The sequence below is a fragment of the Bos grunniens genome, chromosome 4 (assembly GCF_055505025.1).
Source record: "Bos grunniens cultivar Pamir isolate PY7600 chromosome 4, Bosgru_T2T1.0, whole genome shotgun sequence".
NCBI classification, from domain to species: domain Eukaryota; kingdom Metazoa; phylum Chordata; class Mammalia; order Artiodactyla; family Bovidae; genus Bos; species Bos grunniens.
Genome location: NC_141168.1, coordinates 6,693,979 through 6,757,087, shown reverse-complemented (window position 1 = coordinate 6,757,087; position 63,109 = coordinate 6,693,979). Strand labels below are relative to the sequence as shown.

At 47.0% G+C, this 63,109-nt stretch overlaps 1 protein-coding gene and 1 long non-coding RNA gene across 4 annotated transcripts; one reads left to right on the top strand and one right to left on the bottom strand.

Moving 5' to 3' along the window:
* Window positions 1-24,144: 24,144 nt before the first annotated feature.
* On the top strand, window positions 24,145-36,652 carry AOC1 (amine oxidase copper containing 1). Of its 2 annotated transcripts, XM_086398152.1 has the most exons (6): window positions 24,145-24,177; window positions 28,138-28,434; window positions 31,858-33,440; window positions 34,397-34,682; window positions 35,064-35,196; window positions 35,621-36,652. In XM_086398152.1, the coding sequence occupies exons 3-6, from the start codon at window positions 31,862-31,864 to the stop codon at window positions 35,888-35,890; spliced, it is 2,268 nt and encodes a 755-aa protein (XP_086254278.1). In that variant the 5' UTR covers window positions 24,145-24,177; window positions 28,138-28,434; window positions 31,858-31,861; the 3' UTR covers window positions 35,891-36,652. The 2 variants fall into 2 exon arrangements, with proteins under 2 accessions (XP_086254278.1, XP_086254277.1); XM_086398151.1 differs by lacking the exon at window positions 28,138-28,434.
* Window positions 36,653-40,991: 4,339 nt separating this feature from the next.
* LOC147373450 (uncharacterized) lies at window positions 40,992-47,317 on the bottom strand. 2 transcript variants are annotated; one of them, XR_015163045.1, is made up of 2 exons: window positions 47,139-47,287; window positions 40,992-41,364 (listed from the first exon to the last, which is right to left on the bottom strand). It is a non-coding gene; the product is annotated as an uncharacterized LOC147373450 (long non-coding RNA). The 2 variants fall into 2 exon arrangements; XR_015163046.1 differs by lacking the exon at window positions 40,992-41,364 and adding an exon at window positions 45,508-45,861 and having other exon boundaries at window positions 47,139-47,317.
* Between the last annotated feature and the right edge of the window lie 15,792 nt (window positions 47,318-63,109).

The window sequence follows — 63,109 nt, the reverse complement described above, 5'->3', positions numbered from 1 at the left end:
TGCTGAGTCTTCATTGCTACGTGGACTCCCTCTAGTTTTGGAGAGCAGGGCTACTCTCTAGTTCCAGCATGCGGGCATCTCATTGCAGTGACTTCTCTTGTTGCAGAGTATGGGCTCTAGGGTGCTTGGGCTTCAGCAATTTCGACACGTGGGCTCAGTAGTTGTGGTGCATGGGCTCCTTGGCATGTGGGATCTTCCTGGACCAGGAATCAAACTGGTTTTCCCCTACATTACAAAGCGGACTCTTAACCACTAGACCACCAAGGAAGCCCCTGAACAGTCCCTTCTTTAAACTCTCTTCCCTGCACCCCGCTGTGAGAATGTCATCTGTCTCCCAACAGGACCCTAACTGACACACTGAGCTTTCCTTCTCTTCAGCTCTACTCTTCTCTGACCCTGCCATCATCTTCACCCGCTGTCCAAACATAGACTCTGCCATTTGTTGGTTATGAGCTAAGCACTCGGGGAGCAGGGGCAGAAGGCAGAGGACAGTCCCCCCATGTCTGAGACCATGAGGAGTAGGCTGGCTGGATCAGCACCAGGCAGGGCCATGGCCTCAGAAGGGAGACGGTCAAGGGGGCCTCACAGAGTCTAAAGGCAGCGTGGATAAGGCAGGGAGATAGGGTGGAAATGCTCCAAGCAGAGGATGGTTCACAGAGGAGGGAGGGGACCACAGGGAGCTGAGTGCTGCAGGGACTGAGGTGGGGGCAGTCACTGCCACGGGAATGGGAGACCCAATAAAGCCCTCGTACCTCAGCAGGGGGTCTCTAGAGGACTTGGACAAGACTGGAATGGAGGCAAGGGCCCTTCCATGTGGAAAGGTTGTCTGGCGGAGACAGACCGGAGGAGGCAAGTTTGGGAGCAGGGAGGCACATCTACTGCAGGAGTTTAGGTGACATGTATGCGGCTCAGCGGGAAGAATCCGCCTGCCAACGCAGCAGACTCAAGTTCGATCCCTGGGTCAGGAAGCTTCCCCTGGAGAGAAATGGCAACCCACTCCAGTATTCTTGCCTGGGAAATCCCAAGGACAGAGGAGCCTGGTGGGCTACAGTCCATGGGACCGTAGAGAGTCAGATTCAATTTAGGGACTAAACAACAACAAGGGCAACAGCAGGAAGAGTAAAGAGCAGTCAATGGATTGGGGAGCTGCTTGGGAACAGAAATGGCCTGTGGGCTGTGGGGCGGGGGTTACTGAGAGGTCAAGAAGCCCAAGGCTGGCAGCCCATCAGACACCCAGCTGGAGTGGAAGGGGCATTCCCATGAGAAGGAAGCCATAGGTCTGGAGCTCCAAATAGTCTGGACTAAAGATAGGCACTTAATAATCTTCTGTTTTTTTCTTTTCTGGCCTCACTGGGCCACTTGTGGGATCTTAGTTCCCAACCAGGGATTGAACCCAGACCCTCAGCAGTGAAAGCGCAGAGTCCTAACCACTGGACCACCAGGGACTTGCCTTAACAATCATTTTAAAGACATAGGAGGGATGGCATGGCTTCTCTACAGCTAAGCTGCATGTAGAGAAGCAGACCCGTGATCAATAATTATAAGGCTGAACACTTCTTTAGCATTGGCTACATGCCCGGCACTATACCAAGTATGTTATGGAAATGAATACCTTTACCACTTATTATAATCCTCACAGCAACCCTCTGAGGCACTGACTAGTGTTATCCTCATTTTACAAACAGGAAACTAAGGCTCAGAGAAGGTACATAACTTGCCAAAGGGCACACAGCTAGAAAAACGTCATAAAAAATAGTTGCGTCCAGAAAGTCCGCCTCCTAACCTGGGGCTTTTTGTTAATCATTTCACTGAATGAGCACCTCAGCTGCTCGATCTACACTCGGGCTTTGTTTTTTTCTTCATGTTGTTTACACCCAAGAACCTGTTCTTAAAGATAAAATGAGAATTCACTGCCCTTTGTCTGCCAACCCTGAGCTCTTCAGAACGATCTGTATGTGTTCCTGAGAGAGCCTGGACTTTGCCCCCACCCACTAAAGAGAAAGCAAACCGGGGGAAGCAATGCTTTGACTATTGCAGAATTATCTCCTAACTCCATTCCAGATGATTTGCATTTCAAATCAAGTCACCAGCAGTTGGGAAAATTCAATCTGGGGATATGACTTTCGAATTGAGAGGTGAAAATGAGAATCCAGGTCTGAAGATTCCCATTTCAAACATTTTACTCCTTGTCTCCGGGATAAAGTCCATATCTGACCTCCGCCCAACTTTTTGGCATTTTTACTGGCTGTGCCAACTGCTCCCTCAACAAGACAAACAACATCGCTGTGTAAAGCAGCTGTCTGCCTCTAACCACCACCAAGGGAGCTTCTGCTTTTCCGCCTAACATCTTACTGCAAACATTTTTTTTCAAACATAACATGTAGAAAATCCATTCAATTCTCCAGGCAAGAATACTGGAGTGGGTTTCCATTCCCTTCTCCAGGGGATATCTCTGACCCAGCGATCAAACCTACATATCCTGTATTGCAGGCAGACTCTTTACCATCTGAGCCACCAGGGAAGCCCACAGAAAAGCAGGGGGATGGGGGCCGAGGCAGGTAATTTACATGCATCCATTACTTAGACTATACAGTTATCATTTTGCCAATATGTACTTGATCCCATCACATACCTGCCTATATCTCCCTCGCTTTACGGATTTTGTTCTTAATGCATTTTAAGGCAAGCATAGACGACTGTTCCCATCACCCTAGACACTTTAGCACACTTGAACTATCATGAACTAGCACTCCATATTTGTTTTCAGTTCTTCTTCCCGCCTCTTTGAGGTAGAAGAGCCAAGATCTTGCTTCTTTGAGCAAGTTATCAGAGCCCCAAGGCTGAAAAGCTCTTTCTACCCTGGGTGCTCACAAATCTCCAAAGCCTTGAAGGCTATAAAAAACACTGGTTCATAGGCTCCTACAGTTCTCAAGAAGCCTTTACTTTACTGCGTCCACAGCAAAGGCAGCCTGCTAACAGTCCTGAGTGCCCATGAGGGGCAGAGCCACTCAGCTCCTCCTCTGAGAAGTCGGTGCCTTCCTAGGGGAGGGGAAGGGGGGAGAGGGACAGGGAACTCCTCCAACTTCCATCAGTATGCAGCCTTGTCACGTGTGGCCCACTAGGCCATCCTTCTGGTTGAAGGATGGCTGAACCACTGAAGAGGGTCCTTCCTCATCCAGAACAGGATCCAGAGTTGTCAGAGGAAGCCTCCAGGGTATGGAATCCGGGTTAATCCTGGACAGATTCCAATAGCTTAACACCAGATTTAAGCACCTGTTATGTGCAAAAGTCTTTACCAAAGAAGTGAATTTCTCCAACCTAGGCTCTACCTTCCAGGATAAGTTATAATGTCATCGAGGTGGTAAAAGATATCCTGCTGCTGCTGCCAAGTCGCTTCAGTCGTGTCCGACTCTGTGCGACCCCACAGACAGCAGCCCACCAGGCTCCCCCGTCCCTGGGATTCTCCAGGCAAGAACACTGGAGTGGGTTGCCATTTCCTTCTCCAATGCATGAAAGTGAAAAGTGAAAGTGAAGTTGCTCAGTCGTGTCCTACTCTTAGTGACCCCATGGACTGCAGCCTACCAGGCTCCTCCGTCCATGGATTTTCCAGGCAAGAGTACTGGAGTGAGGTGCCATTGCCTTTTCCGAAAAGATATCCTAGAGATGCTCTATTTGTTTGAAGATTTTTTTAAGTCTATGTGAGCAGAAGTGTCTGCATCCTAGCAGTGGGTCTTTTTTTCCCATACACCCATCCTGGCCTAGACACAAAAGCCCCATTCCTGAGACACACAAGGAAGGACTGCCCACACACATAAAGAGGCTCATTCACACCTCTGTAAGGAGGGCGCCCACCTGCCCTGCCCCTTGCAGGACTGGATACCAGGGAACAGGGATGGCTGCAGGTTTGGGAGCCAGAGAGTGCTAGGTCACTTCAGTCACGTCCAACTCTGTGCAACAACATGGACTGTAGCCCGCCAGGCTCCTCTGTCCATGGGATTCTCCAGGCAAGAATACTGGAGTGGGTTGCCATGCCTTTCTCCAGGGGATCTTCCTGACCCAGGGATGGAACCCATGTCTCTTAATGTCTCCCGCATTGCTGAGCGGGTTCTTCACCTGGGAAGCCCTTGGGAGGCAGAGAAACCCTGGTGCAAATCCCAGTTCTGCCACTGACCCACAGTGTGTCCTCAGGGACGAGGCCTGTTTGCAGGGCCACCTCTGGGGTTACCTGAGGCCTTGCACAGAGTCCCTGGCACAATGGCACCTGGGCCTGGGTGAGTGGTGGGCCTGATGGAGGTATTCACTCCTTAGTGAAACCCAGAAGCTTCCACAGTAACATGGAAGAGAACTTCCTCACTGCAGAGAGAAGCTGGGCAGCAGCCTGTTTGCCCCGCTGAATGTCACCCCTGTGGGCCCCTGGACTGCACCTTCTTTTAATGAGCATGCCCAGCCTCACCCTCAAAAACCTGTGAAACAAAACTCTACCAAGCAGAGAACAAATCAAAGGGATAGCAAGGATGGAGCATGGTGCGGGGGGACTGGGCTTGTGGATCCAGCAGAGCCAGGGCTGGAGAAGCCTTTCTCACTGTGTCCTCTCCCCACCCCCGCCCTGACAGCTTGATTTTCTGTCTGTTAATCCGAGCTCTGCTGGGACCCCGTTCATCCCTCCAGTGATGTGGATAATGTATGATAATAGATGTTTCTTTATCTTGCTGTTTATAAAATCCTACAGCTTCCAGCAGGAAGGCGGAGGAGAGGAGAAGCAGAAGCCAGGGAGCGGCTTCAGTGGGGGAGGAGTCTGTCGAGGGTGTCTGCATTTCGGGTGCTGGCTGCAGACTGGAGTGTGGGTTCCCAATAGCCCCGGGGGGCTTCCTGTGGCTTCCAGCACGAATGTCAGCAGCTCAGAGCGGGCTCTCCAATCTTGTTCCTTCAGCCTCCAATCTCCCTCCAGAACCAGGGGCTATCAACATTGCAAGTGGGCTTCCCCGAGGGGCTCAGAGGTAAAGAATCTACCCGAAATTCAGGAGACACAGCAGGAGTCACAGGTTTGATCCCTGGGTCTGGAAGATTCCCTTCAGAAGGAAATGGCAACCCACTCCAGTATTCTTGCCTGGAAAAGCCCCTGAACAGAGAAACCTAGCGGGATATAGTCCATGGGGTCACAAAGAGTTGGACATGACCTAGCAACTGAGCAGCAGCATTTGCTTTGAGAGAAATAAGCCTTTGTCCAGCACTCCAGCAAATGGGGAGTTGTATATGAAGCATTAATGAGACTGAGACTTCCTTGGTGGTCCAATGTTTGAGACGCTGAGCTTGCAATGCAGAGGGCATAGGCTAGATCCCTGGTCAGGGAAATAAGATCCTATATGCCGTGCTGCACAGCCAAAAAATAAAATTAAAAAAAAATAGAGACAGAAAGAGATGTGAGAAGAATAGGATTAAAAGAGCATTGATCAGTGTAAGAAATGGGCTTCCCAGATGGTGTTAGTGGTAATGAGTCTACCTGCAATGCAGGAAACATGGATTTGATCACTAGGTCAGGAAGATTCCTTGGAGTAGGAAATGGCAAACCACTCCAATATTTTTGCCTGGAAAATTCCATGGACAGAGGAGCCTGGCAGGCTACCATTCATGGAGTCAAAAAGAGTCAGACGCAACTGAGCACACAATAGTAAGAAATAGGAGTCAGCATGGGTTAAGCCTAGAACCAGACATCTGAGACTTTGGCCTCAATTAACTGTTACACTTTTACTGCTGTCACCAGTCTTTCTGGAGCTTCTCCTGATCCCTGATGTGGATCCCTCTGCAATTCAGCCTCATGCCTTTGTCTTATCAACTCTGTTCATCTATTGATACCATCAATGGGCTAGCCTGACTGCCCCCCACCCTGTGTCCCTGTCTTACCCCTCCTTAGCCTCCTAAAGTGAAGTCGCTCAGTTGTATCCAACTCTTTGCGACCTCATGGACTGTAGCCTACCAGACTCCTTCGTCCATGGGATTTTCCAGGCAAGTATACTGGAGTGGGTTGCCATTTCCTTCTCTAGGAGATCTTCCTGACCCAGGGATTGAACCCGGGTCTCCAGGGTTGTAGATAGACACTTTACCATCTGAGCCACCAGGGAAGTCTAGCCTCCTAAAGCCAGGTCTAAATCTTGTCCTTATACAGATCGGAGCAACTACAGAAGTTGCAGAGTCCTATATAAAATGAAAATGTGGGATCCCTTTTCAGAAGTTAAGAACTTCAAGACAGCTCTTGCTGCAGAGCATTAAATGGAGGGCAGGGTGCTCCTGAGTTGGGGGCCTGGGAGACCACACAGGTTGCATGCCATCAAAGCCCAAGCTGACTCACACCACACTCAGCTGTCCTTGCCCCAAGGAACCCACCCCAGGCTCCATCAGTGTGGTCATATTAATAGCGACCTGACTGAAGGGTAATATCAGAGGGAAAAGTTTCTGCACAGCAGAAGAAATAATCAATAAAATAAAAAGGCAACTTACAGAATGGGAGTTGAAAAAGCTATAGTTTTTCCAGTGGTCATGGATGGATGTGAGAGTTGGACCATAAAGAAGGCTAAGCACTGAAGAATTGATGCTTTTGAACTGTGGTGTTGGAGAAGACTCTTGAGAGTCCCGTGAACAGCAAGGAAATCAAACCAGTTAAGCCTAAAGGAAATCAGCTCTGAATATTCATTAGAAGGACTGATACTGAAGCCAAAGCTCCAATACTTTGGTCACCTGATGTGAAGAGCTGATTCATTAGGAAAGACCCTGATGCTGGGAAAGATTGAGGGCAAGAGGAGAAGGGGACGACAGAGGATGAGATGGTTGGATAGAATCACTGACTCAAGGGATATGCGTTTGAGCAAACTCCAAGAGATGGTGAAGGACAGGAAAGCCTGGAGTGCTGCAGTCCATGGAGTCGCAAAGGGTTGGACACAACTGAGCAACTGAACAACATGTTTCTCCAGCTGAAGATCTCCCAATAGTTTTCTAATTGTATCATATCCTTGAAGGTTGAGGCATGGATGACAGTCCACCTTACAGTCAGGCTTCCAAGAATAATCTATTCATGAGAATAATAATGGGTTAACAGCACATATTTCCATTTTCCTGTCCAGAAATCATGACCAATATGGTATTATCTCTCCCCTGTGCAGTGACATCAGCAGGTATGAGAGGACCACCAGGCAGCTTCACCCAGAATTTACCTCCAATTGCATGTATTTCATTTGTGGACCCAATCCCTCCATCACCTCTGTTGTAAGTAGGGTGCAGAGTTCTCCTTTTTATACTTTGCCAGTTACACAGGGAAGAATCAGCAGTTGGGCAGTTCAATCATGTTTGTTAATAAACAAGTTATCCTTTCCCTCATTTTGTAAAATGGGTTTGGATTTCTCCTCGGCAGTCTGGTTCTATAACTCCCCCACAGACACAGATCCCTTTTAAAACTAGACTAGAGCATTCCTCGATTAATCCAAAGTGTCTGGGAGGTATTGATACCAATACCAGGTGAAATAGCACATATCAATCTTTTAGTAAGTCTGTGTTCAGATTTCTAAGGCAAGTGGCACAATGGTAAAGAATTCCACTGCAATGCAGGAGACTCAGGTTCCATCCCTGGGTCACGAAGATCCCCTGCCATAGGAAGGAGCAACCCACTCCAGTATTCTTGCCTGGAAAATCCTGTGGACAGAGGAGACTGGTGGACTACAGTCCATGGGGCTGCAAAGAGTCGAACACGACTGAGTGACTGAGCACCTGAACACAGCAACATAGTTAAGGAAATACCTTGATCCAGAGGTCACCTGTATGTTGCTTTTTCTCCCAGATGGCCACATTTTTGGTGTGCTCACAAAGTCAAACCTTTTATGTCGCTGGAGTCTAGATCGACTTCTACTGCTTGGATTCAGGTTTGCTCATCTGTAACAGAGTTATACCATCATTCCGTAGAATCTGGATCTGAAAGAGATGGGAATACCAGACCACCTGACCTGCCTCTTGAGAAATTTGTATGCAGGTCAGGAAGCAACAGTTAGAACAGGACATGGAACAGCAGACTGGTTCCAAATAGGAAAAGGAGTACGTCAAGGCTGTATATTGTCACCCTGCTTGTTTAACTTCTATGCAGAGTACATCATGAGAAATGCTGGGCTGGAAGAAACACAAGCTGGAATCAAGATTGCTGGGAGAAATATCAATAACCTCAGATATGCAGATGACACCACCCTTATGGCAGAAAATGAAGAGGAACTCAAAAGCCTCTTGATGAAAGTGAAAGAGGAGAGTGAAAAGTTGGCTTAAAACTCAACATTTAGAAAACAAAGATCATGGCATCTGGTCCCATCACTTCATGGCAAATAGATGGGGAAACAGTGGAAACAGTGTCAGACTTTATTTTTCTGGGCTCCAAAATCACTGAAGATGGTGACTGCAGCCATGAAATTAAAAGACGCTTACTCCTTGGAAGGAAAGTTATGACCAACCTAGATAGCATATTCAAAAGCAGAGACATTACTTTGCCAACAAAGGTTCGTCTAGTCAAGGCTATGGTTTTTCCTGTGGTCATGTATGGATGTGAGAGTTGGACTGTGAAGAAGGCTGAGAGCCGAAGAATTGATGCTTTTGAACTGTGGTGTTGGAGAAGACTCTTGAGAGTCCCTTGGACTGCAAGGAGATCCAACCAGTCCATTCTAAAGGAGATCAGCCCTGGGATTTCTTTGGAAGGAATGATGCTAAGGCTGAAACTCCAGTACTTTGGCCACCTCATGCAAAGAGTTGACTCACTGGAAAAGACTCTGATGCTGGGAGGGATTGGGGGCAGGAGGAGAAGGGGACGACATAGGATGAGATGGCTGGATGGCATCACTGACTCGATGGACGTGAGTTTGAGTGAACCCCGGGAGTTGGTGATGGACAAGGAGGCCTGGCGTGCTGTAATTCATGGGGTTGCAAAGAGTCAGATACGACTGAGCGACTGAACTGACTGACTGACTGAGCATCTACATGAAAGACTGAAACATTAGTAGTCTGAAGTGAAAGTGAAAATGAAGTCATGTCTAACTCTTTGCAACCTCATGGACTGTAGCCTACCACGCTCCTCCATTCATGGGATTTTCCAGGCAACAGTACTGGAGTGGGTTGCCATTTCCTTCTCCAGAGGATCTTCCTGACCCAGGGATTGAACTGGGGTCTCCTGCATTGTAGGCAGATGCTTTACCATCTGAGCCACCCAGGAAATCTGAACAATTTCCCAAATGTCAGACCAAAATTCCTTTCTGCACAGCTCCTTGGAGTGAATTTGCCAGTTATCCTTTACACATAGGGGAAGTCAAGTGGCCAATCCATTGGCTTCCAACCAAGAATCTGTGTATATATGACATTCAGTTAAATTCTCTTGTTTTAGAGCCTGATATACTACATATGACTCAGCAAATTGACAACTTTTACCTTCCCTAGTAATTGTCAGCAGTTTAGCAGTGACAAGATTATATGCCACCACTTTCTAATAGCAAGCGGATTCTATTTCCAACAGTTGATCCACCAGTGAACCAAGCATGCATTTTCCTTGTGCAGTTAGAGTCAAAGGGATTTCCCCATTTTACAGGCAACTCAGTTATCTCATTTTAGTTCCCTGATTCTTAAGATGTCGACGTTCACTCTTGCCATCTCCTGCTTGCCTGCATGCAATTCACCTTGATTCATGGACCTAACATTCCGGGTCACTATGCAATATTGTTCTTTACAGCATGAGACTTTACTTTCACCACCAGACACATCCACATCTGAGTGCTGTTTTTTCTTTGGCCAAGCCTCTTCATTTTTTCAACAGCTATTTCTCTGCTTTTCCCCAGTAGCATATTGGACACATCCCAGCCTGGCAGCTCATCTCCTGGTGTCATATGTTTTTGCCTTTTCATATCCTTCATGGGGCTCTCAAGGCAAGAATACTGGAGTGGTTTGCCATTCCCTTCTCAGCGGAGATGTTTTGTCAGAACTCTCCACTGTGACCTGTCCATCTCAGGTGGCTCTGCATGGTGTAGCTCATAGCTTCACTGAAACTTATAACTAGAGAAAGACTAGATATCTCTTCAAGAAAGTTGGAGATATCAAGGGAACATTTCGTGCAAGGATGGATATGATAAAGGACAGAAATGGTAAGGACCAAACAGAAGCAGAAAAGATTAAGAAAAGGTGGCAAGAATACAGAGAAGAACTATATGAAAAAGGCCTTAGTGACCCAGATAACCACAATGATATGGTCACTTACCTAGAGCCAGACATCTTGGAGGGTGAAGTCAAGTAAGCTTTAAGAAGCATTATGAGAAACAGAGCTAGGGGAGGTGATAGAATTCCAGCTGAGCTATTTCAAATACTAAAAGCTGATACTGTTAAAGTGCTGCACTCAATATGTCAGCAAATTTGGAAAAATCGGCAATGGCCACAGGACTGGAAAAGTTAGTTTTCATTTCAGTCCCAAAGAAAGGCAATGCCAAAGAATGCTCAAACTACTGTGCAATTGTGCTCATTTCACATGCTAGCAAGGTAATGCTCAAAATCTTTCAAGCTAGGCTTCAGCAGTACTGGAACTGAGAACTTCCAGATGTACAAGTTGGATTTAGAAAAGGCAGAGGAACCAGATATCAAATTGCCAATACCCATTAGATCATAGAGAAAGCAAGGGAATTTCAGAAAAACATATACTTCTGCTTCATCAACTATGCTAAAGCCTTTGACTGTGTGGATCACAACAAATTGTGGATAACTCTTCAAGAGATGGGAATACCAGACCACCTTACCTGCCTCCTGAGAAACCTGTATACAGGTCAAGAAGCTACAGAATTGGACATGGAATAATGGACTGGTTAAAACTGGGATAGGAGTATGCCAAGACTGTATATTGTCACCCTGCTTATTTAATTTACATGAAGATTACATCATGTGAAATGCCGGGCTGAATGAAGCACAAGCTGGAATCAAGATTGCCAGGAGAAATATCAACAACCTCAGATATGCAGATGATACCAGTCTAATGGCTGAAAACAAAGAGGAACTAAAGAGCCTCTTGATGAGGGTGAAAGAGGAGAGTGAAAAAGCTGGCTTAAAAACTCAACATTCGAGGGAGGAGCCAAGATGGCGGAGGAGTAGGACGGGGAGAACATTTTCTTCCCCACAAATTCATCAAAAGAGCATTTAAACGTCGAGTAAATCCCACAAAACAACTTCTGAATGCCGGCAGAGGACATCAGGCACCCAGAAAAGCAACCCAACTCTTCGAAAGGAGGTAGGAAAAAATATAAAAGACAAAAACAGAGACAAAAGAGTGAGGGACGGAGTTCCGTCCCGGGAAGGGAGTCTTAAAAAGAGAGAAGTTTCCAAACACCAGGAAACCTTCTCACTGCCGAATCTGTGCCGAGCTTTGGAAGCACAGAGGGCAACTTAACAGGGAGAAAAAATAAATAAACAATTAAAACTCGCAGATTGCAAGCCCTATGGTAACTCCCCCAGTGGAGAAGCAGCGCAGATGCCTGCACACGCCATTGACAAGCAGGGGCTGGGCAGGGAGGCGCGGCGCGGGCTGCATCGCTTAGAATAAGAATCTGGCCTGAATACCCTGAGTGCTATCTGAGCGAAATAATTTGGGCTAGCAAACCAGACTGTGGGATATCTACCACGCGAAAAGCCAGCCCTAACCTAAGACACCACCAGGCCCGCGCACGGAACAAAGGACTGAACAGAGATAGCCGGCTGCAGACCTTCCCCCTCCGGTGACAGGCAGCTAGAGCCAGAAGGGGGCAATCGCAGCCCCAGAGAGACATTATCTATAAAACTGTAAGCAGGCTTCTTTGCTAACCAAAACTTCTTGAGGGTCTGGATGGTCAACATCTGCCTGAGAAGGTGCACCGGTTTTACACCCAGATAACCGAGTGGCAGGGAGGCGATAAGTCGCAGCATTGGCACTCGCCAAACACCTCATCACCTGAGCTGCTCGGACCTGGGAAGAGCACAAAACGCAGGCCCAACTGAGTCTGAGCCTCTGAGGACTACCCGAGTGCCTGAACCTGAGCGGCTTGGACCTGGGAGGTACATGCAGCCCAGGGCCGGCCTCGGATTGTGCCCGGCGGAACAACCTAGAGCCCGAGCAGTGTGGGCAGGGTGGCTACACCCGCTGTGAGCGGGGGCAGACCCAGTGTGGCTGAGGCACTGCAAGCGCACGCCAGTATTATTTGTTCGCAGCATCCCTCCCTCCCTCCCCACAGAGCGACTGAACAAGCCTAAAAAAAAAAAGTGTCCTCCACCGTCCCTCTTGTGTCAGAGCGGAAACCAGACACTGAAGAGACCAGCAAACAGAAGAAGTTATAACAGAGGGAAACGCCTAGGAGATTAAAACCCTGTGGTTACTACGGACTACATAGGAAGGGACCTATAGATCTTGAGAAATATAAGTCGGACCAAGGAACTAGCCAAAAATGAACTGAACCCACAATACTCACAACAAAACCAGAGAAAGTCCTAGATATATTTTTACTATTTTTACGATCATTCTTTCTTTCTTTTTTTTTCTTAATTAAAAAAAAAATTTTTAAGTCCTCTATTGTTTCTTTAATATTCACTTTTATAACCTACTACTTTGCAAAAAAAAAAAAAAAACCCTATTTTTTTCTTCTTCAGCAAACTTCATATATATATATTTTATAATTTTTTGACCTTGTTTTTTTTTCTTCTTCTTTTCTTTAACATTGTATTTTTGAAATTCCAAACTCTACTTTAGATTTTTAATTTTAGCTTTTTGGTATATGTTATCAATTTTGTACCTATAGTTTTTTTTATAATTTCTGTGACTTTTTTTTTCCTCTGTTTCTTTCTCTTCTTCTTTTATATAACATTGTATATCTGAAATTCCAAACTCTACTCTAGATTTTTAATTTATGCTTTTTGGTATTTGATATCAATTTTGTACCTGTATTTTCTTTATAATTTTTGCGACATTGTTTTTGTTTGTTTGTTTGTTTTCTCTCTTTATTTTTCTTCTTCCTTTTTTTAACATTGTATCTTTGAAATTCCAAACTCTACTCTAGATTTTTAATCTTTGCTTTTTGGTATTAGTTATCAATTTTGTACCTGTATTTTCTTTATAATTCTTGCGACCTTGTTTGTTTTTCTTTGTTCATTTTTTCTCTCTTTCTTTTCCTTCTTTTCTACAACATCGTATTTTTGAAATTCCAAACTCTACTCTAGATTTTTAATTTTTGCTTCTATGTATTTGTTACCCATTTTGTACCTTTAAGAACCCAATCTTCAGGACCCATTTTTCACTAGGGAGCGAGATTACTGGCTTGACTGCTCTCTCTCCCTTTGGACTCTCCTTTTTCTCCACCAGGTCGCCTGTGTCTCCTCCCTAACCCCTCTCTACTCTACCCAACTCTGTGAATTTCTGTGTGTTCCAGATGGTGGAGAACACTTAGGGAACTGATTACTGGCTGGATCTGTCTCCCTCCCTTTCATTCCCCCCTTTTATCCTTCTGGCCACCTCTGTCTCCTTCCTCCTTCTTCTCTTCTCTGTATAACTCCATGAACATCTCTGAGTGGTCCAGTTGTGGAGTGCACATAAGGAAGTGACTACTGGCTAGCCCACTCTCTCCACTATTGATTCCACCTCATCTCATTTGGGTCACCTCTAACTCCCTCCTCCCTCTTCTCTTCTCCATGTAATGCTGTGAACCTCTCTGAGTGACCCTCACAGTAGAGAAACTTTTCATCTTTAATGTAGATGTTTTATCAATGGTGCTGTATAGAAGGAGGAGTTTTAAAACTACTGTAAAAATAAGACCGATAACTGGAAGCAGGAGGCTTAAGTCCAAACCCTGACTCCAAGGAACTCCTGACTCCAAGGAACATTAATTGACAGGAGCTCATCAAACGCCTCCATACCGACACTGAAACCAAGCACCACACAAGGGCCAACAAGTTCCAGGGCAAGACATACCAAGCAAATTCTCCAGCAACAAAGGAACACAGCCCTGAGCTTCAAGATACAGGCTGCCCAAAGTCACCCCAAAACCATAGACATCTCATAACTCATTACTGGACATTTCATTGCACTCCAGAGAGAAGAAATACAGCTCCACCCACCAGAACAGCGACACAAGCTTCCCTAACCAGGAAACCTTGACAAGCCACCTGTACAAACCCACACACAGCGAGGAAATGCCACAATAAAGAGAACTCCACAAACTGCCAGAATACAGAAAGGACACCCCAAACTCAGCAATTTAAACAAGATGAAGACACAGAGGAATACCCAGCAGATAAAGGAACAGGATAAATGCCCACCAAACCAAACAAAAGAGGAAGAGATAGGGAATCTACCTGATAAAGAATTCCGAATAATGATAGTGAAATTGATCCAAAATCGTGGAATTAAAATGGAATCACAGATAAATAGCCTGGAGACAAGGATTGAGAAGATGCAAGAAAGGTTTAACAAGGACTTAGAAGAAATAAAAGAGAGTCAATATATAATGAATAATGCAATAAATGAAATTAAAAACACTCTGGAGGCAACAAATAGTAGAATAACAGAGGCAGAAGGTAGGATTAGTGAATTAGAAGATAGAATGGTAGAAATAAATGAATCAGAGAGGATAAAAGAAAAACGAATTAAAAGAAATGAGGACAATCTCAGAGACCTCCAGGACAATATTAAACGCTACAACATTCGAATCATAGGGGTTCCAGAAGAAGAAGACAAAAAGAAAGACCATGAGAAAATACTTGAGGAGATAATAGTTGAAAACTTCCCTAAAATGGGGAAGGAAATAATCACCCAAGTCCAAGAAACCCAGAGAGTCCCAAACAGGATAAACCCAAGGCGAAACACCCCAAGACACATATTAATCAAATTACCAAAGATCAAACACAAAGAACAAATATTAAAAGCAGCAAGGGAAAAACAACAAATAACACACAAGGGAATTCCCATAAGGATAACAGCTGATCTTTCAATAGAAATTCTTCAAGCCAGGAGGGAATGGCAAGACATACTTAAAGTGATGAAAGAAAATAACCTACAGCCCAGATTATTGTACCCAGCAAGGATCTTATTCAAATATGAAGGAGAAATCAAAAGCTTTATAGACAAGCAAAAGCTGAGAGAATTCAGCACCACCAAACCAGCTCTCCAACAAATACTAAAGGATAGTCTCTAGATAGGAAACACAAAAACAGTGTATAAATTCGAACCCGAAACAATAAAGTAAATGGCAGCGGGATCATACTTATCAGTAATTACCTTAAACGTAAATGGGTTGAATGCCCCAACCAAAAGACAAAGACTGGCTGAATGGATACAAAAACAAGACCCCTACATATGTTGTCTACAAGAGACCCACCTCAAAACAGGGGACACATACAGACTGAAAGTGAAGGGCTGGAAAAAGATTTTCCATGCAAATAGGGACCAAAAGAAAGCAGGAGTCGCAATACTCATATCAGATAAAATAGACTTTAAAACAAAGGCTGTGAAAAGAGACAAAGAAGGTCACTACATAATGATCAAAGGATCAATCCAAGAAGAAGATATAACAATTCTAAATATATATGCACCCAACATGGGAGCACTGCAGTATGTAAGACAAATGCTAACAAGTATGAAAGGAGACATTAACAATAACACAATAATAGTGGGAGACTTTAATAGCCCACTCACACCTATGGATAGATCAACTAAACAGAAAATTAACAAGGAAATTCAAACTTTAAATGATACAATAGACCAGTTAGACCTAATTGATATCTATAGGACATTTCATCCCAAAACAATGAATTTCACCTTTTTCTCAAGCGCACATGGAACCTTCTCCAGGATAGATCACATCCTGGGCCATAAAGCTAGCCTTGGTAAATTCAAAAAAATAGAAATCATTCCAAGCATCTTTTCTGACCACAAGGCAGTAAGATTAGATCTCAACTACAGGAAAAAACTATTAAAAATTCCAACATATGGAGGCTGAACAACACGCTGCTGAATAACCAACAAATCACAGAAGAAATCAAGAAAGAAATCAAAATTTGCATAGAAATGAATGAAAATGAAAACACAACAACCCAAAACCTGTGGGACACGGTAAAAGCAGTCCTAAGGGGAAAGTTCATAGCAATACAGGCACACCTCAAAAAACAAGAAAAAAGTCAAATAAATAACCTAACTCTACACCTAAAGCAACTAGAAAAGGAAGAAATGAAGAACCCCAGGGTTAGTAGAAGGAAAGAAATCTTAAAAATTAGAGCAGAAATAAATGCAAAAGAAACAAAAGAGACCATAGCAAAAATCAACAAAACCAAAAGCTGGTTCTTTGAAAGGATAAATAAAATTGACAAACCATTAGCCAGACTCATCAAGAAACAAAGGGAGAAAAATCAAATCAATAAAATTAGAAACGAAAATGGAGAGATCATGACAACACAGAAATACAAAGGATCATAAGAGACTACTATCAACAATTATATGCCAATAATATGGACAACATGGAAGAAATGGACAAATTCTTAGAAAAGTACAACTTTCCCAAACTCGACCAGGAAGAAATAGAAAATCTTAACAGACCCATCACAAGCATGGAAATTGAAACTGTAATCAAAAATCTTCCAGCAAACAAAAGCCCCGGTCCAGATGGCTTCACAGCTGAATTCTACCAAAAATTTAGAGAAGAGCTAACACCTATCCTGCTCAAACTCTTCCAGAAAATTGCAGAGGAAGGTAAACTTCCAAACTCATTCTATGAGGCCACCATCACCCTAATACCAAAACCTGACAAAGATCCCACAAAAAAAGAAAACTACAGGCCAATATCACTGATGAACATAGATGCAAAAATCCTTAACAAAATTCTAGCAATCAGAATCCAACAACACATTAAAAATATCATACACCATGACCAAGTGGGCTTTATCCCAGGGATGCAAGGATTCTTCAATATCCGCAAATCAATCAATGTAATACACCACATTAACAAATTGAAAAACAAAAACCATATGATTATCTCAATAGATGCAGAGAAAGCCTTTGACAAAATTCAACACCCATTTATGATAAAAAACTCTCCAGAAAGTAGGAATAGAAGGAACATACCTCAACATAATAAAAGCTATATATGACAAACCCACAGCAAACATTATCCTCAATGGTGAAAAATTGAAAGCATTTCCTCTAAAGTCAGGAACAAAACAAGGGTGCCCACTTTCACCATTACTATTCAACATAGTTTTGGAAGTTTTGGCCACAGCAATCAGAGCAGAAAAAGAAATAAAAGGAATCCAAATTGGAAAAGAAGAAGTAAAACTCTCACTATTTGCAGATGACATAATCCTCTACATAGAAAACCCTAAAGACTCCACTAGAAAACTACTAGAACTAATCAATGACTATAGCAAAGTTGCAGGATATAAAATCAACACACAGAAATCCCTTGCATTCCTATACACTAATAATGAGAAAACAGAAAGAGAAATTAAGGAAACAATTCCATTCACCATTGCAACGGAAAGAATAAAATACTTAGGAATATATCTACCTAAAGAAACTAAAGACCTATATATAGAAAACTATAAAACACTGGTGAAAGAAATCAAAGAGGACACTAATAGATGGAGAAATATACCATGTTCATGGATTGGAAGAATCAGTGTAGTGAAAATGAGTGTACTACCTAAAGCAATTTATAGATTCAATGCAATCCCTATCAAACTACCAACAGTATTCTTCACAGAGCTAGAACAAATAATTTCACAATTTGTATGGAAATAGAAAAAACCTTGAATAGCCAAAGCGATATTGAGAAAGAAGAATGGAACTGGAGGAATCAACCTACCTGACTTCAGGCTCTACTACAAAGCCACAGTTATCAAGACAGTATGGTACTGGCACAAAAACAGAAATATAGATCAATGGAACAAAATAGAAAGCCCAGAGATAAATCCATGCACATATGGACACCTTATCTTTGACAAAGGAGGCAAGAATATACAATGGATTAAAGACAGTCTCTTTAACAAGTGGTGCTGGGAAATCTGGTCAACCACTTGTAAAAGAATGAAACTAGAACACTTTCTAACACCATACACAAAAATAAACTCAAAATGGATTAAAGATCTCAACGTAAGACCAGAAACTATAAAACTCCTAGAGGAGAACATAGGCAAAACACTCTCCGACATACATCACAGCAGGATACTCTATGACCCACCTCCAAGAATATTGGAAATAAAAGCAAAAATAAACAAATGGGACCTAATTAAACTTAAAAGCTTCTGCACAACAAAGGAAACTATTAGCAAGGTGAAAAGGCAGCCTTCAGAATGGGAGAAAATAATAGCAAATGAAGCAACGGACAAACAACTAATCTCAAAAATATACAAGCAACTCCTACACCTCAACTCCAGAAAAATAAATGACCCAATCAAAAAATGGGCCAAAGAACTAAATAGACATTTCTCCAAAGAAGACATACAGATGGCTAACAAACACATGAAAAGATGCTCAACATCACTCATTATCAGAGAAATGCAAATCAAACCACTATGAGGTACCATTTCACCCTAGTCAGAATGGCTGCGATCCAAAAGTCTACAAATAATAAATGCTGGAGAGGGTGTGGAGAAAAGGGAACCCTCTTACACTGTTGGTGGGAATGCAAACTAGTACAGCCACTATGGAGAACAGTGTGGAGATTCCTTAAAAAACTGGAAATAGAACTGCCTTATGATCCAGCAATCCCACTGCTGGGCATACACACTGAGGAAACCAGAAGGGAAAGAGACACATGTACCCCAATGTTCATCGCAGCACTGTTTATAATAGCCAGGACATGGAAGCAACCTAGATGTCCATCGGCAGATGAATGGATAAGAAAGCTATGGTTCATATACACAATGGAGTATTACTCAGCCATTAAAAAGAAAACATTTGCATCAGTTCTAATGAGGTGGATGAAACTGGAGCCTATTATACAGAGTGAAGTAAGCCAGAAAGAAAAACACCAATACAGTATACTAACGCATATATATGGAATTTAGAAAGATGGTAACAATAACCCTGTGTACGAGACAGCAAAAGAGACACTGATGTATAGAACAGTCTTATGGACTCTATGGGAGAGGGGGAAGGTGGGAAGATTTGGGAGAATGGCATTGAAACATGTAAAATATCATGTATGAAATAAGATGCCAGTCCAGGTTCGATGCACGATACTGGATGCTTGGGGCTAGTGCACTGGGACGACCCAGAGGGATGGTATGGGGAGGGAGGAGGGAGGAGGGTTCAGGATGGGGAACACATGTATACCTGTGGCGGATTCATTTTGATATTTGGCAAAACTAATACAATTATGTAAAGTTTAAAAATAAATTAAAAAAAAAAAAAAACCTCAACATTCATAAAATTAAGATCATGGCATCCAATCCCATCACTTCATGGCAAAAAGAAGGGGTAAAGTGGAACTGGTGACAGATTTTATTTTCTTGGACTCTGAAGTCACTTCGAATGGTGACTGCAGCCATGAAATTAAAAGATGATTGCTTCTTAGAAGAAAAGCTATGAGTAAACTAGACAGTATATTAAAAAGCAAAGATATCACTCTGCTGACAAAGGTCTGCATAGTCAAAGCTATGGTTTTTCCAGTAGTTAAGTACAGATGTGAGAATTGGACCATAAAGAAGGCTGAGGGCCAAAGAATTTATGCTTTCAAATTGTGGTGCTGCAGAAGACCCTTGAGAGTCCCTTGGACTGCAAGAAGATCAAACCAGTCCATCCTCCCCCTCATGGCTCAGTCGGTAAAGAGTCTGCCTGCAATGCAGGAGACCCAGGTTCAGTCCCTGGGTTGGAAAGATCCCCTGGAGAAGGAAATGGCAACCCACTCAGTATTCTTGCCTGGAGAATTCCATGAACAGAGGAGATTGGTGGGTTATAGTCCCTGGGGTCACAAAGAATCAGACACGACTGTGTGACTAACACTGGACAGCAAGGAGATCAAACCAGTCAGTCTTACAGGAAATCAATCCTGAATATTCATTAGAAAGTCTGATGCTGAAGTTGAAGCTCCAATACACTGGCCACCTGATGCAAAGAGCCAACACATTAGAAAAGACCCTGATGCTGGGAGAGATAGGGGGCAAGAGAAGAGAGCGACAGAGGATGAGATGGTGGGATAGCATCACTGACTCAACGGACAGGAGTTTGAGCAAACTCCAGGAGATAGTGAAGGACAGGGAAGCATGGTGTGCTGTAGTCCATGGGGTCGCAAAGAGTCAGAGATGACTTAGCTGAACAACAGCAAAACAATTTGTCACAACTTTCCTTCCAAGGAGCAAGTGTCTTTTAATTTCATGGTTACAGTCACCGTCTGCAGTGATTTGGGAGACCAAATAGTGCCAGGACTCCCGATGAAAACAGTAGACTTTTCTCTTTGTGAACCAGTCTTCCCTAACCAGGGTGAAACCTGTGACGGTGGCTTCATTAGTCTAGAGAGCTAACCTGGTGACTTAGCTGGGGCAGCCCCTGCCAAACAATTTCTTTCTGCTGGTTCTATGGAAACACCCCGGGTTATCTCACATGATGGCTGATGTGTACTTTTTCCTCTGAAAACAAACTGTCAAGAGTGAGCAAGGGGAAAGCTGTGAGCTGTGAGCTCTGGCCCAGTAATCATAGACACCGAATCCAGCCTCACCTGTCACACTGCCCCTCCCCAAGATCAGACATCCTGTTCCTACAACATCGTCATTCCCAAAGCCATTGCTTCTGCCCCTTTAAAGGGGAGGGCAGCCCAGAACTTAGAGGACAGGATCTTTGCTCAAGTGTTATCTGTAGTTGTCACCAATCATTAACACCAAGAGGGGAGGAACCGCACCTCAGAAGTCAAGGTCACGTACAGGAAGGACCAGCAGGCAGAGACTGCGGTGAACTGGGGAAAAGTGGTGAAGAGGGGAAGTGTTAGTCTCTCAGTCGTGTCTGACTCATTGCGACCCATGGACTGTGGCTTATCAGAATGCTCTGTCCATGGAATTCTCCAGGCAAGGATACTGGAGTGGGTTGCCATTCCCTTCTCCAGGGGATCTTCCTGACCCAGGGACTGAACCTATATCTCCTGCACTGACAGCAGATTCATTACTGTTGATCCACCCGGGAAGCCACTGTTCTGTGCTACTCTGCAAGATTATTATCTTTCTATGGACATTTTGTGTACTCTTTCAAATAAATATGTGAAATGCACACTTGTTCACCCTCCCTCCTTGCCCACACAAAAGTAAGTGGTAGCCTCACCATTCTTCACCCTCCAGGAGTGAGCCCTGCAGTGGTACCTGCTCCCGAGGCTGTTTCTACTCTGTGATGTGCCCATGTACTGGGGACGGCATTCCAGAAGGCCTGTAAGATCAGCGTTCCCTCCCACAAGCCTATTTCCCTACATCTCCCAACACGTGGCATCCTCTATGCCATGTGGCTTTCTCATTCCTGCCAGCAATGGGTACAAAACTACATCTCATTGTTGAATAATTTGCACTACTCTAATAACTACTACTACTGGAGAAGGAAATGGCAAGCCACTCCAGTCTTCTTGCCTGGAGAATCCCATGGACAGAGCAGCCTGGCGGGTCCATGGGGTCACAAGAGTCAGACACGACTTAGCAACTAAACCACCAATAACTACTACATATGGGAAGCTTATCACATGCCCTTGAGATTCTTCACTCACGTAAAGAAATAGGAATGATTTTCTATTTCTCGCTGATTTTTTAGGGGTTTTGTGTGTGTTTCTAGATAGTAGTCCCTCTCGCTATTTTAAAAAACCACCTTTTGAGATATCATTCACATACTATACAATTCACCCACAAAGTGAATAATTCAATGGGTTTTAGTATATTCACAAATATGTGCAGACCTCACCACAGTCAATTTTAGAACATTTTCATCACTTCTAAAAGAAATCCCATGTCCACTAGGTAGCACCATTTATATAACCTGTGCTCCCCAGCCTGAACTAGCTACTTCTGTAGTTGCTTTTGTCTCTCTAGATTTGCCTATTCTGGATAGTTAATTTTGTTGTTGTTCAGTCACCCAGTCATATCCAACTCTTTGCAACCCCGTGGACTGCAGCACGCCAGGCCTCTCTGCCCCTCACTATCTCCTGAAGTTTGCCCAAGTTCATGTCCATTGCATCCATCCAGCCATCTCATCTGTAACACCCTCTTTTCCTTCTGCTCTCAATCTTTCCCAGCATCAGGGAATTTTCCGATGAGTCAGCTGTTTGCATCAGATAACCAAAATACTAGAGTTTCAACTTCAGCATCAGTCCTTCCAACGAGTATTCAGGGCTGATTTCCCTTAAGATTGACTGGTTTGATCTCCTTGCAGTCCAAGGGACTCTCAGGAGTCTTCTCCAGCACCACAGTTCAAAGGCATCAATTCTTTGGCACTCTGCCTTCTTTACGGTCCAGCTTTCGCAACCTTACATGACCACCAGGAAGAGCATAGCCTCAACACTACAGACCTTTGTCGGCAGAGTGACGTATCTGCTTTTCAACACACTGTCTAGGTTTGTCTTCTGATTTCATGGCTGCAGTCACCATCCGCAGTGATTTTAGAGCCCAAGAAGAGGAAATTTGTTACTATTTCCACCTCTTCCCCTTCTATTTGCAACGAAGGAGATCAGTCCTGGGTGTTCATTGGAAGGGCTGATGTTGAAGCTGAAACTCCAATACTTTGGCCACCTCATGCTAAGAGTTGACTCATTGGAAAAGACTCTAATTCTGGGAAGGACTGGGGGCAGGAGGAAAAGGGGACGACAGAGGATGAGATGGCTGGATGGCATCACCAACTCGATGCACATGAGTTTGGGTGAACTCCGGGAGTTGGTGATGGACAGGGAGGCCTGGCGTGCTGTGATTCATGCGGTCACAAAGAGTCGGACACTACTGAGCGACTGAACTGAACTGAATGGGGCCAAATGCCATGATCTTACTTTTTTTAATATTTAGTTTTAAGCCAGTTCTTTCATTCTCCTCCTTCACCCTCATAAGAGGCTCTTTAGTTCCTCTTCGCTTTCTGCCATTAGAATGGTATCATCCCCATATCTGAGGTTGTTGATGTTTCTCCCACCTTTCTTGATTTCAGCTTGTAACTCATCCAGCCTGGCATTTCTCATGATGTTGTCAGCATATAGGTTAAAAAAAAAAAAAACAGGGTGACAGCAGACAGCCCTGTCACACTCCTTTCTCAATCTTGAACCAATCAGTTGTTCCATGCAGGGTTCTAACTGTTGCTTCTTAACCCCATTCAAGGATCAAGACCTTGTCGTGGCAAAGGAGCTTCTGTAACTTGATGAAGCTATGAGCCATGCCATGTAGGGCCACCCAATATGGACGGATCATAGCAGAGAATTCTGGCAAAATGTGATCCACTGGAGGAGAGAATGGCAAACCACCCCAGTATACTTGCCGTGGGAACCTCACGAACTGTATGAAAGTGAAAGGCAGTCAGTCATGTCTGACTCTTTGCAATCCGATAGACAGTAGCCCACCAGTCTCCTCTGTCCATGGGATTCTCCAGGCAAGAATACTGGAGTGGGTTGCCATTTCCTTCTCCAGGGAATCTTCCTGACCCAGGGATCGAGCCCAAGTCTCCTGCATCGCAGGATCCTTTACCGCTGAACCACCTGGGAAGTCCACATTGGCAAGTACTTGCTAGGAAATTTCTCCTTATCTTTATCTCTGACCTCAGAAACTCACCACCTACTTGAACAGACTATGCCAATGCAGATCATAGTGGAGAATACACAGGCAACTCTTGTGAAAAGTGCTGCTTCAGCAGAAGGAATGACAGGGAATTATAGACGGCATGGGTGTTTGGGGAAAAACAGAAGTGGACACAGCTGCTGAAGTGGTGAAAGACTGGGGAGTTTCCATACTCGGAACTTGGGGTAACAGGAGCCCGCTGGGCCACTGCCACGAGAGACCCACACACTTCCTCGTGCACTGCCCCTGCCCACTGTGGAGCTTCCTGAGCCGTAGGTCACCACCTTGGTCAGCACAAGCCTCACTCCGTCCCTCCCCCTGGGGCAAGGTCCAGCTGTAAAGTTCAAGGAGTCAGAGACAAAGGCTGCAGCAGAGGTGAGCCCGGAGCTGAGCACACAGGTATGTTCTGGGCAGGGGAGGGTATTGAGGGAGAGCCAAGCAGCGGTGAACTGGGGAGGGGAGGGGGGCAGTGAGGGAAGGTGGACATGGAGTGGAGGGTCAGAAGAAACAAAGACACAAGAGGTAGGGGGCCAAAGGGAGGGGTGAGAGCCCAGAAGGATCACTCCAAGGCACACACCACCCAGGGCTGAAATGGGACAGGTGCAGCCAGGAGGTGGCCGCTGTTCTCCAAGCACTGGAGATGAGCCATGGGCAGGAGAGGGTATGTTTTGTATCTCCCAGCGTGGAGGTCTCACTGGCCACTGAGTTCTCCCTTCTGCCATGGCTTCATTGCTATAGTCTACCTCGGCCGCCGCCCATCTGGACACTGCAACCAAGGATTGTACCGGGAAAGGTTAAATGAATAGCCAAGCTCAGGTTACAGGACCTCAGGTCTCTTCCACATCTCCCTCCTTAGCAGAGCAGAAGGCAATTTGGGGATAAGAACTGTGGATGAAAATTCAGTTAACTATCAAGTTAAGAAGAAAAAGAGGAGGATTTTATTTGAGCTAAACCAAGGATTATAACCCAGGAAGCAGATTCTCAGAAAGCTCTGAGAACTCTTCTACTTGTTAGAAATCGAACGCACAGTCATATACATCCTCAAGACAAAGGGATCATCCATCAAAATAATATATTTTACTAAAAGTTCACCAAAGATACATAGTCCAGGTAAGCACATATAAAGCAAGGTGCAAGTCACCATGGCCCCTACAGAGCTAGGAAAGAACATTGATCTTTTAAGAAGTTACATTGCTAGCATCAGAAGAAGGGGGAAAATGGATCTTTACAGTCCAGTGGGCACCCCCATCTTTGAGGAACTCTGGTTAATGAGTAATGCAGACATATCTGGCACATTAGGGAGTGGGGGACAGAGGGAAGAGGCCAAAAAAAAACACAGATAGCAACTTCTATGTTTAATTTTTTCTTGTCCTGGTTTGAAATGCACGTTTTATTTCATCATCCCCACCCCGGTTTGATCATTAATCTTTTGATAGAAAGCATTAGGTGAACCAGTATTTGGTCCCCCAATGCCATGGTGGTCGCTTACCTGCCCTGGATCTATCATGTCCCCCAATGCCCCATCTTAATACCCCAGTTCTTTCTTACCTTTTAAGGGGTTAAGCTAGTAGAATGCTTGCCACAGACTGACAGTCAACTCTAAGTGGTACAGGGGGACTTACGCCAATTTTGCTTTATATGTGCACTATGCATGGTCACTATTTTATATCGAATAATAGATATGATCAATAGTCATTCAGGCATCATTATTTTAGGAGGAATTTTGAACACACATAGAGAGGCACAAGGCTTCCCTGATGGCCCAGAGGTAAAGAATCTGCCTGAAACGCAGGAGACACAGGTTTGATTCCTGGGTCAGAAAGATCCCCTGGAGAAGGAAATAGCAACCCACTCCAGTATTCTTGCCTGGAAAATCCCAAGAACAGAGGAGCCTGGCGGGCTGAAGTCCATGGGGTCACAAAGAATTGGACACAACTGAGTGACTAACCACGCACATGTCTATCGAAACTATTTTTTTTGTTTTATCGGGTCTAACCCGTATTTGTGTGGTGGGGTCAAAATTTCCCCTTTTTGTTGCTTAATCTGTCTCTCTTCTTTAGTGGTAATTTCTTGAGCTCATAGAAATAAATTTTTCATTGAGTTTGCCGGGTTAACAGAGAGCAGTGGACATTCTGGAGGCTGGACGGGATGAATATTTAAAGCTACCCATTTGGCTGCAACATCAGCAAGTTGATTTCCTTCAGCTTCCACAGTGCCAAATTTGAAATGCTCTGTTGTTTTCATAATTGCTGTTTTGGCAGTTGTATCATGGTTAATCCATTTAACCATTAATCCATTATCTTGCAGTCCATGGGGTCACAAAGTGTTAGACACAACTGAGCGACTGAATTGAACTGATCGTGATTAATGACTCTTCAACCTGTTTTCTATTTTTGGTATAAGATGTCATGATGAGGTTTAAAACCTCATTACTTTCATAGCATTCCAAAGTTGTGTGCCACTCAAAAAGCATACTGAACATCAGTATAAATATTTGTTACCTGGCCTTTAGCTAGCTGACAAGCTAGAGTTAAGGTAATTAATTTGGCTTGTGGTGCTGACTTTGTTTCTGGCAAATGAAAGTTTTCAGTTATGTCCACTGTGGATCTTATTGCATATCTGGCTTGATAATGTCCCATTCATCCCATAAGTAGGACCCATCTGTAAATTAGATCAGCCTTATCAATAGGCTTCTTATAAGTCATTCCTGGGAGCAAGAAGATAAACTGCTAACAAGATGTGATCATAGTTGCTTTCTTCCTGTGGTACTGGAAGCAAAGTTGCAATGTTAATGCTATTACATCAAATCAAGGTAGTATTGGGAAGAGAAAGCAACAACTTCTTAAAAAGTTAGCTGGCTTACAGAATTGTGCGGCATGTGGCAGTTTAGAAGAGACTCAACCGAATGTGGGACATAAGCAATTAAAGGAGATCCTATTACTACATCTTCAGCAGGCTTACATGAGAGAGCTGTTTCTAAAATAACCCTCATACAAGGTGGAAGTCCTTTCACTACTGAGTCTAACTTATTTTGGGAGCAGAAAATCTCCCTACAGGCATTTTTGAAAAGCATCAGATTAAGACAATCAGTTCAATTCAGTCACTCACTCGTGTCCAACTCTTTGCGACCCCATGAATTACAGCACGCCAGGCCTCCCTGTCCATCACCAACCCCCAGAGTTCACTCAGACTCACATCCATCGAGTTGGTGATGCCATCCAGCCATCTCATCCTCTGTTGTCCCCTTCTCCTCCTGCCCCCAATCCCTCCCAGCCTCAGAGTCTTTTCCAATTAGTCAACTCTTCGCATGAGGTGGCCAAAGTACTGGAGTTTCAGCTTTAGCATCAGTCCTTCCAAAGAACACCTAGGACTGATCTCCTTTAGAACGGACTGGTTGGATCTCCTTGCAGTCCAAGGGACTCTCAAGAGTCTTCTCCAACACCACAGTTCAAAAGCATCATTCTTCGGCACTCAGCTTTCTTCACAGTCCAACTCTCACATCCATACATGACTACTGGAAAAACCATAGCCTTGACTAGATGGACCTTTGTTGGCAAAGTAATGTCTCTGCTTTTCAATATGCTATCTAGGTTGGTCATAACTTTCCTTCCAAGGAGTAAGCGTCTTTTAATTTCATGGCTGCAGTCACCATCTGCAGTGATTTTGGAGCCCAAAAAAATAAAGTCTGACACTGTTTTCACTGTTTCCCCATCTATTTGCCATGAAGTGATGGGACCAGATGCCATGATCTTCATTTTCTGAATGTTGAGCTTTAAGCCAACTTTTTCACTCTCCTCTTTCACTTTCATCAAGAGTGTTCTTAGGTGGACACACCATAAAACATATTATTTTAAGAAAGTTTACCCAAAAGGCTTTATCCCCTTCAGTTCAGTTCAGTTCCCCTTATCTCTCTTCTATTACTTATGAAAATATCATCATACCATTAATTATCTCATTACAAATTTTGGAACAGAAATAATATGTGTTTATCGATTTTCAGTAAACCAAGGTACAATGAAAGTGTTATACTTAATGGTGAGACTCTAAAGACATGTCTGTATTAATCAAACTACCAATTTAAACTGGTTTTTAGTCATTAAAAGTTAATCCTGGATCACATGATCCTTTAAGAAGTGGGCTAAAGTTACATTTAGAAATATTTGATTTGTAAGCACTTACTTTTAAGTCAAAAAGAGCTCTTTTACAAATTAATTTTGGTAACACTATCCAGAGGTAGGGACATACCGTATTTATAACGTACACACAGACAAACATATCCAGACAGACACAGATAGAGATGTCATAATTTTCCTACTTGAGTTTTTAAAAGCCTCTTTCCCTTTTCTTTTCTCTTTCCAGTTTTAAGGTCTACTAACTGAGCTAAGGCTGTCGTCTTAGGTGATGTGAGCCATGTTTATGTTTCAAGGACGTAGTATGAGTTATAACTTCCTTCAAGCATCCTCTGAAGAATATTTTTATTCTCTCAGGGTCAGAATTTTGAAAAGGTCTTTTATCAAGCTGGCTTTTTCTAGAATGTCAAAAAAGCTCCATCCTGGCCATTTAAGAGTGAAGATTAGTACCTGCAAGCACCAGCTTTGTTCCAATTACATGAATTCATGCTGCCTCTGAGTCTAGCTGCCCCAGGAGTTATCCCAGGTCAGTTTGACTCTCTTACATGTCTTGGTTCCTCCCTCTGACAGTCTAAAACTGCCTTGGGTGCTCAGAACTCGAGATAATCAGCCTTTGTTATGCCTGCCCAGCTAGCAGGATTTTTTTAATGATTATACTGAGACCCTCTGTGGACTCACTACACATCACGAGGATAGATCCTCAAACACTTCCGCTAGGTTCTCAGTGGCCTGGAAGCACCCTGTGGCCGGAAGGAGCAGATGTCCTTTTCCCTTTGGAGTTGAGCAGGCTCGGTCTTCATTTCACTGGCAAACAGTTTGTTCAGACCATATACACATAATCTTTCCGATTTAAGCCAAATCTTTAAGAAGCATAGCCAACCTGGCTCATGCCAAAGTTTCCCTTGGGTCCCCACCTAAGAAAATCCCCCAGGTCTCCTGCCTAGAAAATGTACAGTTACCCACTTTAGGACTCAGAGAAAAACAGAAAAGTCCCAGGAAAAACAGCTCGAGGGACTTCTCTGGTGGTCAGGTGGTTAAGACTCTGTGCCTCCAACGTTAGGGGCACAGGTTTGATCTATAGTGAGGGAATTAAAATCCCACATGCTGCATGGCACAGCCAAGAAAAGTGTTTTCTTAAAGAAAGAGAATGAAAAATAGGTCCAGTAAAATTCAGGACATCATTTAAAGCAATGATGTCTGGATATCAGGAGACCTCACCAAAGCACCTGAAGAATACCAAAAACTGGGTGGGACTCCAAGAGCCTGTGCTGGTACCGAGCTTCAGTTTAGGGTGGTCTCTGGGTGCCTCTGATATACTGCCAACTGTGCCAAGAAAATGTCGATGAAAATTCAATTAACTACTAAGTTAAGAAGAAAAACAGGGGATTTTAATTGAGTTTAACAGAGGATTATAACCCTGGAAGCAGATTCTCAGAAAGCTCTGAGAACTGTTCCACTTGTTGGAAGTTGAAGGCATGGTCTTATACATTTTCAAGACAAAGGGGTCATACATCAAAATAATATATTGATATTTTACATTAAGTTCACCAAAAATACATAGTCCAGGTAGGCATATATAAAGCAAGCTGCAAGTCACCATGGCCCCTACAGAGCTGGGAAAGAACAGTGATCTTCTAAGAGGTTACATTGCTAGCATTAGAAGAAGGAAAAAAAAATGGATCTTTACTGTACAGCAAGCACCCCCATCTTTGAGGAGCTCTGGTTAACGCATACCACAGACGCACACAGCATGTTAGGGCGCAGGGGAAGGAGGAGGCCCAAACAAACACAGAGAGGAAATTCTATGTTTAATTCTTTCTTGTCCTGCCTTAAAATATAAATTTAATTTCATCAGAGGTTAAGACGAAAGGGGCCTGGATACCAAAAAGACATGGAGGAACATAAACGCATATTACCGAGCCAAAGAGAACAGTCTGAAAGGGCTGCACGCTGTATCACCCTGACGGCATGACATTCTAGAAAAGGCAAAACTATGGAGACAGTAAAGAGATCAGTGGTTGCCTGGGTTAGTAAAGAGGTCAGTGGTCAGGGAAGGAAGTGAAGGATGAAGAGCTGGAGTAGAGAGGACGTTGAGGGCCCTGAAATTGCTCTGTATGGTCCATAAAGATGGATGCAAGTCTTTACACATTTGTCAGAACCCACAGCATGTACAGCACCCAGAGTGAACCCTCATGTAAATTACTGGGTAACAATGATGTATCACTGTAGGGCCACAGATTGTAGCAAAGGTACCACTCTGGTGTGGGATGCTGTTAGTGGGTCAGGTTACGTGGTGGGGGTGGGGGGGAGGTAAAACAGGAGATATACGGGATCTCTCTGTACATCTCTCTCAATTTTGCTGTTAACTTAAAACTTTTCCAAGTCAAATCTAGTTTAAAAAAGAAGCTAGGCTGGACCAAAACTTAATAGTAGAACAAGAACTCACTGCTTATCTTTCTGCTCTGGATTCACTTAGCAACCCTGAGAGCTTCCCCATCCCTTCAGGCTGGAGAGATCACATGAGTCCCCGAGACTCCCCACCAGGGATGGGAGGTCAAGACTGTAGTGCCAGCTCCAGGGGGTGGGCCATGAGACCCTGACCACAGCCTCCCCTCACAATGGACAGGAAAAGGACATCACCTCAAATTGCCCCCTGGGATGATGACATCCTGAGGTGCCCTCCTCATGGCCTTGGCCTGAGGCCAAGTGGTCACAACTGTGGGGCATCACTGAAGAGGCCAAAGAAGCTTGGCAGGGCCAGCCACCCCATTCTCCCCCTCACCTGTGTGGGCACAGATCTACAACTGAACCAGTCAAATCACTCTACATGGTTCATAAGTTTAAACATTCTGACACCAGAGAATGTATCCTCATATTGTTCAGTCATGTCCGACTCTTTGCGACCCCATGGACTGCAGCACACCAGCTTCCCTGTCCTTCACCATCTCCCAGAGCTTGCTCAAACTCATGTCCATTGAGTCAGTGATGCCATCCAACCATCTCATCCTCTGTCGTCCCCTTCTCCTCTTGCCCTCAGTCTTTCCCAGCTTCAGGGTCTTTTCCAATGAGTCAGCTCTTTGCATCAGATGGCTAAAGTATTGGAGCTTCAGCTTCAGCAGCAGTCCTTCCAATGAATAATCAGGGTTGATTTCCCTTTAGGAAGGGACTCTCAAGAATCTTCTCCAGAACCACAGTGCAAAAGCATCAGTTCTTTGGCGCTCGGCCATCTCTATGGTTCACCTCTCACATTCTTCATGACTACTGGGAAAAAAAAAATGAGTAGTTTGCATTTCTCAAGTGCTTCCTAGAAAGCAGGCTTTATGCTAAACACTTTATCCTTATTGTCCAACTGATTTTTCCTAACAATTCCATAAGTAGGTACTTGCATTGTTATTTTCCATTTCACTGTTGTGGGAATGGAGTCCCAGAGAGTTTAAGCAAGCTGCCCAAGATCACACAGCTGGTCCTAGTGGTACCATGTATTAGCCCTAGAACTGTCGACTCTTTGAACTTCCACACTACATTTCAAATTTTATCCATATAAAAAACATTGTGTTGTATCAAAAACACCGTTTTGACACAACACAGTTTTGCTGCCAACACCCATGGCACAGCCAGCACACTGTAGCATTTTGGGGTACAGGTACTGTGAATATCTGAGTGACCTAAAGCTGGAGAGATAGCGCTTCTGCCCCGCAGAGATAAGGCACAGAGGAGGGGAGGAGTCTGCACAGGTAAGCGCATCCATGGGACTAAAAGAGGTTTACAGACCAGGGAGGTTACAGACCAGGGAGGAGAGAGCAGAATTCAAATCGGAGGACTGCAAGCCAGGAGGTGAGTCCGTGGGAAAACCATGAGGTCAAGGGCCAGGGTAATCCAAGACCCAACCTGGGGGACACCCACTTCCTCCCACAAAACTGCCAAGCTCATCTCCTCTGCTGCATTCCAGAGTCATGGGGCGGGAGGCCCTGGCCCTCGGCTGGGCGAGCGCGGCCATCCTGGTGTTGCAGACGCTGGCGGCGGCAGAGGGCGCCCCGCGGACCCCAGGCGACAAAGGCAGGGTATTTGCGGACCTGAGCGCCCAAGAGCTCAAGGCCGTGCACAGTTTCCTCTGGTCCCAGAAGGAGCTGAGACTGGAGCCGTCCAACACGCTGACCGTGGCCAAGAACTCCGTGTTCCTCATTGAGATGCTGCTGCCCAAGAAGCAACACGTGCTCAAGTTTCTGGATAAAGGCCACCGGCCTCCCGTTCGGGAGGCGCGAGCCATCATCTTCTTTGGAGCCCAGGAACAGCCCAACATCACCGAGTTTGCCGTGGGGCCGCTGCCAAGGCCCCGTTACCTGCGACACCTGCCGCCCAGGCCCAGGCACCAGGCCTCCTGGGCCTCCAGGCCCATCTCCAAGGCAGAGTATGCCCTTCTGAGTCACACCCTGGAGGAGGCCACCAAGCCCCTCCGCGCGTTTTTCTGGCGCACCGCGGGCGCTGTGTTCGGAAACTGCTCCCAGCGGTGCCTGACTTTCACCGACGTGGCACCCCGGGGCGTGGCCTCCGGCCAGCGCCGCTCTTGGTTCATCCTGCAACTGCAAATCGAAGGCTACTTCCTGCACCCCACTGGGATGGAGCTCCTGCTGGACCACGGAAGCCCGAACTCCCGGGACTGGACAGTGGAGCGGGTCTGGTACAATGGGAGGTTCTACCGGAGCCCCGAGGAGCTGGCTCAGAAGTACGACGACGGAGAGGTGGATGAGGTGGTCTTGGGGGACCCGCTCGCCAAGGGCAAGGACGGAGCCAACCTGCCCGAGGCGGCCCTCTTCTCCTCCTACCAGTTACGCGGGGACTTGGGCGTCTCTAAGAGCGGCCCCCGCCTGGTGCAGCCCCAGGGCGCGCGCTACAGCCTGGACGGCCACACGGTGCGCTACGCCGGCTGGAGCTTCTCCTTCCGCCTGCGCTCATCCTCGGGGCTGCAAGTCCTGGACGTGCGCTTCGGCGGTGAGCGCGTAGCCTACGAGGTGAGCGTGCAGGAGGCCGTGGCACTGTACGGAGGACACACGCCGGCCGGCATGCAGACCAAGTACATGGATGTGGGCTGGGGCTTGGGCAGCGTCACTTATGAGCTGGCCCCTGGCATCGATTGCCCGGAGATGGCCACCTTCGTGGACGCCCTCCACTACTACGACGACGACGGCCCCGTCCTCTACCCCCGGGCCCTCTGTCTCTTCGAGATGCCCACAGGGGTGCCTATCCGGCGGCACTTTAACTCCAACTTCAACGGTGGCTTCAATTTCTATGCGGGGCTCAAGGGTCAGGCGCTGGTGCTAAGGACCACGTCGACGGTCTACAACTATGACTACATCTGGGACTTCATCTTCTACCCCAACGGGGTGATGGAGGCCAAGATGCACGCCACCGGCTACATCCATGCCACCTTCTACACCCCCGAGGGCCTGCGCCACGGGACCCGCCTGCACACCCACCTCATCGGCAACATGCACACCCACCTTGTGCATTACCGCGTCGACCTGGATGTGGCAGGTAGGACCCGGGCTTGGGACCACCCTCCTAGCCAAATGTCTGCATCCCCGAGATAACTCACACTCCTGGGAGATGATGGTGCCGCGTCTCCCGTAGAAACATAATGTCAGGAAAGTTTGCCCAGCCTGGAGGTGTAGGGCCTGCAGAAACCTGTATGCTCCTGCAAAATGGTGACGTGAACAGTGCCAGGGGCTGCCCCTGCACTGACCCCTTTGGAGGATGGACCCTGTGCAAAGGTGTGCACGGCGGGGAGGGGGTACTGCCTAGGTGTAAGACACGTCCCTGCCTGGAGCTTTGAATGGATGCAGCACCATTGGGAATACTCCTTGTGTCTCTTAAATTAGTGGTGTCACCAGAAAAGATTGGAGAAGCTTTTCTCCAATGGAGTGGGAATGGCAACCCACTCCAGTATTCTTGCCTGGAGAACCCCATGGACAGAGAAGCCTGGTGGGCTACAGCCCATGGGGTCACAAAGAGTTGGACATGACTGAGTGACTGAGCATGTGTGCCTTAAAAGATGGCATGGGTGTAATGACAGGATTTGGCCTGATATCAAGTCCCGTGTTAGAACAGGCCCCCAGGACCAGCTGGGCAGCTTCTCCTGTTCCCCCTTGTCTGTTCCTGACCCAGAGGGCATTGACATGGCCCCTCCCCCTGGGGAAAGGCCATCTGCCTGTCTCTGGGACCACAGCTGCAGCAAACAGGCTTGGATGCTGCTCTCAAGAGGAAATACCCAGGGTCACAGTGGAGTCACTGCTGCTGCTGTGCCAGCTCTGAGCTGTCTTCTAGTTCCTCAGCCCCTTCCCTCCACTGCCATCTGGCTCAGTGCCTGTCCTCAACATCCCCTTCAGTCCATGGTCTGCTGTTGGGTGTGGTCCCGGACGGAGGGCCCAAGGTGGAATGAGGAGGCTTCAGTTCCAGGTGCTTGACTCCAACTCCTTTCTGTACACCCGCAGGCACCAAGAATAGCTTCCAGACCCTGCAGATGAAGCTGGAAAACATCACCAACCCCTGGAGCCCAGGACACCGCCTAGTCCATCCAGCTCTCCAGCAGATGCGGTATTCTCGGGAGCGCCAGGCAGCCTTCCGCTTCGGACAGACTCTGCCCAAATACCTGCTTTTTACTAGCCCTGAACAGAACCCCTGGGGCCACCAGCGCAGCTACCGAGTGCAGATCCACTCCATGGCTGACCAAGTGCTGCCCCCAGGCTGGCAAGAGGAGCGGGCTGTCACCTGGGCCAGGTGAGGAAGGCCCAGGAGGCTGGCGGGGACTGGAGGCTCCTCTCTGTGTCTCTGTGTTTCCCTGTGTCTGTGTGTGTCTGTGTTTCTGTTCATGAGATTCTGAATCTATCCAGTGCTATATCTGGGTGTGTGCACATGTGTGTGTGTGTGTGTGCGCGCGTGCATGTTCCTGGGTGTGTGGCTCTGTGTTTGGGGATGGAGGGTATAGAGCCCCTGCGGAGCCCCGGAGCCTCTACTGACAGTCTGGCTAACTCTCAGGGGATGATCCTGCATTTAGGGGAAGGCAGTAACTTTCCCCCTTTGTTGACCCTGACAATGTTCCCTGGGAGGGGCTGGGAGGCTCCCGACACCCAGAGTCACTCGGCTTCTCTGCCTGGACAGGTACCCCCTGGCAGTGACCAAATACCGGGAGTCAGAGAGATACAGCAGCAGCGTCTACAACCAGAACGACCCCTGGGACCCACCTGTCGTCTTTGAGGAGTTTCTTCGCAACAATGAGAACATTGAAGACGAGGTACCAGCTCTGCCTTTTTCCAGCCCCACCCTGAGACAGATCCCTGTCCAATCCCAGGATCCCTGTCCAATCCCAGGATCCCTGTCCAATCCCAGGATCCCTGTCCAGTCCCAGGATCCCTGCCAGGTCCCAGGATCCTTGTCCAGTCCCAGGATCCCTGTCCAGTCCCAGGATCCCTGCCAGGTCCGAGGATTCCTGCCAGGTCCCAGGATTCCTGTCCAGTCCCAGGATCCCAGTCCAGTCCCAGGATCCCTGCTGGGTCCCAGGATCCCTGCCGAGTCCCAGTAGGGCAAGGACCAGCTTACTGGGTGGAGACCCAGCTCCGGGTTCACCAGATTTGCCCTTCCTTATACCTGGGGCTTGGGTGCCGGCCGCCCCTTCTCCTCTGAGCCTCCTCAGCATGGCCCGCCCCTCTCTCCTGCAGGACCTGGTGGCCTGGGTCACAGTGGGCTTCCTGCACATCCCCCACGCAGAAGACATCCCCAACACGACCACGCCCGGGAACTCCGTGGGCTTTCTGCTCCGACCCTTCAACTTCTTCCCAGAGGACCCGTCCCTGGCATCCAGAGACCTCATAATCGTGAGACCTCTGGAAAATGGCTCCACCTACACCCAGAGCTGGATGCCTGAGGAAGAGGGGGACTGCTTGAAGCCTCCCTCTTTCAGCTACAATGGAACCTACAGGCTTGTGTGAAGGCCCCTGCCCCCCACTGGGTCCCACCTGAAGCCCAAGTGCCCCCCCTCCTCCAGGGACAGACGATAAACCCCTCTGGGGCAGCTTCCTGGGGGAGGCACAGTGGATGAGGCCACACCCCAGGCCGGGCATGTGGGACACACACGGATGAGAAACCCAAGGCCTTGGTCTCCACCCCAGAGAAGACCTCCATGGCTATGGCAAATGACAGTCACCGAAATACTAGGTTGGCCTGTGAGGTCAGCTTAAGGAATCTGAGGCTGATGGCTCCCTCCTGGGAGACTAGGGGTCACTGATGGGCATGCCAAGTAATGCAAGGCCAGGAAGACACTGGAAAAATCCAGTGAAACTGCTGCCTCCTCTACCCTTTGATTTACTCACCCAACTTCTTGGAGTTATTCTGGAGATCTACCTACAAATCCAGGAAAAATAGATGTACATGGCAATTTACTGAAGGACTGTTTGTACTGTCAAAGTCTGGAAAAAAAGCCAAACCTCCATCTACAGGAGAGAGCCTACAGATCTTAATAACCCTTGCAGTGCCCACACAACGCGCTCGTAGGTGACTGTGAAAGAAACGTATGTACAGGGATATTCACTGTCCTGATAGGGAAGAGCTTCACGATGTGCTCAGAAAACAGGTATAGAACAATAGATGGCATGCTAATCTTTGTATAAGAGAAGAGAGAAATATACATACTCATAAACACCCTTGAAAGATAACACGTGATTCTAATAAAAGTGGTTTCCCATTGTCTTCATTTGAGCTGCTGTAACAAAATATTGGGTTGGCCGGAAAGTTTCAAGTTCTTCCATAACATCGTACAGTACCACGGTCTGGGTGGCTTATCAACAACAAAAGTTTGCTGCCTCCAGTTCTGGAGGATGGAAGTCCAAGATCAGGGTGTCAGCAAGGTCAAGTGAGAGCCCTCTTCTGGGTCAGAGACTTCTGACTTTTCGCTGCATACTCCCATGGCAGAAGGGTAAGGGGTCTCCCTGGGGTCTCTTATAAGAACACTAATCCATTCATGAGGCTCCACTGTCATGACCTACTGCTGCTGCTGCTGTTAAGTCACTTCAGTCGTGTCCAACTCTGTGCAACCCCATAGACAGCAGCCCACCAGGCTCCCCCGTCCCTGGGATTCTCAAAGCAAGAACACTGGAGTGGGTTGCCATTTCCTTCTCCAATGCATGAAAGTGAAAAGTGAAAGTGAAGTCGCTCAGTCGTGTCCGACTCTTAGCAACCCCACGGACTGCAGCCCACCAGGCTCCTCCATCCATGGGATTCTCCAGGCAAGAGTACTGGAGTGAGGTGCCATTGCCTTCTCCGGTCACGACCTAAGCACCCCACAAAGGCCCACCTCCCAACACCATCACACTGGGCATCAGGCGGGACGCAGACGTCCAAACCACAACACCTAAAGAGGTGGAGAGAAATAGGGTGAAAGAGACGGGATGGAGCAGGATTACTCAAGGGAACCTGTCTATATTGGGGGTGGGTTTCTTTGAGAGTGTCTTCGTTTTTGGATGAAGAAAGCTTGAGGGGACCCAGGGTGGAGAGGGTGGAGTGACGTGGGGGAGAGAGCAGAGTGATGGGAGCAGGGTCTCCTCTCTCCCTCCGGGTGTTGAGGGAGCCTCTGAGGGTCCCGGCCACAGTGCAGACCCAGGCCAGTAGGTTCCCAGGTGCCATGGCCTCCACCCTGGTGCTATGTTGTTTCTCTTTTTTAATCATAAGAATGTATGGTGCTCAGTCACTCAGTCGTGTCCAGCTTTTTGCTATCTCATGGACTGTAGCCCCCCAGGCTCCTCTGTCCCTGGGATTCTCCAGGCAAGAATACTGGAGTGGGTTGTCATTTCCTTCTCCAGGGGAATCTTCCCAACCCAGGGATTGAACCCACATCTCCTGCATCTCCTGAACTGGCAGGCAGATTCTTTATCACTGAGCCACTGGGGAAGCCCCTACTTAATAAAAGCTAAATTTTTAGAAGGAAAAGAGAAGGAGGAAGGAAGCGACTCTTATTGCTGATTACTGGGATACAGCAGCTGGCCAGGATGAACGGATGCACCAGATTCACCCCGCCCCCCACATCCTAACCTCCCGGTGACCTGTGAATATAGTCACTTTACCCAGCAAAATGAAGGCATTCAGGGGGTGTGATTAAGGTAAGGCTCCTGAGATGGCAAATTCTCTTAGGTTATCCAGGTGGGTTCAATATAATCACAAGGATTTCTCAACGTAAACCTTCTATATTGCTGTTGGATTGGGGGGTGGATTTTTTCCTTAATGAGAGAGGCAGGAGTCAGACAGGAGGCTGGCTCTAAAGTCAGAGGAGGAACAGTAAGCTGGGAAAGGCGAGGAGATGGATTGTCCCTGAGAGCCGCCGTTAGCAACACAGCTGTGTAGACTCTAGACTGTAAGAGAATAAACATGTTGTTTGAAGTCACTAAGCTTGTGGTTTATTTATAGCAGCAATAGGAACTAATACAATGGGTGTGCAGTTCCATCTGGGGGACTGTGGACTGAAGGAAGCAGAACAAGTGGATCCTCCTCTGCGCCCCACCCCTAGCTTTGCGTCCCTGACCTCTGCTCAGAGTTCAGTCACTCGGGCCAGCCCAGTTCCAGGATCTGCCCTCAGGGAACCGGGACACACCAGGGCAGGGGACCGAGTCCTGGGTCTTTGACTGGTCCTACCTCAGCTACAAAAGCTGTTTTCTCTGTTCACTGTTTCACGTTAGTAAGAGGATGAGATGGTTAGATGGCATCACCGACTCCATGGGCATGAGTTTGGGTAAACTCTGGGAGTTGGTGATGGACAGGGAAGGTCGCAAACAGTCGGATACAACTGAGCAACTGAACTGAACAGAACTGAACTGACTCCATGGACTCGAACTTAAGCAAACTCCAGGAGATAGTGAAGGACAGGGAAGCCTAGCATGCTGCAGTCCCTGGGGTCGCAAAGAGTCGGACACGACTGAGCGACTGAACAACAATAGTAACATTGGGTGATGGAACTGTAGACGATTTATCTTCTGTAATCCTCACACTGCCTCCACTTTGTGAATTATTAAAAAAAAAAAAGCCAAAGGAAACCGAAAAACAGCATTTGCTGCTAAGTGTTCCATCTTTAATGGTGAGACAGAAAGGGCAAAACTAGAGGGGAGTGTCAGAAGGGTTTTTTTCCGTCTTGCAAGCTTTTACTCAAGGTCACTGATCCACCGTGAGTTTTAGAACTTGTTGAAGACAGCCACATCCACAGACAGCACAGTCATCAAAAGCAGTGATCTGCTCCTCCAGCATACCTGTTCCAACTTTACTGTCCCCAACTACACACTGTGTGTGAAGCTTTTCAGTTCCACCCTCCACCAGAACTGGTTTAGAAGAGCCCCAGGCCAAGGCTCAAATGCTTCTGACGCACTCCTCGAGAGTTGCCGTATCTGTCTCATCACCCCAAGGTTTCACGTCTAATAAGATGAAGACTTGGCAGCAGGCGCTGGTTTTCTTTATCCCTTTCTTTTGACTGGATGTTAAGTATATAGATTCCAACCTTTCCCCCCAAACAGAAGATCATGACGGGTTTAAGGGGCTCAGGTGAGAGCAGATTAGAAGCCAGAGGACAGGGGGCTCCTTTACAGGCATTTTGTTGTGTGGGGGGGACTGTTGTCTCCCCACCCACACTGGGGGCTGCTTGAAGGCCAAAACCCCTCCCTCCTCTGCATCTTCACAGCAGGCCTGATTGTGTTGTGCATTCGGTGGAACTTCAGTGCTTGTTGAGTGACTAAGTGACTGATAGCCCAGGAAATGCACATTTCAGATTATGCCCACTCCTCACATTCTCCTTTCCCCCACCCTGTCAAGTTTTTGTGCCTTGGCCCTAATGATAATCTCGGCCATCCCTCTGGCTAGGACAGCACCGCCTCCCTCACCTGACGAGACAGCAAGAAAACCTGAGTCTCACCCCCTGAAAATAGCTCCAACCTCCCCAGAGCTGTTGTCACTTCCCACTCTTGCAGCTCCCAGATTCCTGGTGGTCCCTGCAGGCAGCACTCTCCAACCTCCTCCCCTTCTCGTCCCTTCTCAGCATGTCTCTGCTTGCCCCTCCTTGTTCTAAGCATGATGCAAGCTCCGGATGTGACAGGCCAGGGATGCAAAGACGAGGAAGGCTCAGTCCCCACCCTCGAGACATCCACCCATGGCCGTGCTGGGGAGACAAGCAGGCCAGAGAGACATGCAGCCTGCGGGGTGCTGTCACGTGCTATAATGAGAGCTGGGCTTCTCTCCGATGGGCATCTTCTTGTTTTATAAAGGCTGGAAGTCTGCTCTGACTCTAGAGCTGCAAATGACCCCCCAAAGTGTCACCCTAGCATGACCTTTGTGAACACTGTTGTCAATGGTTCATTGTTTGACCCCGATTCTCAAGTACACAGCATCCCTGGGCCAGGAAGGCCAGCCCTACCCTGGCAGATGATTTCTCCTTGAACACCATGTACATACTCCGGGCCACTGCCCTCATTTGCAGGTCTTCTCCAGGTGGGAGGCACTTCACTCTGAAGGACCTGGGTTCAATCCCTGGTCAGGGAACTAAAAAAATTTTAAAGGACACTGAAAGCATATCAAGTAATCATAAGATATGAATCTTATTAGGATCCTAATTTGAGCAAAGAAAATCAAAATGTTTATGAGACAATTAGGAAATTTGAACACTCTGGATATTTAATGATATTAAGAAATTACTACTGGCCACTTGACGCAAGGAGCCAACTCATTGGACAAGAGCCTGTTGCTAGGAAAGATTGAAGGCAGGAGGAGAAGGAGGATGAGGTGATTGGATGGCATCAGCAACTCAATGGATATGAATCTGAGCAAACTCTGGGAAACAGTGGAGGACAGGGAAGCCTGATGTGCTGCAGTCCACGGGGTCACAAAGAGTCGGACCCGACTGAGCGACTGAACAACAGCAACAAAGAAATTATTATAAACTTTTTAGGAGTGATAACAGTATTGTGATTATGTTTTAGTAAGAATTCCCTATCTTGGTGTTACTGAAAGGTACTAGTGGGGGGTCCGGCTGCTCGCCACCCAAAAGCCAATAAGCAGGCCAGGTTGGTGGAAAGAAAAATTTGCTTTATTTCAGGTGGTGGCAACTGCAGGGGAGGGTGGTGGCCATCTGTCCAAAGGCTGACTCCCCACCCCACCCCACCCCCTCACCCCCGGCCAACAAGCAAGGGGTGAGAAAGTTTACAGGCAGAGTCGGGGGTGGGCAACACCCAGAAACAGCGCAGTCATCTCTAACAGTCATCTTCAGATTGGTCATCAGTGGTCTGACGAGCATCACCTTGGTTGTTTTAAGACAGTTAATCTTCTGGAGAAGGAAATGGCAACCCACTCCAGTATTCTTGCCTGGAGAATCCCAAGGGCAGAGGAGCCTGGCAGGCTGCGGTCCATGCGGTCGCAAGAGTCGGACACGACTGAGCAACTAAAGAAAGAGAGAAAGTGAATCTTTAGTTCCAGGGTGCACTTGTTTCCATTTCTTTGTGGTCGGTTCTCAGAATTGTGGCAGCTCAAGTTCTGGGTACAGTCTGGTCATCATGTAGTTAACTTCTCCCCTGGGGTTTTGGTATCTTTTGCTTTACATACCAAAATGCTTCACTTATCATTTTTACATATCACAGTTTTTAACCCTTGAAAGTTTTAACAAAACCAAGAAACAAGTAATGAAAATGTTACACCAGCATTTTCTGATTGGCAAACTTAAGAACATATTTCATAACCTCAAAAACTATGCACTTTTTATAGCACAATTTTTCTTCAGTGGTACAATATATATGCTTAATAAACCCAAACATCTTTAGTTTCCCTCTTGGTCTTACAAGGAGACAAAAGTAGGTAAATTTAGATTTGTTCAATCTGGAAGTATGAAACGGAGCAGGACCATATGATCCTTGCCTCACCCCACCCCCACCGTGTCCTCTGCCTGCCTTTTGCCCTTGGAAAACTTTGGTCAAGGAATAAGTTTAATCAGAGAAGTGAGAAATGCTGAAACAAAGGAAAACAGTCAAAGGAGACTGAATAATAATGATGTAGTCACTAAGCATAGTCAAGGACTTTTAGTTCTTTCTCAAGGGCTGTAGATAATATTCTGAGCCACATCCGGTGAGCTGTCTTACAGATACCAAAACCCCAGGTGGAGAAGTCAACTACAGGACTTGAGCTGCCACAATTCCGAGAACTGACCCCAAAGAGATGGGAACAAGTGCACCCCGGAACTGAAGATTAACTAACTGTCCTGAAACAACCAAGATGATGCGAGGCAGACCACTGATGACCAATTTGAAGATGACTGTGCTGTTTCCGGATGTTGCCCCCCTAAACTCCCTATAAATGCTCTCACCCACTGCTTATAAGTTAAATAAGCAGAGTGACAATATACAGCCTTGATATACCCCTTTCCCAATTTGGAACCAGTCTGTTGTTCCTTGTCCAGTTCTAACTGTCACTTCTTGACCAGCATACAGATTTCTCAGGAGGCAGGTAAGGTGGTCCGGTATTCCCATCTCTTGAAGAATTTTCCAGAGTTTGTTTTGACCCACACAATCAAAGGCTTTGGCATAGTTAATAAAGCAGAAGTAGATTTTTTTCTGGAACTCTCTTGCTTTTGCTTTTTCGATGATCCAATAGATGTTGGCAAATGTGATCTCTGGTTCCTCTGCCTTTTCGAAATCCAGCTTGAACATCTGGAAGTTCATGGTTCATGTACTGTTGAAGCCTGGCTTGGAGAACTTTGAGCATTACTTTGAGCATTACTGAGCAGAATATTAAAAAGCAGAGACATTACTTTGCCAACAAAGGTTCGTCTAGTAAAAGCTATGGCTTTTCCAGTAGTCACGTATGGATGTGAGAGTTGGACTATAAAGAAAGTTGAGCACCAAAGAACTGATGCCTTTGAACTGTGGTGCTAGTGTGTGAGATGAGTGCAATTGTGCAGTAGTTTGAACATTCTTTGGCATTGCCTTTCTTTGGAATTGGAATGAACACTGACCTTTTCCAGTCCTGTGGCCACTGCTGAGTTTTCCACATTTGCTGGCATATTGAGTGCAGCACTTTAACAGCATCATATTTTAGGATTTGAAATAGCTCAACTGGAATTCCATCACTGTATATTGTCACCCCGTTTATTTAACTTATATGCAGAGTACATCATGCAAAACACCAGGCTGGATGAAGCACAAGCTGGAATCAAGATTGCTGGAAGAAATATCAATAATTCCAGTATGCAGATGACACCACCTTTATGGCAGAAGGCAAAGAAAAACTAAAGAGCCTCTTGATGAAAGTGAAAGAGGAGAGTTAAAAAGTTGTCTTAAAACTCAAATATTCAGAAAACTAAGATCACGGCATCTGGTCCCATCACTTCATGGCAAATAGATGGGGGAACAATCAAAACAGTGAGAGACTTTATTTGGGGGGGTCTCCAAAATCACTGCAGATGGTGACTGCAGCCATGAAATTAAAAGACACTTGCTCCTTGGAAGAAAAGCTATGACCAACCTAAGCAGAATATTAAAAAGCAGAGACATTACTTTGCCAACAAAGGTTCATCTAGTAAAAGCTATGGCTTTTCCAGTAGTCACGTATGGATGTGAGAGTTGGACTATAAAGAAAGTTGAGCACCAAAGAATTGATGCCTTTGAACTGTGGTGCTGGAGAAGACTCTTGAGAGTCCCTTGGACTGCAAAGAGATCAAACCAGTCAATCCTAAAGGATATCAGTCCTGAATATTCATTGGAAGGACTGATGCTGAAGCTGAAACTCCAATGCTTTGGCCACATGATGCAAAGAACTGACTCACTGGAAAAGACCCTGATGCTGGGAAAGATTGAAGGCAGGAGGAGAAGGGGATGACGGAGGATGAGATGGTTGGATGGTATCACCGACTCAATGGACGTGAGTTTGAATAAGCTTCAGGAGTTGGTGATGGACAAGGAAGCCTGGCATGCTGCAGTCTACGGGGTCAAAAAGAGTTGGACAAGACTGAGCAACTGAACCAAACTGATTCCCTGCTTGTTGGAGGGGGGGACGTGTCTGCCTTTAGACAGATGTCTGCCACCCTCCCTGCAAGTTGCTGGCATCTAAAATAAAGCAAACTTTCCTTTCCACCAACCTGGCCTGTTTACTGGCTTTTGAGTGGCAAGTAGCTGGACCCTCAATGCATACCTTTCAGTAGCAAGTACTTATATTTTTTTAAGGCCAATTAAATAGAGCTCCTTTACTAATTAACCTCAGAGATATTATCCAAATACAAAAATACATATTGAGACATATAAACATCAAACAGAGATCTCATTGTTTTATCTTTTTACATTTCATGAATTAGGCATTGCAATTAAGCTTATCAGTTTATGGATAATGATCAGAATAGCCAAATTACGCACTCAGTTTTAAAAGACTTTCCTTTTTTTTTTTTTTTTTCTTTTTCCTTAGCTTGAAGTTTTACAATTAAACAAAGGCTAGAGTTCCAGGCAATGTGGACTGTGTTTGTATTTCAAGGACATGATAAGTGTTAACTTCAAGTTTTCTCCTAGGCATATTTTTGGTTTCTCAAGGTCTGAAAAAAGTGTTTTATCAAGTTAGGTTTCCCTAACTGCATATGGAAAAAGAATCAGTATTTTGAATTTCAAGACTTTCATCTTAACCAATCTTCTCTGGAGTCTGAAGAATACTACAGCCATATATTGTCCAAAAAATTATTTCCTTTTTAGTCATAAATTCACAACTAAAATTTTCTTTAATGGGTTGAACCTGAATTTCCCATTTTACATAAGGCAACAAGAGTACCAATTATACAAATGGAAATACACTCACACACCAAACGACAGATCTATCATAAACCCTCTCCAAAGGTGACCGGTACAGAGTCCCAAACACTTCCCTGACACAAATGGTCCTCAGCGATAGTCAAATATCAGAAGCAATTGGCAAAATACCCAAATGACACCCGGTGCTCACAAATGGTCCTCAACGGTAGTCAGATGTCAGAACCCATTGACAAGAATGCCCAAAAGCGCTTCATGCTCACAAACGGTCCTCAATGGCAGACAGACATCAGAACCATTGGCAAAAGTGCCCAAATAGCAATCAGTGCTCACAAATGATCCTCAACATCAAATACAGGTCAGAACCCACTGGCAAGAATGCCCAAATAGCACCAGCATTCACAAATGGGAAGGCTGCCCGTGTGCAAACCTGTGGACTTAGCCAGTCTTGGAGGTCGGCAGCTCACCCCAAATGCAAGTTTCCATTCCACCAAGAAAAGCTTAAGTTGGCAGCCAGTGCCGAGCAGGGGAGAAACAGGGAGGATCCTCAAAACAAATAGTTTCAGTAGCTGGTAGGAACATCCCCCAAATCCCCTACCTGGGGCTGCCTAGCTTCAAGCAGCAGGCTAATACAGTATCATAGTCACAGTTTTCCCCTGGAAGACCCAGAAGAGCCAGGTGTCATGAAAGCACAGAAGCCAGCAGTAGCCAGCCCCACGTTGGGCACCAAAATCTGTTACCAAAAGGTATGCTTGGGGGGGGTCCGGCTGCTTGCCACTCAAAAGCCAATAAGCAGGCCAAGTTGGTAGAAAGGAAAGTTTGCTTTATTTCAGATGCCAGCAATTGGGGGGAGGCTGGTGGACATCCGTCCAAAGGCCAACTTCCCCGCTCCAACAAGCAGGGCGTGAGATCTTTTGTAGACAGAGTCGGGGGGGGTTACATGTAGAAACAGCACAGTCATCTGTAACAGTCATCTTCAGTTGGTCATCAGTGGTCTGCCTCGCACCATCTTGGTTGTTTCAGGACAGTTAGTTAATCTCCAGTTCCGGGGTGCACTTGTTCCCATTTCTTTGCAGTCAATTCTCGGAATTGTGGAAGTTCAAGTCCTGGGTACAGTCTGATCATCGTGTAGTTGATTTCTCCACCTGGGGTTTTGGTATCTGTAAGACAGCTCACCAGATGTGGCTCAGAATATTATCTACAATCCTTGAGAAAGAACTAAAGGTCCTCGACTCTGCTTAGTGACTACATTATTATTATTTAGTCTCCTTTGACTGTTTTCCTTTGTTTCAGCATTTCTCACTCCTCTGATTAAACTTATTCTTTGACTAAAGTTTTCCACAGGCAAAAGGCAAGCAGAGGACATGATGGGGGGTGGGGGCAAGGCCTGCCCCATTTCATTGGGACTTCCCTGGAGGTCCAGTGGTTAAGACTCTGCTTCCACTGCAGGGGGCACGGGTTCAATCCCTGGCCAGGGAACTTAAGATCGTGAATGCCATGTGGTGTGACAAAAAAAAATTTATAGTTAAGAATTCCTTATCTTTTGTAGATAGACACTAATGTATTTACTAATAAAATAATATGGATGTTTGTCATTTACTTCAAAATAATCCAGTAGAAGAGATGTGGAAGACTTTGTGGGGTATAAATGAAATCAGATTAAACCATATGAGTTGTTGAACCAAACCAAACCAAATGAGTCATTGATTAAACCAAATAGGTTGTTGAAGCTAGATGACAGATTCAGGAGGGTTTGTTTTATTCTTTTCTCTACTTCTGTATATGCTTGAAAGAGGATGATGCATCTTGATAAAAGAAGCAATAGATGAAGAAGATTCAACATATATGCACCTAACAAGATGTCTCAGGTGCGAGACGGAAACAATGCATAACTCTCGGAAACTGATAGATCAAGCAGAAGAAAAATAAGCAGAGATATAGATTATCTGAATAATACATTTAATAAGTTCAAACTTATGTATAAACCTCTAGACTCTATTTGAAAGTTTCTAAGAGGGGAATTCTTAAAAGCACTCATTGGAAAAACACGTTTATAAATATGTGAGGTGATGTATGTTAACTGGGTTTATTGTGGTGATCATTTTGCAATACACCCATATATCAAATCATTATGGTGTACACCTATAATTAATACAACGTTATATGTCAATTGTATCTCATAAAACGAGTGAAATTTTCAAATAGAAAATAAAGGATATGGCATGAACAGATATGTAACAGGAATATTTCACCAAGTCTCAACCTCCTACATTCAAAAGCTGGGTCAAGAGAACAAAACACTGCATCGAAGTCATTCAGAAATTACTGTTTTCCTAAAAATAATAATAATAACAAAGACCGGGCCAAAGGAAAGAAAGAAAAATCATTATTTTGAAATCTGTGGCGCCGAATAACCGTATTTTATAAGAATACCTACGAAAGCAAGGATATGTGTCAACTTGAAATAGAAGCGGGGCTCAGGCTGTCCCTGCGCTTCTTCTCGCCCTCCTTTCGCCGCCACGCTTTCCAGGCACCAAAGACGGGTTCCTTCTGGGCTCCACGTCTTTGCTCCTTTTTGGAGAAAGCGAGGCGCTTGCCCGGTGCCGGCGCCGGCTGGACGCTAGGTGGCGCCGCTGCGCTTCTGCGGCCCCAGCGCCCAGGTCCCCAGCGGAACCGGGCGCCTCTACGGTCCTGCATGCATCACTGGGCCCAAACTCAGCGTCCAGACGGGTGCACCTGGGGAGGACTGGGAGGAATGCAAGGCTAAAGACAGAGTGCCAGATGCCTGCCTTCCTGTAGGGAGTGTCTTCTCCTAAGCCCAGCACGCTCGTCTTATTCCATACTATTCACTTCTCTGACTTCTTACTGACCCTCCTCCGTGTCCATTTCTCCTCCTCCATGACCTCTAAGAACGTGCCTTGAGCTCCTGTTTCCAAACCTCCTGGGTTGTCTCGGGTCCTCTGGCGGCTCAATTCTGAATGGGAAGAGCAAGCAACACGTTTGTCAGAAAGTCGTTCAGTCGCCCAGTCGTGTCTGATTCTGTGGACTGCAGCCCACCAGGCCTCTCTGTCCCTCACCATCTCCCAAAGTTTGCCCAAGTTCATGTCCATTGCATCAGTGACGCCATTCAGCCATCTCATCCTCTGATGCCCTCTTCTCCTTCTGCCCTCAGTGTTGCCCAGCATCAGGGACTTTTCCAATGAGTCAGCTGTTCTCATCAGATGACCAAAACACTGGAGCTTCAACTTCAGCATCAGTCCTTCCAATGAGTATTCAGGGCTGATTTCCCTTAAGATTGACTGCTTTGATCTCCTTGCAGTCCAAGGGACTCTCAGGAGTCTTCTCCAGCACCACAGTTCAAAGGTATCAGTTATTCAGCGCTCTGCCTTCTTTACCGTCCAGCTCTAACAACCTTACGTGATTGCTGGGAAGACCATAGCTGTGACTTATGGACCTTTGTCGGCAGAGTAATGTCTCTGCTTTTCAACACACTGTCTGGGTTTGTCATAGCTTTCCTGCCAAGAAGCAAACGTCTTCTGATTTCACGGCTGCAGTCACCATCTGCAGTGATTTTAGAGCCCAAGAAAAGGAAATCTGTCACTACTTCCATCCTGTCCCCCTCTATTTGTCATGAGGAAATGGCAACCCACTCCAGTGTTCTTTCCTGGAGAATCCCATGGACAGAGGAGCCTGGTGGACTGCAGTTCATGGGGTCGAAAAGAGTCAAACGTGACTGCGTGACTAACACAACACACAGCAACACAGTGGGGCCGGATGCCATGATCTTACTTTTTTTAATATTTAGTTTTAAGCTGGCTCTTTCACTCTCCTCCTTCACCCTCATCAAGAGGCTCTTGAGTTCCTCTTTGCTTTCTGTCATTAGAGTGGTATCATCCCCATATCTGAGGTTGTTGATGTTTCTCCCACCTACCTTGACTCCAGCTTGTAACTCATCCAGCCAGGCATTTCTCAAGATGTGCTCAGTGTAGAAGTTAAATAAATAGGGTGACAGCAAACAGCCCTGTTGTACTCCTTTCTCAATCTTGAACCAATTAGTTGTTCCATACAGGGTTCTGACTGTTTCTTCTCGACCCACATGCAAGTTTCTCAGAAGACAGGTAAGGTGGTCTGGTAATCCCATCTCTTTAAGAGCTTTCCACAGTTTATTATGATCCACACAGTCAAAGGCTTTGGTGTAGTCAATGAAGCAGAAGTAGATGTCTCTCTGGAATTCCCTAGCTTTCTCTGTGATCCAGAGAATGTTGGCAATTTGATCTCTGTTTCCTCTTCCTTTTCTAAACTCAGCGTGGACATCTGAAAGTTCTTGGTTTGCATAATGCTGAAGCCTAGCATGCAAGATTTGGGGATGAGGATTGACCTTTTCCAGTCCTGTGGCCCCTGCTGGGTCTTCCAGATTTACTGATATATTGAATGCAACACCTTGATGGCATCATCCTTTAGGATTTTGAATAATTCTACTGGAATTCTTTCACATCCACTAGCTTTGTTGATAGCAGTTCTTCCTAAGGTCCACTTGACTTCACTCTGCAGAATGTCTGGCTCTGGGTGGCTGACCACACTGGATCGTACCAATCCAGTTCATTTGAATCTTTTTAATACAGTTCTTCCGTGTATTCTTTCCATCTCTTCTTGATCTCTTCAGCGTCTACTAGGTCTCTACCATTTATGTCCATTATTGTGCCCATCTTTGGGCAAGATCTTTCCTTGATATCTCCAATTTTCCTGAAGAGATCTCTAGTCTTTCCCCTTCTGTTGTTTTCTTCTAGTTTTATACTCTAAGAATGTGCCTTCAGCTCCTGTTCCCAAATCTCCTGGGTTGTCTCAGGTCCCCTGGTGGCTCAATTCTGAGCAAGCAACACGTTTGCCAGAAAGAGCACCCGTCAAAAAGTATGACACCCCTCTCACATTCAAGGAAAGAAGCACCGGTTTACTGAATGAGAAAGTTATCTTAATTCTGTAGATGAGCCTCACCTTCTCTGTCGTTGAAGTCACAGAGCTGTCTCCAACTAGGCTAAGTGCAAGGGGAGAACGTGTGACCAGCACGCAGGGCTGTCTGTACGTGACTGGCTGTGAACTAACTCTGGAATCTTGCTACCCCGTGTACATTACCCATCTCCCGGTCCAGGGAGGATAACCAGGGGCAGGCGGGGATAACGAAAGTGGCTTTGAGCAGGGACAGGCTCCACTCTTTGGCCGCCTTCCAAAAGGATCAGCCAGGCTCCCAGCCGACCAGACTTGACCGTCAAACTTGTAGGTTAACACGGGACAAGAAAGCGTGGAGGATGCAAGTTAGAAGAGAAGCCTGCTTCCTCCTGGACCGCCACTGTCCCCAGCTTTTGACTCCGTTCTACGAAGAAGACATGGGGGAAAAAAGAATCGGCCTGTGGGTGTAGCTGGCTCTCCCCACCAGGCCTCAGAATGAAAGAGCTGGTGCCAGTCCCACCTGGGAGATGACCCCACCCTGCCCATTCCTGTTCTTCCTGATCATCTATCAAAATCGGGGGGTGGGGGGGTGGCAAGGGTACAGAGCACACTTGTCATTCTCTTCTCCTTCCCACACCCACATCCAGCTGGTGGGAGAATCTGAGACCGTCTGTGGTTAGAGGACTCACAGACACAAGCTCACAGAGCAGCCCTCCATCTCTCCTCTAGTCTCCCCTGAAAGCGTTGGGACCCCCAGTTAACAACTCATGCGGCCCTGCTCGCCTTTGCTGTTGCTCCTGCTTGCCCATCCCATCCCCCAGGACACCAGTGAGGCAGAATTATTCCAGGTTACCTGGTGTCCAAGGGATGTGAATTAAGCAAATAAAGTTCTGCCTTGCACTTAATATTCCAGCGTGTATACATGCTCAGTCATGCCCATGCTTTGTAACCCCACAGACTGTAGCCTGCCAAACTCCTCTGTCCATGGGATTTCCCAGGCAAGACTACAGGAGTGGGTTGCCATTTCCTTCTCCAATGGATGTTCCCGACCCAGGGATCAAACCCTTGTCTCATAAGTCTCTTGCATTGGCAGGCAGATTCTTTACTACCACTGTGCCACCTGGGAAGCCCTTACTATTCCAGAAACTTGTCTTAATAGCTTTTATTTTTCCAACAGTAAGAAGGTAAATCTTAAATCTTTCATGTTAACACCATTAGGACAAGCTTTTATAAAATTTGGACAAAGCAGTTTTGTAACAACTGATACAATATTTCAAACATCAACAATTTTTATCCTCTCTATTGTTTTTGAGGTCATCTGAACATTCTTTCAAAGCTTTGAAACTACTAAAATACAATGGATTATGAATGTCTATAAGAAGAAAAGGAAAATAGCAAATCTTTTAGCATTAGGGGAAAATCCAATCTTCTTAAACATAAAGGGTTACAGTTCAGTAGAAAATAACTTCTTGTAAAGAGGAGCCAGGAAATGTGTTTGCTTTGAAACTCTACTTTTAATCTTCAAAATTCCTGAAGAAACAGTTTATGATACTTAAAAAAAAAACTAAACTTTTTTTAACTTCTGATCATAGTTTCCTTAAGAGGAGTGTCTTCAACATTAATAGCACTCCACATCTCTTAACCTGACATATTCTATTATTAACCCATAAGTTAACAAAACCCAAAGAAAGACGGAGGGAGGGAATAAAGGAGGGAGGGAGGGAGCGAGGAAGGAAAAGGAAGGAAAAAAGGAGAGATCCACTTTCAAAATGGTGGCATGAGGAACTGCAAACTTCCTTCCCAGCAAAACACTCATAACTGGTCAAAAAAAATTTTAATTGTGTTTTTGAGCATTTAAACCCTCTAGAAATTGTCCTTGATAAGAAGGGTGAGAGTCTATGGCACTTGAACAATGACCCAATCCCTCTTCGCTGCTCACCTTAACAGATGCTCTACTCTGGGTGGGTGTGGCCAAGAAAATGGGGCTCCCGCCACCCCCAGATCCCAGTCAAAGAAGACAGCGGAGTCCCCAGGAGGGGCGGCCACCCACATCCCTCAGCCCTCATATCACACAGACTAAATTCCTGGTGAGTGCAGCTGAGAGAATGGTGGCTCCCTTCTTGTACTCATAGCAGGAGGCACTACCCCAGACAGGGGAAGACAAAATTACCGAGCCCCTCGCTCCTCTTGTCTCAGTTTGCTTGTGGGTCAGAAGTTCCGTGCTGGGAGCAGCAAGCTGAGAAGACCTGAGGCTACTGCTCCCCCACAAAGCCCCGCTGTGTAGAGCAGGAGTGTCACTCAGAGAAGGAAGCCACTGTCGCTGCCCCCAGCGCAGAAGCAGTGGCTCAGATCGTGCTGTGGAGAGAGAAGGCCATAAGTCTAGAGAGCAATGATACCGAAGAAAGAAAGGAAAGAAGGAAGGAAGGAAGAAACAAAGAACGCTGCCGTTATTCAGAACAAAATGTGGGGGAAGTTCTAGCGTAAGGGCGCTCTCGAAAACAATGGGGATTTTGGTGGTAAACAGTGAGGGAACAGTGGCAGCCCCGTAAGAGCAATGAGCTAAACTGCAGGTCAGCTAACTTGTCAGAGAAAACAGAGAAACGGAGGAAGCTAAGATTCCCCCAGGAGTCAGAACAAACGTCAAAGTCCGACTTCAAAAACCCCTCCTGGGAAGAGGCCCAGGTGTAACTGGATCCGACCGTGAGGCAGTGTTCTACCCCCTGGCATGGTTGAAACCAGCAGCGCAGTCAGCCAGGCCTCAGTGGGGCCTAACGGCTGGGTGTGATGCCAACAGAGACAGGTGGTTTAACAGAGAAGTCAGGGGAGAGCAAAGCACTGTCGGCCCAGGGTGAGCATGCACAGCCTGAGTCTGTGCCCTCTGGGGAGTGACATCAGAGGGTTCACACTGCAGGGAAACACACTCACAAAAATAACCCTGCAACGTCACTAAAGCAGCACACCAGCAACAGGAAGCCGGGGCGGGGGAGGGGTGGGGGGGGCAGAGGTCAGTATCCACTAGCAGTCTGTCTTAACTGTCTTAATGATCTAAAGAAAAAGTAGATAAATTTGACTTCACTACTATTAAAAACTTTTGTTCTTCTAAGGCTGTTATCAATGAAGCAAGAGGACAACCTACACAAATATTTACAAATCATATACCAGATAAGGGTCTAGGGTACAGAATCTATAACACACACACACACATACACATACACACACACTCCATCAATAATAAAAAGACAAATAATTCAATTAAAACTAGGCAAAGCATTGAACAGACATTTCTCCTAAGAAGTCAGATGGCCAGTGAGCATGTAAAAAGATGCTCAACATAATTAGTCATTAGAGAAATGCAAATCAAAACCACAAAGAGATACAATCTCACATTCACTAGGATGCTATCATCAACAAGACAGACCCTGGCACGTGTCGGTGAGCGTGTACAGAAATGGGAGCTGTCATACGTTGCTGGTGGGGATGGAAAGTGGTACAGCCTTCCTACTATTTCTGTAGATTAATGATCGCCTAGGGCTGGAGAGTGCTGGGAAGAAATTGGGAGTGATTGCCGATGGGTTTAGGGTTTCTTTGGGGAGATGATAAAAAATATTCTAAAATCCAGCATGGTCATGGTTGCACAACTCTGTGAATATACTAAAAGCCATTGAATTGTACACTTTAAATGAGTGGATTGTGTTGTGTGTGCATTATTTTTTAATAAAGCTGTTGTCGTTTTCAAAAATAAAGGAAGAAAGAGGGGAAGGGAGGGAAGAAGGAAGGAAGGACAGGGCCCTTTCGCCCCTCATTATTTCTTACATCCTCCTACAGGACTTAGAATTAGGAGTATTTTGTGCCCCAAGCTGCAAAGATCTCTGCTTCTACATGGGAATTCCTGGCTGTGATCCATAAGCAGTCCATATCGACAAGAGAGAAGTGTTAGCATGAGAGTTAAACCCAAATGACCTGGCGGCTTGCTGCACCCCCCCACCATCACCGCCAAGTGTCCGCGGCCCAGCAGGAGGCTCTGGGCTGGAAGGTCAGGTCACTGCAGAAACCATTTACAGCCAAGAAGTAATTGGACAGCTTTGGACTTCACCATAAACCTGAGCAGATGCCTGAATTCCCCCCGTTAGGAAAGCTAATTAGGAAGAAGGATGAGAAAAAGGCAGCTAATCCCTGAATGGGACTTTTTCTGTGTCCACAAGTCTCTTCCGAAGCCCCAAGCTAAAAACACAGAGCACCCCCACGGATTGGAGGGCCTGAAATGTCATGTGAGGTCTTGGACATCACAGAGCCCCAGAGGCCCAACCATGAGTTCCCTACTGTCTCCAGCTTGACCCCAGCCAGCGGGAGAGGGTCCCCCCCCTCACTGTGCTCCACCTGGTCCTCCATCTAATAGGTTTCATGAACGTGCCACCTGCCATCCAGAACCTGAGGACAGCAGGAATTGCCCACACCAGGACCAGTTTCCCTCAATCTCCACCCCACCCCTCCCTCGCCCTGGGGAGGGAAAGGCAGACCCCACCCATCCCAGGGCCAAGATTCATGGGCCTGGGGTCAGGCAGAACTAGGGAGAAAACCTTTGAATTTGCTGTCAGATGAGAGTTTTAAATTAATGACAGGGTGTTTAATACCGGAACATAATAAAAATCAATGGTAGGACCTGCCCCCAGTGTCACTGAGGCTAGGATGGCAGGTCCAGCAGATCTGGGTGTAGGGAAGTGGGAGCGCTGGGCCACTTAGCACAGAGACCCTGAAGTCAGGGAGCTGGAGGCCCAGGTGACAGAGGTGCTAAGAAACAAGGAAGGGGGCTTCCCTGTGGGTCAGCAGTTAAGACTCTCCCTTGCAGTGCAGGAGAAAGTGTTAGCGCTTTGCAATTACATGGACTGTAGCCCCCCTGGCTTCTCTGTCCATGGAATTCTCCAGGCAAGAATACTGGAGTAGGTAGCCATTCCCTCCTCCAGGGAATCTTCCTGATCCAGGGATCAAACCTGGGTCTCTTGCATTGTAGGCAGAATCTTTACCATCTGAGCCACCAGGGAAGCCCTGCAGGGGACTCGGGTTCAGTCCCTGGTTGGGGAACTAAGATCCCACATACTCCGAAGCAACTAAGCCTGTGTGCCACGAGGGAAGATCACATAAGATGCAACTAAGAGCTGACACAGCCAAATAAATAAATGAAAGAAAGTGAAAGGGAAGTCGCTCAGTCATGTCCAGCTCTTTGCGACACTATGGACTGTAGCCCGCCAGGCTCCTCCATCCATGGGATTCTCCAGGCAAGAATGCTGGAGTGGGTTGCCATCTCCTTCTCCAGAGGATCTTCCTAACCCAGGGATTGAACTCGGGTGTCCCACATTGTGGGCAGACTCTTTACCGTTTGAGCCGCCAGGGGATCCCTAATAAATACATAAATATTTTTTAAAAAGAGGAAGACGGAGAAACAGCCAGGTGGGCATTCCAGACACAGCAATTACGGGAAACACATCCAGCCCAGGAGTGGGGGAGAGAGGGAAGGCAGGACAGGCTCACCCCTAGAAGTTGGACCCTGGGGGGCATCTGTCCGCAGCTGGAGTAGGTTGGGGGTGATCCGCCCCCACTTCCTAGCAGGGCCTCCTGCAGCGTGGGAGACACAGCCTCAGGGCCTGTCCCCAGAGAGACAGACAGGAGAGAGGGCGAGGGAGAGTCCCAGGACCTGCTCAGCAGGAAGAAAGGCAGCGAACGCAGGCCTCCCTTTCTACTTCTCGCCCCTTCTGACTCAGACGGTTCAGTTAATTGGCTCCTGCCTCCTTGGCCCTAGGAAACAGGGCCGGTGGTGCTCAGACAGGAATGCCAGGGTGGTCTGACCCAAAGTCACAAACTCAGGGCTAATCTCCAGGAGAGCATCCCTGGGGTGAGCGGACTGCACCACCTGGGTCATGGGTGCGTCCTGCAATCTGCCTCCCCAGACAGGCCTGGGGTCTGAGCAGCCAAACCCCAGAATATAGGGGGTGGATGTGAAGAACTGACTCATTGGAAAAGACCCCGATGCTGGGAAAGATTGAAGCAGGAGGAGAAGGGGACGACAGAGGATGAGATGGTTGGATGGCATCACCAATGCAATGGACATGAGTTTGAGTAAACTCCAGGACTTGGTGATGGACAGGGAGGCCTGGTGTGCTGGGCCTGGTGTGCCAGTCCGTGGGGTCGCAAAGAGTCAGACACGGCTGAACAAGTGAACTGAATTGAACTGGGAATATATGTGTGGTTTGGGTTGGGGGAGTGGGGATGTCGCCAGGAGGGAGACCCTTGTCACACACACCTTCCACATCTGATGTGTACCTGCCAGAGGCTCGGATCCCTGGGTAGGGCGCTTGGTCCCATGCATTTCCCCCCAGGATGAGGCCAAATCCTCACTCTGCTGGAAGAATTGCTGGCAGGCTCCCCCATGCCAGGCTCGGCACAACTGCAGATGGACCCACAGCAGAAGGAGAAGAAGGTGACCAGGATCTAAAAGGGACGGGACACCCGCCCCACCCGGAACCTTCTTTCCAGAGGCCCCCAAAGGCTCTACCCGGAGAATCGAGGGGAGAGAACCCCAGGTCCCCCTCCCTCCAGGCCCGCCCACTTCCTCCCCATGTAAAGCAGATTGTTGTTTTGTTTGTGGCTCCTCCGCTGCCAGGTGGAGATGTAAATGGGAAAAACTGAGTGAGGCTGTTTTACATAATGATGACGAGGAAGCCAGAACATTTAGCAAAACAGTAACTTGTTGCTTTGAGAGACTTTCCAGGGATAGGTGGCAGATTAAGGTGGCCCCGGGGGTGGTGGGGGCAGAAAGAGCTTCTTCAGGAAGGAGCGGCAGGATACAGGCCATATGGGGACCACCCCCAGTCCACACAGAGGAGCCCCCATCTCAGAGCAGAGCCCACAAATGTAGAATTTCTTTAAGGATTTTCTTATTTTGACCATTTCAAGTATAAGAACGATAAAGAACTGCAAAGCAGGACCTTCCGGTCGTCTGCACCATGCAGGTTTGTGCAACTCACACACCCCTGAGACTCAGCTTCCTCCGCCATAAGACAGCTTGACACATTCCTTCCTTGCAGCCTGAGGCGCATGTGAGCCAGCGGATTTCCTGCCATATCAATAAACAAGGAGGCACAGCCATCCACGATTCCTGCCCTCCAAAGGTGAATTTTTGAGCCCAGGAAGAACAATGCCTGCTATCTAGCAGCCACTGAGCTGCCACCACTCCATACAGTGAGCAAGTAACTAGTTCAGTTCAGTTCAGTTCAGTCACTCAGTCGTGCCCAACTCTTTGCAACCCCATGGACTGCAGCACACCAGGCTTCCCTGTCCTTCACCAACTCCCCGATCTGGTTCAAACGCATGTCCATTGAATCTGTGATGCCATCCAACCATCTCATCCTCTGTTGTCCCCTTCTCCTCCAGCAAGGAAACTAAGGAAGTGAAAAATCAAATTGCAGGATGCTGGCCCGATAGCGGTGATGCATGTGAAAGGAATGATTTCAGTGAGCCCAGACTCTAGCATCTTCCCATGCATAGTGTGCTCAGTCACTCAGTCATGTCTTACTCTTTGCGATCCCATGGACTGTAGCCAGCCAGGCTTCTCTGTCTATGGGGATTCTCCAGGCAAGAATACTGGAGTGGGTAACCATTCCCTTCTCCAGGGGATCTTCCTGACACAGGAATCGAACCAGGGTCTCCTGCATTGCAGGCGGATACTTTAGCAGCTGAGCTACCAAGAAAGTCCCATACGTAGAAAAACACTAAACTCCTTAACGTGAGATGTCTGGTGTTCCTTAATTAACAATAATATTTTTATGTTCAGACTACCTGCCCCTTGTCACAAACTTCTATATAACCTGACTCCTCTCCCCAGCCCCCACCTACTCGGAACAGTTTTCTCCCAGTTACTTGAAGATACTGTCTCCCGGGCTTGAAGTTCTAGAACTTCCCACCAAATAAAACCTGACTCTCAACTTCTAGACCGTGACTAGAGGTGCAACTTCAGGGATGGGAGTGCTCTTCATGACCTCCTTAGGTCTCATTTCCTCTTTCAGCCCTATCCCCTCCATACTCACTGCCCCACAGCCCTTGACACTGGGGCTGCTCTGTCTGCCCTCTGACTCTCTTCCCTCCCCGCCCATTCCCACACCCTGGCCTCACAGCCCCCCCCCTCAACCCCAGAAAAACCAAGGACCTACATCAATCTGCTGAAGCCCATCACTTCCCAAGTGACATTGACGTCCCCGCATGGCATGCGTCTCATCCCTGCTCCCAGTGAAGCTGGCAAAGTCACTTTCCTGCTCTTGGCATCTGTGCTTCTCCCCAAAGCCTCCTGCATCAGGCTTTAGCAACACAGGGCCACGCTTATTTACAGAGGCCATGGCAGTGACACAGTGGGGTCCCAGCCACATCCTGTTCCAAGTGCTGCCAGACAGGGAAAGTGGGCCCTGGATTAGCCAAAAGATGCTCCGTGACCAGGTAGGGTGTAAACTGGTCTGCCCAGGTGCCAGGGGTCTTTCCACCTAACCTCTAGTATTTCTAAACCTCCAAGACTGGTTTTTGCAATTTGAACTCTACTCTGGACAGAGCTGGCCACTGGGGCTCGTAGCAGTGGTCAGCAGAAGGAAGGATAATATGTTCACCCACAGCAGCAGCCATCCATTTGTTCCGGCGGCTGCAAGGTTAGGCCCCCTTGACATTCATTTCCTGCTCAGAAAGGCGGTGAGTCATCTCCCTCCTGCTTCTTCTTCTTTAAGTATTGCTCTGAGACCAGAGTCTGCAGAAGGAGAGGTCACATGGAACCCTTTATTTAGCATCGAAGTTCTCAGCCTGGGGGCGGGGAGCACCCCGTGGGTAGCTGGAAACAGCCCTGGTAAGTTCTGAGCACACACCTGAGCCAGGAAGCTCAGTGCAGCCAGAAGTCCTGGAAGTCCACTGACGTTCAATCGCTGTCTTGCGGTTGAGGTCAAGTTAGCAAGATGGGGTGCAGACAGCTGGGAAAAGACAGATAGCCCAGGAAAGCACCCTGGCTTAAGCAGCTTAGTGCTGTGCTTTGTTGAAAGACGGACTGTCTGCTGTGTGTCCACCAGGTGGCGCAGGACACCTCAGCGGTCAGCCCCCACTCGCAGCCTGGTGCACATTGCTGATCTCGCTGCGATTGGAAATGTGCACAGGTGCAAGGCTATAACTTGACCAATAATATTTTCATTTGGACTAAGTTCAGCCAAATTTAACACAACAGTAAAGTGGCGACTTTGGCAAGAGAGAAATTTTATTTGTTTCTGTGTGAAAAGTGTCCTGGGCTGGTATAAGAGCTCCACAAAGGTGTGCATCCACAGTGCAGCCATCTAGGACGGCCCTCAGCCTCCCACTCCAAAGTGGCTGCTAGAGCTCCAGCCATCACATCTGAGTACTATGCTGTAGGATAGAGGAGGGGAGATGTCCCCCTGCTCTAAGGAACTTTCTCAGAATTCAAAGACATCAATTCATCAGCCAGAAGGGAGGCTGGAGACTAGAGTTCTTTACCTGATCACTGCTATCCCTAAATAATTTCATGGCTCTGTTTGGGAAAAAAAAGAAAGAAAGAAAATGTAAGAAAGGAGAGCTGAAAGCAGCTAGCATCCTCGGCCAAATACCAACATAGGATGCTAAAAATTCCTTTATGCCAACACAGCATATTTCCCAACCCCCGGAAATCAGGACATTGAGGACTCCTTCATTGCCTGCCCTCTTTTTAACTTTTTATTTTGCATTGGGGTATAACCACTTAACAGTGTTGTGATAGTTTCAGGTGGACAGCAAAGGGGCTCAGCCATACATATTCATGTGTCCATTTGGCCCCTAAGCTCACCTCCCATCCTGCCTGCCCTTTATTGATAGGACTCCCACATGTGTGTCCCACGTCCAGATTCTTCTCCTAAACCCCAGGATCTGCACATCTACCTAAACGTCCTGCAGGAATCCAAGCCAGCGCAGCGCCCCCCATCCTAGTCCCCATCCACCCGCTCTTCCTCCTGCTCTCCCGGCTCCAGGGCTCCATCCTCCAGTCCCCACCTAAGCCGAGAACCAGGAAGCCATCCTGGGTGCCCTGTTCCCCACACAGCCACCCCGTTTATCCTTATATTCCCTCTTCTTCCCACTCCTGGACCACACTTCAGAGACGGGATGCAGAGGCCCCGCCCCTGAGCTTAGCTAGAAGTGCCCATCTCTGCAGAAACAACCGGAAACTGGGCCGGGACTGCAGAGACTCCCCCTCCCCGGGGGCGGAGTGTTGCAGGGGTGCCGCTGGGGTGGCGGAGGTCTGACAGAGACCAGGGTCTGAGTGGCCCAGGCAGGGAGGGAAGGATTTGGGCACGGTGGCAGCTTGAGGCAAGGCCCAAAGAAGAGAAACGTCGCTGGCAACTGCAGGGTCCCCTGTGATGGGGAGTGAAAGTGTTAGTCCCTGAGTCGTGTCCAGCTCTTTGGGACCCCATGGACTGTAGCCCACCAGGCTCCTCTGTCCATGGGATTCTCCAGGCAAGAATACTGGAGTGGGTTGTTATTTCCTTCTCCAGGGTATCTTCCCAATCCGGGGATTGAACCTGGGTCTCCCACATTGCAGGCAGATTCTTTACCATCTGAGCCACCAAGGAAGCTCCCCTGTGACTGAAGCAGGAGCAGAAGGTGTGAGTTGCCATCTAAGGCTCAGGGAGGCCCTTGGGATTTACTAGGATTTACTCGGGGTTCTCTGCAGGGTGGGGGGATGGGATCTATGATGGAACACAATGACAGCCAGGAACGGGGCTTGAGAGGAATGAATGAGGAGGCAGAGAGACCATTTATGCTGCAAGTATTCGTGCCAGAGACCGAAGATGCCAAATCAGGGGGGTGGGGCGTTAGAACGAGAGGTAGATTCCAGAACAACCCTGGAAGTAAGGAGCCATGTGTGTTGACGGGATGTAGAAAAGGAAGGAAAGGGAGCAGCCCTAGGGACTTCCAGCCTGGGTGCAGGGGTGTGCCAGGACCCTGAGACAGTCCCAGGGGCAGAGGGGCCTGCTGGGGACAAATGGGGAGGAAGAGGTCGGCCCAAGGGCGCACAAAGAGCATGGACCCCCAAATGGAGAAAACCCAGCTGGGAGGGGTAGACAGACACAGGCACCAATAGCTAAGGAGCGGGAGGGGAGCCTGGGGAAGGCTCACGGAGGGAGTGCGGAAGGAGCCTTAGTAGTGCTGATGGTTCCCTATAGCCCACCAGGCCCCTCTGTTCATGGAATTCTCCAGGCAAGAATACTGGAATGGGTTGCCATTCCCTTCTCCAGAGGATCTTCCCAACCCAAGGATCAAACAAGAAACCTTGAAAAGAAGGGCCAAATTTAGATACAGAGGCTGAGAAAATGAGAACCAGAGGGAGAAAGACAGAGATAGAGCGAGAGACAGAGATAAACAGAGAAACAGAGAGACACAGAGACAGACACAGAAGCTGAGTGCCCAAAAATTGATGCTCTTGAAGTGTGGTATTGGAGAAGATTCTTGAGAGTCCCTTGGACTGCAAGGAGATCCAACCAGTCCATCCTAAAGGAAATCAATCCTGAGTGTTCACTGGAAGGACTGAGGCTGAAGCTGAAACTCCAATACTTTGGCCACCTGATAGGAAGAATTGACTCATTGGAAAAGACCCTGATGCTGGGAAAGATTGAAAGCTGGAGGGACGACAGAAGAAGAGATGGTGGGATGGCATCACCTACTCAATGGACATGCATTTGAGTAAACTCCAGGAGTTGGTGATGGACAGGGAGGCCTGGCATGCTGCAGTCCATGGGGTCGCAAAGAGTCAGACACATCTGAGCGACTGAACTGAACTGAACAGAGACACTGAGAGCTGGTGTGCCCCAGCCGGCAGGTGAGCCTGGCCTCTCAGGAAACATTGTCCATAACATCCTCCACCTGCCACCGTAGAGCCTCCCGCTTCCGCTCCTCATGGCCACTCGTATTTGTCCTTCTGAATTCCTAGGACCTTTCAAGTTGCAAGTGATAAAAAAAACCCAGCCTGAACAAGGTTGAGGAAGAAGGGACAGGCCCTGAAAAGCCAGCTGGGCATCACTCCCGGGGAAGGCAGGTTCAAGGACCAACCCCTGCAGAAGGACAGACCGGCTCAGACCCAGGACTGGACCGCCGCCAGAGATCAACGTCTGGGTCTCGTGCCTGAGCCTCTGCAGGGAGTCCATCCTCCCCCAGGGGACTCTCCACATGCAGAGGTCGTGGCTCCCCACACTGAGGGGGGAGAGGTGATGCTGTCCCCGGGGCCAGTTTACAAACTCCAGAGAAGGACACCTACTGGCTGGGGTCCGTGGACCGTGAGGCGGTGGGCAGGATGTGAAAGAAATCTGTGGCCACTCTCAACCTCACAACTGGGGTAGAAAAGGGCAGTGCCCAGAAGAATGTGCCAGACGCCTGGGGAAAGAAAGGCAATGGCGGCTCCAAGTCAGATGGCCCCCAGCAGAAGCCCCCCCCGCAGCTGATGTTCCCCTCTCTTCCTGCTGTGCCCTCCTCCCCCAGCCCTCCCCTTCCCTCCCTGGGTCTTCCTCTCTTCCTCCCTCCCCTCCCCCATCCATCTCCCCACCCCCACCCCAGGCTGGGGTCTTCTCTGCTTCTCCCAATCAGCCTTCACTCCCTCCCTGCTTTGCCAGCCCTGTTTTCCTCCAGACTCTGAGGCCCTCGCACACTTACAGCGTTTTTGTTCCACTATGACATTTAAGGTCCCCATGGTTACCTATGCCCAGAGCTAAACAAAACTCTAATCTAGCCTGGTTCTGGCCAGTGCCAAGCGTAGCCAGGCCACTACTCCAGCTCCGAGCGCTGGACTTCTCCCGAGACAGCTAAACACAGCATCAGCTTTCTTGGCAGCCTTGTCACAGCTGAATCACACTGAGTTTTCTATTTCCATAAAACATGTTTTAAAGATGATCAAAGTAATCATGTGCTCACTGGAGAAAACTTTGAAAACAGATAGAAAGGAGATCATTAAAAATCACCTGCATTGCTTCGTTTTGATCCATTTCCGCCTTTTACTTATGCAGATTTTAAAACATTTTTAATACAGGTTGACTTAGTTTGTGAAATTTCCAGTTTCACTTAACCTTTTATGAAGAGCCCTTTGCATATCGCCAAAAGTCCTGTGAAGATACTTTTAGTGTGTTAATGATATTCCTTTCACAGTTCCTGATACAGTAACTGACAGTTACTACTCTCTGGCACATGCTTTTGTGGATTATTTTATTTAACAGCCTACCAAGTAGCTTTCCTGGGAAGTAGGTACTTATTTTCTCTATTTTGCAAATGAAGAAACTGAGGCTTAGAGACATTAAATAATTTGCCACAGTCACAGAGCTAGTAACTGGCAGGTCAAAGTTTTGAACCTAAGACAACCTTCAGTTGTTGTCACTGAACAACAGTTCACTCTCAGTGTTCCCTCCTCGCCACCTC

Excerpts from the sequence above, each read along its gene's own strand:
- AOC1 (XM_086398151.1), top strand. The coding sequence starts at position 31,862 with ATGGGGCGGGAGGCCCTGGCCCTCGGCTGGGCGAGCGCGGCCATCCTG. Across the intron at positions 33,441-34,396 it reads CGTCGACCTGGATGTGGCAG|GCACCAAGAATAGCTTCCAG; the intron begins GTAGGACCCGGG and ends GTACACCCGCAG. Across the intron at positions 35,197-35,620 it reads ATGAGAACATTGAAGACGAG|GACCTGGTGGCCTGGGTCAC; the intron begins GTACCAGCTCTG and ends TCTCTCCTGCAG.